The 72,089-nt window shown below is 36.7% G+C and overlaps 5 protein-coding genes across 7 annotated transcripts in view; 4 read left to right on the forward strand and 1 right to left on the reverse strand.

Annotated features, from left to right (window-relative positions):
• The window catches only part of LOC21402356 (protein SHI RELATED SEQUENCE 5), a 2,431-nt gene extending 280 nt beyond the window's left edge, over positions 1-2,151 (reverse strand). Inside the window, exons 1-2 of the mRNA XM_010106971.2 lie at positions 781-2,151; positions 1-341 (exon numbers count right to left, since the gene is read on the reverse strand). The exon at positions 1-341 is cut by the window's left edge and continues 280 nt beyond it. Coding sequence (XP_010105273.1) covers positions 1-341; positions 781-1,462 — 1,023 coding nt within the window. The 5' untranslated portion in view covers positions 1,463-2,151. The remainder of the gene's footprint in view (positions 342-780) is intronic.
• An 18,049-nt stretch (positions 2,152-20,200) lies between these two features.
• LOC21402357 (floral homeotic protein PMADS 1) lies at positions 20,201-23,625 on the forward strand. Its single transcript, XM_010106972.2, has 7 exons — positions 20,201-20,548; positions 20,646-20,712; positions 20,793-20,854; positions 20,963-21,062; positions 22,243-22,284; positions 23,005-23,046; positions 23,127-23,625. Exons 1-7 carry the CDS (start codon positions 20,361-20,363, stop codon positions 23,310-23,312), a joined length of 687 nt encoding a protein of 228 aa, XP_010105274.1. The 5' UTR covers positions 20,201-20,360; the 3' UTR covers positions 23,313-23,625.
• A 540-nt stretch (positions 23,626-24,165) lies between these two features.
• LOC21402358 (floral homeotic protein DEFICIENS) lies at positions 24,166-27,172 on the forward strand. Of its 3 annotated transcripts, XR_002902986.1 has the most exons (8): positions 24,166-24,667; positions 24,754-24,820; positions 24,912-24,973; positions 25,069-25,168; positions 25,771-25,812; positions 25,920-25,967; positions 26,089-26,374; positions 27,127-27,172. XR_002902986.1 is itself a non-coding variant. In XM_024171419.1 (7 exons), exons 1-7 carry the CDS (start codon positions 24,480-24,482, stop codon positions 26,308-26,310), a joined length of 729 nt encoding a protein of 242 aa, XP_024027187.1. In that variant the 5' UTR covers positions 24,166-24,479; the 3' UTR covers positions 26,311-26,495. The 3 variants fall into 3 exon arrangements, 2 of the variants coding, with proteins under 2 accessions (XP_024027187.1, XP_024027188.1); XM_024171419.1 differs by lacking the exon at positions 27,127-27,172 and having other exon boundaries at positions 26,089-26,495; XM_024171420.1 differs by lacking the exon at positions 27,127-27,172 and having other exon boundaries at positions 24,167-24,667; positions 25,780-25,812; positions 26,089-26,495.
• A 1,375-nt stretch (positions 27,173-28,547) lies between these two features.
• LOC21402359 lies at positions 28,548-35,715 on the forward strand. Its single transcript, XM_010106974.2, has 8 exons — positions 28,548-28,779; positions 28,863-28,992; positions 30,600-32,675; positions 33,160-33,214; positions 33,764-33,912; positions 34,304-34,390; positions 34,622-34,750; positions 35,447-35,715. Exons 2-8 carry the CDS (start codon positions 28,924-28,926, stop codon positions 35,546-35,548), a joined length of 2,667 nt encoding a protein of 888 aa, XP_010105276.1. The 5' UTR covers positions 28,548-28,779; positions 28,863-28,923; the 3' UTR covers positions 35,549-35,715.
• A 4,049-nt stretch (positions 35,716-39,764) lies between these two features.
• On the forward strand, positions 39,765-41,105 carry LOC21402360 (leucine-rich repeat receptor-like protein kinase PXL1). Its single transcript, XM_024171413.1, is given in 3 exon segments — positions 39,765-39,816; positions 39,902-40,294; positions 40,297-41,105. Coding segments are annotated over 3 exon segments (1,194 nt in total). The 3' UTR covers positions 41,046-41,105.
• Positions 41,106-72,089: the final 30,984 nt, after the last annotated feature.

Below are 72,089 nucleotides of genomic sequence, written 5' to 3' on the forward strand. Positions count from 1 at the left end.
AACTAGTGAACGGTCAAGCAACGACATAGATGAAGATGGATTATTAGTACCGGCGGTAGTCGTTGCGGCAGTGGTGGTGTTTGTGGCTGCACATATGAGATTAAGCTGTTGCGTTCCGTCGTCTTCGCAGCGTGCCGAAGAGCCCTCGCCTGTACCGGCGCTAGTGAAATGACCATCTAGCCCTTGGTCGTAAAGAATACCCCTGAAAACGTGCCCTCCTATGTTCACAGCCGTCTGATACGCGTAATGCTCATCCGCGTCGTCCATTGCGCTTACTCTCACGCAGCGAAAAACCGCTGACGAATTCACCTCAGCAGGGAATGCTCCTCCCAGCTCCAACCCTAATAAATCAGCTCCGAAGAAACCAAAGACGTCAAAAATTATCATTAATTATTATTTGATGAGCATGATAAGTAGTACTAAGTATGGTCAAGAAGAGATCACAAGGTCATGTATATAGGAGCTTTTCGTCAGTTTTACTGACAAACAGTGGGAGATTTGAAAAAAAGCGAAGAAAAGCAGGTCAGTGGGTAACTATGGAGGTGGACTTTCCCACATGCAAAAGATGTGGATTTGTTGTGTATTGGCTGAAAAGAAAGGAGAATTCAATTCCCTGCTTAACACATACTATTATTATTCCTTCTCTAACTTTTATCTATACAGTCACTTGAAAATTCCTTTAATACACACACACACAAATGACAAATCTATTGTGTTTCTGTGTTTTCTTTTCTCACAGGGCTAATGATCTTTGTTTGTATTGTAAACTACAACTTTTACCTGACGTATTGGTCGGCAAGCGGGTAGTGGTGCAAGCGAGAGAGGCAGATCCTCGGTGATTCTCTCTCTGCCTTTTGGAATTGTCCACACGAAACTGTTGGTTTGTTTGTTCTTGTTGTTGATTTTGGAGTGCTTGTAAAGACGCTAGTTGTTGTTGCCTCTCGCGGCGTTTGGCAGCAGGAACCCAAGTGCTCTTGACGTGGGTTTGGCACTGAAACCCTCGGCTTTTGCAGCAAGTTCGGCACCTCAAGTGCGGGCAATCTTTCTTCGCTTGGTTCCCACAATCCTGGCAGTTCATACCTCCCGACCCTAACCCTCCTTGCCTCATCATGTTCACCGTGAATCCCAACCGCGGCCGAAAATCATCAGACGACACGACGACGTCGTTTATGTTGAAGCTGTTTCTGCGGCTGTGAGAGGCACTAGGAGGAGTGCTGGTACTGCTACTGCCCGTTAATCCAAACGATATGTAGTTGCTCAAACCTTGTTGTTGCTGCTGCTGCTGCTGATGGTATTGTGGCCATATCTCGAAACCATTGTTGGGGATCTCTTCGTCGTTTGATCTGTAGAGAAAAAGGTTTTGTTGTTGATCTCTTTGATCTTCTTCCTCTTGTTTGCTTGGTGTTGTCGTTTGATGATGATGACGGTGATCTCTTCCGCCTAGGCAAAAGAAGCCAGCCATAATTTCTTGCACCCAGATTTTGGGTCAGACTCAAAATCCATATCAGATCATGAGCTGAGTAATACTATCAATTTTAACAACAAATAAAACAAAAAACAATTAGGAAAAAAAAAAGACAGAGCGATTCGAGATCTCCGGATTTTCGCGAGTTAATTAGGACTGTAGAGAGCGCAAGGAATAAGTGGGGGGATATAATTAAGAAGAGGAGAGATTATTACTATTTATTACTGTTACTATTACTGTTGTGGAGGTGAGGGGTGTTTTAGTGTTTGGTTTGGTTTGGTTTTGACCTGATTTTGGGATTCTGATTCTGGGCTCTTCTGACTCTATCGATCTTGTTGTTGGAGCTTTGCAGCTTTCGAGAACAAATTTCAAAATTATTTTTAGGTTTTTTTTAAAAAAAAACGAGAGAGAAAAACTGGTGAAAGAGAAATAAGTTTTTTTTTTTTCTTTTTTGGGTTTTCAATTCTCTTTCGTTGTTCGAAGCAATAATGGCACGGAATTAGAGTCCTGCAACGCCGCCATGGTAACTGCACTCTCTCTCTCTGCTACACGACCCTCATTTAAGATAACCACGCCTATTCTCTCTCTCTCTCTTTCTACTCTCTCTCTTGACGTTCTACTCTCTCTCTCTCTCTCGCTATCATATGTGCAACTGGGTTTTTGCTGTCTTCGTATGTGGAGGAGAGAGAGAGAGTTATCTTTCTGTGTGAATGAGGAGAACAAGGAAAATCTATCACATTCACTGCGCACTTGTCTACAGTTCTCTTTCAGTTTCAATGAATCTCGTCGAGAATGATTGATCAATCTTAGTCGTCCCATTACCATCAAACGGTCTTCCTTTGTCCACGTGTCATGTCATCAGCTTTTGCTTAATCGTCCTTGCACCGGCAAACCCGCTGGCACCTTTTTTAAAATTTTTGACCGGTCCCAATAATTAAGTTTGTTTTCACTAAATTCCAGTCTATGAAGCAATAATCCAATACATACCCAAAATCAAGGTTTGATAGAGTCACGTGCAACTGTTAATGATTCCATCAAAGCCGGTTCTGTGTACGACACGTGGAAGTGGTCTTGATGGTTGAAGTATGGCCTGTGATAATAAGCATCTGTGTTTGTTTTTTTTTTTTTTTTTTTTTGAAAATGCATCTGCCTTTATGTTAAAACAACAAGTTAATTCGTAAAGATTATTTTCGTGCTTAACGAAATTCTATATGAATATCTTGTCAATTATGCCTCGTATTCCACTCAGAACTCTTCCCGTAATCATTTTATGATTGACTAAAACGTTTTCAATTAACAATTTTTTTTTTTTTCTCATTACTATAATCTAGAAATCGCCATGCACAATTAGAGGTCAACACTTTTTTTTTTTTTTTCCCCTGCAAACAAGGTTTTAAGCTTTCAAGGTTGCCCTGTACTGCAGGTCAATCTGAATCTGTAGTATTGAAAGTTTTGAGCTCATGTCGTAGATTTGCAATATATTTTTCACTGCAGACAACGTGTTGGCTGAAAACATGTTCTGTGCCTGTGATTTGACTGGCTCCTACTCTTTAAAAATTATCACTTAATTGAAGGAACTTACGTCACATAGAAACTTAGATTATATACATCTTTTTCATTGCACTGATTTTTTTCAGTTTTAAATTTTTGTAATTAAAAATTTTTTAAAAATATTATATCTAATTTTTTTTATAGTTAATAAATTTTAAAAAAATGTCACATCTTAATTTAAATTAAAAACTTAAATTTACAGTATGAATAAAGCATAATGACCTAATTTAAATGATTAAATGGATGAATATTAATATATATATATATATATGATATAGCAATTAATGAAGGCAGCATGCATCATCAATTATAAGTAACATATATACGTACATAAATATATATGGATGGATATTTAATAGTTGTGGTTACTTATTAAATTTCTATATTTAATGATGTGAAGTGATAAATATTTAATTTTACTAATTGTCATAAATATTTTTGATTAACTATTCAATTTATTATAACTGTAGAATTAATATCACATAATTAAAATAATAATACTCATTAAAAAATAAACATTTTGAGTAATTATTAAAACCACACCAAAATATATATATATATATATATATTCACAATTTGATCCATAGTAAATAATTATTAAGAAGAAAACAAATTAGAAACTTGTCCATATAAATTTGGTGACCTCACCATTATATGCTTGAGTGCTACTTGAGAAACTTTGAAAGTCCTTTAGTTACTAGCATGGTGTCGTGCTAACAACACTTTTGTCATGCGTTATTTCTTAATGTTGAAAAGAGGCTTGAGAATTGTGTATACAATGAAGGAAAAAAAAACCATCTAAAAAGAATATATTTAAAAGAGATCTACAAGAAGTATTTAAATAAATAAAAATATAAAAATAAATAAAAACGATTCATTTTGTGTTTATCGTATGATTGCAAACTAAATTCATATTGTTCATTCTATATGCACCTTAAATACTTGAAAATATAACAACAATATTCTTTTTTTCTTAAAAAAAAAATGTCATAGTGTTCAAAATGAACAATTTTAAATCCAACTCCAAAATGAACAATTTTATAATTTATGTCATATGCTTCTAGTAATAGCACAACATTTAATCGTGGAAATAAAAATAGTAAAATTGTACTTAAAGATCAAGTCAGGAAATCCATGGACAACCAAATTTAACTAATCAAATTAATGACCAAAAAAATTCTAAAAATTAGCTAATAAGGAAAATTTGAACAATTTAAAAATTAGGGCGTAAAATATCAGATAAAGAATAAGTTGTTTGGAATATAACTCCGTATTTGATTTAAACCAAGTTGAAATAACATTAGTAGTTCTTCATCATTAAATTCAAATAATGTTAATGTAACAGTGATCTAGTTTTATTTTTTTCCTTTTTTTGTATTTTGTGCACTGTCTTTTTTTAGCATTTTTATACTATGTCTAGTACCTATATATATTATTTACAAATACTATCATTATATGTCCAGTATCGACATATATTATTTAAATTACTATAAGTATGTATGATTGAAACTAATTATTACATGTCATATTATTTTTCCTAAAAAAATAATTATATTTGTGAAGGATGAAAAAAATGAAGTTAAACACCTATTATATTTATTGGTCTCTTCATGTGCACTAGCAATATATTAAAAAGTTTTTACATAATCTTAAAATCATCAACAATACTAAAGCAATCCGTTTTTTTTTTTTTGGGAGGGGGTTTCGTTACCCCTGTTTCCTTAACCCCCTCCTCCCCCACCCCCCACTTTTTTTTGTTTTTTTGTTTTTAACTTTCACTTTCTTAAAGTTTTTTTTTTTTATCTTTTTAAAAAATTTTTTTTTTACTTTCTTTCTCTTTATTTTTAAACTATACTCCTTTTTTCTTCCATTCTTGTTTTTTTTGTCTATCTTTTTTACCCTATTATATATTTTTCTTCCCCCCCCCCCGTCTTTTTTTTTCTTTTCACTTTCTTAAAGTTTTTTTATCTTTTTTTTTTTTTACTTTCTTTTCTCTTTCTTATTTTTAAACTATACTCCCTTTTCCCTCCATTCTTACTTTTTTTGTCTATCTTTTTTACCCTATTATATATATATATATTTCCTTTTCTCAAAATTGGCCCCCATAAATATACTCTTTTTAATTCCCCATTTAAATAATTTATTCTCATCCATTTTCCTGTCTAAATTTTTTTTAATTGTGTTTCCCTAATGAATGTTTCATTAGTGAGGTTTTTTTGTTTTTGTTTTTTTTTTAAATTATTCTTTTTACTCTATCTTTTTCTTTTTTTTCTTAAATTTTCCTGAATGAGACGGTTTTTTTGTAAGAGAAGGTGATTCAGTACGGTAGGTCTCAGTGAAATCGCCACATGTCAGTCAGCGATTGGACGCCTTTTTCAGTGAGAAACATGTGGCACTCTATAGTTGGTTCGCTCAAATAAGTGGTCACGTGTTAGCTTCACATTTATTGAAAAATATCACACCAAATTAAAAAAAAAACAAATTAAATAAAACAAAACACAACAAAATATAAGTTAAATCTTTTTTTTCCTATCTTTCGCTTCAAATCTTTTCTCGCTTTTATCTTCATTTCTTTTATTTATGAATATTTTTCTTCTTTTTTTTTAAGAACAATTTGTATAGCTGTTAATTTTAAATGAATTATGCATGCGGAGCACGCTAAAGACTAGTAAAATAAATAAAAAAACATGTGGAAATAAGTTGAAGTAACAAAAGTTAGTTTCTATTCGAAAGTAAGAAAGCATGTGGAAATAGGTTGAAATAGCAATTAAAGTGTGAGGTGTTTGAGAATAAATAAGTAATTTGGAGAAATCTTACCCATTACATTCCAAGTATAATATATATATATATATATATATCGGATTAGTGTGAACTATTAGATTCTTGGTTGAAGTACAAAAATTGTTCAACTCTATTCTTTCTTTATATAGTTAAGGATAAATTCTAAAGGATATACAGAAATATAATTCCAAAAATAATAAATTAAAGATCTTTCTATGAAAAAAAATAATATTTTAAGATTATTTTTTTAGTGTGAACTATTAGATTCTTGGTTGAAGTACAAAAATTGTTCAACTCTATTTAATCTAAAAGCTTTCAACATGTTTTTTTAAGAATATTTTTTTAATCTACTGTTTGATTTTTTTTTCCTTTTGCCTTGCCTTTTATTTTTCACTCACTCAATGTTGATGGTAATAACTAATTAGTCCTGTTATTGTCTCCTATATAAAGTTTGTTATTCATATTTTTTTTGAAAAGGAAAATTGCATTTCATTACAACATTGATAAACAGTCGTTTTACTACAATGCTAACCCACAGAGGGATAGACGCACACCTAAGGGCCAAAATTGGAAAAGCACCTCGGCACACTAACGAGCAGACTGAAAGCTCAACGGGAAAAAACTCATATCTTCAACATAAACTGTCAAGTGCTGAAAGGACAAATCGTCAAAACCCACATAAGGGGCAGATCGTCAAAACCCCTCTCTTCAACATAAATTTGTTATGAATATATGTCGAGTTGCTAGATAGCTAGAAGTTAGTTTTTTGATTAGTTCCAAAAAAATAAAAAATAAAAAGAAAGTGCAAGACATATTAAATTGTAAGTGGTTTGCTTGTAATTAGTAGAAAAGTTGTATTAGTATTTAAAGCCTTATACAGTTTCTGTTTCACTAATGAAGCACTGATCATGACTTCCAGTTTACCCAATCTTTTTCTCCTTTCATTTCGTTCACTTTAGAAACTTAGCAGTACTCAATATTGAGTTCATAATCTTTATGGTTATCGACCTCGTTCAATTTCCTGTAGAAAAAAGACTTCTCGAGCCACTCTGCCAGGAGGGAAAAAATGAAACAAAATAAAAGTCTCAAAGCAAGAAGCGACCTTTTTTTTTTGTCTTAATGCTTTGGATTTGGTTCGAGTTTGGTTAACTTTAGTGTTCAAATGTATCTTACAGTAGTATAACAAAAAAAAAAATTTGCTAGATATGATTCTTAGTTTTTTAGTGATATTTTGTCATGTAAAATTTTGCAAGTCATATGTGAATATGTAATTGTGATTTATACACGTAACCTTCTTCTTTAATTAATACGTAATTATTTTTACATTAATTTTTATAAATGATTTAAAAAAAAATTAAGGAGTGGTGGAGAGCGCCAATAGGGCTTCACACCTTGGACTCATAATAGACAGGATGACCTTGGGGAAGCAATTGGACCCCATTGTATGGACTATGGACTATGGAGGGTCACCCATTGTCCATTAAATTTGGGTCGTGATGATTGACTAATGTTTTAGTCATTTTGGATGTGAAATTTTATTTTATTTTCTTTAAATGGCAACTTTTTTTTTCCTCCGAAGGTTCTCTAAATGGGAATTTTAGAGACTCGCTTAGATTGGACCTATGCATTCAGAAAAGGTAAATTATTATTCCGTACTTGATGAAAAGGATTATCTTTATCCTATAAATATCGGAAACTCTTCTGAAAGTAATTTTTATGCCATTGAACAAATTAATGGCGCGTATATATACCCCAACTTGTGATTATGCAAATATTTAAGTTTTTTTTTTGCACTCTATGATATCCATATAACAAATAATACCTTATTATTTATCAAGCTTTTATCGTTTTAATATTTAATGCTAACCGGAAAATTGAACCGGAGTGCTATATAATTTACCAGTTAAATTTTATACTAACCGCGGACATATATAACTTACATGATATCTTGATATTTATAAACTATTTAATTGATTAGTGTATTAAAATTGGTTTTCTCTCTTCTCAACTTCATGGAATACGTTTGTTAAGTCACAACTTCGATATTGTGTCACTATTGACAAAAACCAGAAAAAAAATCAAAACAGAGCATCATGTTTGATGACACAATTTTGAAAATTTAGCGTCATAGAATGTGGCTTGTGACATGATTAATCACGTGCTTCATGCATTCTATTCACATGATACGACATAATACATGTTTAACAGATAGTGTAAACACCTCTTGTCAATTGAATATAATAATAATAATAATAATAATAATAAAATAGTAATAAAGCAGTAGGAATAAATACAAGACTTTAATTATAGGAAAGAAAAAAGTGAAATTACGCGATTGGGCCCCCGTTGTTGGAGGACCACTAGGGTAGGCTACACTCATTAATTTGTGAATTCCACTATCATTGGTTTATATAATTTTTTAAAGGTAAACCTTTTTTTTTTTTTTTTTTTTTTTTTTTTTTTTGAAAACAAGTAGGATGGGAAAAAGGTAAACGCTCTCCTAGTAAATTGCGATGGGAGATTACACATACTAATCATTCCCCCCTCAATATGATTATTATTTATGACCAGAAAAACTTGCATTGGAACCCTTACTGGCCCTTTGGGAGGGCAAACCTAACTTGCTAAGGGACAAGTTCCCTTTTTAACAAACAGTCACGTATTAGCCCCCTCCCAAAAAACCAATAATCACGTGGAACCCCGCAAATTAATGCACACTAATTATTGAATTTCAATTATATATAAACATGTACGGACTCCGGCCGCTTTGTCCCGCCGTACAATGCCCTTGACTAACGCTGCTGAGTACAGAATATTATGTATATATAAAGATAGAAAATGAAAAGAAAAAATATATAAATAAGTTGATAAAGCTCCATGGCACATTTGAATGCTGCGACTATGATTATTATTTGACAAATTAGGGGCCCGAGGAAAGGGTGGTTTACTTTTTGTTTCTTGTTTATAGTCTGAGAGTGTCCCAAAGTAATGGAATCAATGGCTTTGCATACGTCCCTTCTTGTTCCTTAATTGGCACGTACTACATGCCAAAATTACCTTTTTCTGATCAAGTGAAATCCGTCATGAGTCGTCCTTCACGGATCAGGATCTAATTCATATGTTTTGTAATGTCAATTAATATGTCACTGGGAGCAGTTTTTGACACTCTATACGACCTCGGTGGACGTTTGCATTACAAAAATGCCAAATAACACTTACATATGCTGTCCAATTGGATGCCCATTCCGTACTAGATGAATGAAAATACTCTCTTCTGAGACTTGAATTCATTCCTCAATCTATTAAAAATAGCTCGTACATCCACTAAGCGAGCTAGCCTCGATCGGCCAAGAAAAAACAAAAAAAGGATGGCTTTTATCATTGATCCATATATAATAGTGGATCCGCCCTTTTCATAGTAGATAACTTATAAGTAAAATTGTGTTTCGCAGCGCAGAAGATTTAAAATAGGTCATGTGAGAAAATATTTGAGGTTGTCTTAGCTGCACTTTTTTGTAAAAAGAAAAGTGAAATCAAGTATTTCAATTTTTAAAGGCATTGCAATCCTCATAAGCCCCAATTTAGCATTTGAGAATTACTGTGTTTGTAGCCCAACTTGATCCTCTCTTGGGCTGCTCCTAGGTTCCTCCAGTCCAACTACGGTCAACTTTCTTCTTTTTCAAGTTAGTAATAAATTTTCCCTTTTCTTTTCAACTAATAAAGTTTCAACTTGCTACGGTATTTGGTACGAGGGACAAACTTTATAGACCCCTGGCTGGCTATGATATATTATTTTTTTAAAGGGAAATTGTATGCACAGCTTTACTTTTTTTTTTTTTTTTTTTTTTTTTCTTTTCCTTTTTTAAGCTTCTTTCCCATAAAGTGGGGTTCTGTAACTTTAAAAAAAAAAAAAAAATAATAATAATAATATAGCACCCTTAATCTAACAAATCATTGGATGCGTGTATGTAGACAGATCACCGACTAACCGTTCTTCTTCTTCCTTTTTGTAACGTTGTTTTTTCAATTTGAATATTTCCTAGCTGAAAAAAAGTAAAAGAAAATGATCAAAATAATTGAATATACCGTTTTTAAAAAAAAATAATCAATGTAACGCACTCGTCAAAATAATAATAATGATGATGATGATACAACATCCCTTAAGTTAATTTAACGTTTTTGATGTTTTTTTTTCAATGCATAGTGATGAACTGAATAAACAGTGGGATTAATGGTCGTGACTTGAAGTAAAGGCCATGTTTGTTAGTACGCTATATTTGTCCACAGCAAAACATTGTACTTGCTAAGGTCATATTATTATTCTCCTAAAAGAAAGTTCGTATATATAGCAATAATAATTACGACGCCGAGTTTAATATTTTAGTAAAAGACTTGTTGACTGTTAATATTGGTGTTATTTTTGTTCAGTAATCTCGTATGATCATGATTTAATCGTGCAAGAATCCACATGAGTTCAAATTATGCACAAACTGCGGAAAATGAATCATGAAATTTTCTCCTATATGTTATTCTCATTGTTATGTAAATTATATATATGCACACATAATGATTTCACTAAAGTCAACTAATAATTACTGATAAGTGCTCAAACTATTATACAGATCGTACGCGATGTGATTGTGCTAGAAACCCATTATAGAACTTCTCGTTATAATTACAAAGTTTTAAGTTTTTTTTGTCACATTACAAAGTTTTAAGTTTTTTTTTGTCACATTACAAAGTTTTAAATTGAGATCAAATACATATGTGATTCAAACAAAATAACCATTAATATTCCCGTAGTAAACAATAATCAATTTAATCAAGTCAAAATTCTCGATGCGACAATCAAGGAATTAGGGTGACTTCATACTTCATAATCTCAAATGAACAACACTTTTTTTTGGCTATGTTCTCGAGTGCTTAACTATATCTATCGAGCTTATTGATAGATTAAAAAAAAAAAACCCTATAGTTATATTTTGAATTGATCTCATTTTTATTTTTTAAGTTTTTTTAGAAAGAAAAAATAAAAATATTTTTAAAACGGCGTTTGGCCAATAAAAATAAAAACGAAAATAAAAATAATTTTTTGATTTAATGTAAAATGAGAGAAAAATAAAAAATAATTTTTAATCGTTTTTTATTTTTTATTTTTATTTTTTCCTCTCTTGAGCAGAGAGAGAGAAAGCGAGACATTAATGAGTTTTTTATATTGAAAATAATATTTTAATAAAATTATCAAACGTATTTTTGAAAATGATTTATGTCTGAAATTAAAAAATATTTTTATTTTTATTTTAATATAAAAAATAAATTATTTTAGAATGTGTTCTTTAAAAAGAAAAAGAAAATGGAGAAAGAAAGAAGGAGGTGATTTAATTGGATAAGTGAAGAATGTGAGTGCCAATAATTGTGTCCTTTGTCTATGACTCTCGAGCCCAGTGCTCTCTTATTCTTCCTATTGACTCCCCTTTTTTCTCTCTCTTTTTCTTTCTGCCTCTCCCCGCCGATTACTAAAAAGGCCCAAGTTTTACCCATACAGGTGCTCTTTGAAGTTTAACTCCAGCCGAAGATTACTGGGCGGGGGAAAAAAGATCAGCCGAAAATCATTATTATGTTGTCCGCTGATACTTTTTTATTTTTTATTTTTATTTTTTTGGGTAGAATGTTCATCTAGTCAAATGACCCTTTGTTGGTCATGCGGTAATATACTCCATTAGCAAAAATAAAATATGGCAAACCGTCTATTAAAAAAAAAAAAGGCAAATCCTTCTATTTTTTCCTTAAATATTCAAATTTTTCATTAAGTTGTCATCAGTTTTTTTTTTCTGGAATTAAATAAATTTGAATATATATATGTATATATATTTTGCAATGCCATGGATTAACATCGACGGGTTACTAGAGGGTAAAAAAGCAATAGAAAAGGAAAGCAAAAGAGTAGCAACTGAAAAAATGGGATTTTTTTTTTTTTTTTTTTTTTTTTATAAAAAAAAAAAAAGGGGTTTTTTTTTTTTTTTTTTTTTTTTTATACAAACAAGACGCTTGGGCTTGATACTGTTTATAGACTGTACTTTCTTTTTTTGATAATTTGTTTATAGACTGTACTTAGCACAAGGATATCGCTCTCATGTTATTCGCTCAACCATTGGAAATCAGCTTAGAGCAGCCCATGAAAGAATCAAACTTCCTTCGTAGTGACAGGACTATCAACCTATATATGTCACATCCCCTTGGTATCAATTATCAAAGTATAGTAGTTTTCAGCCAAAAAAAAAAAAAATATATATATATATATATATATACACACACACACTCTCTCTCTCTCTTACTTTCTCATTTTTCAAAAACATAAATAAAAGGAGGAGAAGAAGAAAATTGCAGGTAATTGGTCAAAATATTAATTCAAAACCTAACATATGGGTAGGGAAGGAACATAGAATAAATATAGAGAGGGCAGTTAAAACCTAAATTTCAAAATGTAGGGGACTCGTCTACCTTCATCTGTTAAAAGCTTAGCAAAGTACATGTAGCTTGCCCTTCCCACGTGTTTTCTTCAATTATTTATTTATTTTTTTGTAAATTTTTTTATGGGGTTTAGCTCCAATATTTTCCACATTTATGTTTGTGATTAAAAAATATATATTTGTTAAACTAAGTGATGATTTTTGATCTTATACCTCAATATTGAAAGTAGATATTGGGATTTGCCGTTAAGATATATATGCAATTATGAATGGTAATAAATTTTTTATTGTTGATGGAAGGGTGTGTCCGTATTAGTGCTGGAACTTCGGACCGGCGGGCCGCCCGAAGCCTGAATTTTTTCGGGCTTGGGCGGGCAGGCTCATATGCCGGCCCGTTCAAGGTGTATTTCCGGGCTCGGGCAGTCCGAGTTTTGAGACCACGCCGGAGCCCGCTGCCGTGTAGGTGCCGTCGACCGCTGGAGTTTTTTTTTAATTTTTCCGGCCAAGCCCGATTTGCCCGACCCGCCCGAACTCGAAAATTTGAAAAAACGGTCAAAAAATGACCGTTGGGCTGCCCGACCTGAATTTTGCCCGAATACCCGAGATGCCCGAAACCCGTCCAACGGCTAGTTTTTGCCCGAACCCGAACCCTAAACTAGCCATTTTTGCCCGAATTTTTTGAAAAAAAAATCAATTTTTTAACCCAAAAATTTCCCTATAAATACCCCCATCCCCTACACATTTTTCTCACTCAAACTCTCTCAATCCCTCTTAATTTCTCTCATTCTCTCTCAATTTTTCTCAATCTCTCTCAATCTTTCAAATCTCTATTATAATTTTTTCAAAACTATCACATTATCCTAAAGCTCTCTCTCTCTCTCTCTCAAATCGCTATTATTTTTTTTTTTATAATGGATCCTTTTGGTTATAGTGGTATTCCCGTTGATGCTCAACACAACGTGAAAGAAGGGCAACTCACTAATGAATTTGTTACGCAAGAATCTACTAATCCGAGCCCTGGTGGACGTACTGGAGGTCGTGGTCGCAATGGCGGCGGGCGTGGAGAAACGGTGAGTGCCAGTGCGACTGCGTCTGCAAGTGTTGCAACCTCTAGGAGGAAATCCAAGCGTACCTTTACAGTTTGGGATCACTTCGACATAATTGATGAGATCGACAATGAAGGTAACACTAAATATATAACTCAGTGTAAATATTGTTTATCTAAATTACAAGGTGACACTATTCACGGCCCCACACACTTGAGAAGACACTCCGAAAAGTGTCTTCAAAAGCTTAGCCAATCCGGCGGACCCGAACTTTGCCAAACACAATTATCTTGTGATCGCGCAACCGGTGGTCTAACCACTTGGAAATACGATCCGCAAGTAGATCGTATGGAAGTTGCTCGAATGATAGCTACTTTAGATCAACCACTTAGTTTTGTAGAGCATCCTAATTGGTAACGATATATTAAGGTTGTACATAATCCTAATGCACAATTTACTTCAAAAACTACTCTTAGAAAAGATTTATTAAAATTATTTAAAAAAGAAAAAGAAACATTAATAAACCTTTTACACTCGACTAGCGGGTACGTTGCGTTAACGGCAGATATTTGGTCTGCCGTTGCCAATAAAGATTATTTAGCTATAACTGGACATTAGTTTAAAAGATTTGATTTAGATAACAGAATATTAGGTTTTAAATATGTTCTAGGATCACATAGTGCGGATTTAATATATAATACCATTTTAAATGTAATTGATGAATTTAGATTAAAAATAAAGTAATGGCTATAACATTAGATAATGCTAGTGCCAATACAAAAGCAATTGAGTTCTTTGAAAATGATTTAAGTTTATTCGGTGACGGTATTATTTTCCACCAATGTTGTACATGTCACGTAATTAATTTAATTGTTAAATCCGGCTTAAAAGAAATGGGTAATCACATTAAAAGAATTAGAGATAGTCTTGCATGAATTCAAGGTAGTAACCAAAGACAAGAAGATTGGTTTAGGTTCTTACAAGCATTAAATATACCTCCTAGAGCATTAGCGTTAGATATGCCTATAAGATGGAACTCAACTTACATAATCCTTCAACAATGCATCCCCTATAAGGATGCTATAACAAACTATATGTGTGCAAAAGTAGGAGTAGGACATATAGACCCATATGATTGGAAAATTACCGAAGTTTTGTATCAATTTTTAGGTAGGTTTCATGAAGTGACTCTAAAACTTAGTGGAACATATTACCCAACATCACCTTTAGCTTTAGGAGAACTTTTACGAATTAATATTTTATTTAGCGAGTATAGGGAAGACCCAATCTTAGCAGTTCCTATCCATTCTATGAAAAAAAAAATTTATAAAATATTGGTCTAAGTTGCATTTGTTGTATGGTTTAGGTACTATTTTTGATACTAGATTAAAATTATAAGGTTTAGAAAGTGGTTTAGAAAACTTAGGTGATTTTTTAGACATCAATTGTAAGGACCAATATCCAATAATAAAGGATAAAATATATTTGATCTATAGTAAATATGAGATTAGGTTTAGAGTATCTCATAGAGTACATGAATCGCAACAACAAGACGAAAATCCGCATTCATTCTTGAATGTTTTCGGGTTGAAGAAGAAGAAGAAGACAACTCAAACAGAAACTGTGAGTGAATCTTCATCAACAAGTGGCAGTGGCAGCGGCGGTGGCAGTTTTAACGAGCTTATGGCGTACCTCAGTGAAGGCTTAGTAGTCGGCGGTACGACAGAATCGTTTGACTTAGTTCAATGGTGGAGGGCACGGGCATTAACTTGGCCAATCCTAACTCGATTGGCAATAGATATATTTTTGATCCCAGTCTCCACTATTTCATCCGAACAAGCCTTCAGTATGACATGAGGAATACTTGAGGAACGCCGGAATGCATTGCAAAGGGATATTGTTGAAGCCTTAGTTTGCATTAAGGATTGGGATCGGGTCGATCAATGTCTACAGGATACAATTTCGCCGGCAAGCCAAGAATGGATTGATGAATTTAATCGATTAACATTTAATTTTGAAGACGATCCTTCAGTTTCAAATTAAATTGTAAATTTGTAATTTGTAAATATGTATTTACTTTTGACATTGTATTTGTAATTGTATAATTTTGTAAGTTTGTAAAATTTGTAATTCATCACAAAATGATTGCACTCTTTTTTCCTTGCCAAGTTTTTATCCCAATTGGGTTTTTCTGGGAAAGGTTTTTAACGAGACAATCATGAATTACGAATTTAATACATCAATAATATACATGATTAATTTATTCAATTGTGTTAATAATGTCTATTGAATGTTGATTTTGATTTTTACATAATTTTAACACAAACTAACTTAATAATTATAAAAATAAAAAAATATTTAAAAAAATTCGGGCAAATCGGGCGGGGTCGGGCGGACTAACACAAGCCCGCAGCCCGTTCAAGGGGAAATTCGGGCTCGGGCGGGCGACCCGAATTTTTTGGGCGGGTCGGGCTCGGGTAAAAACTCGATTTTTTCGGGCGGTCGCGGGCGGCCCGTCCAAAGTTCCAGCACTAGTCCGTATTAGTATCAACTTAATGAGGCTTTTAGGTCCGACGTGTGAGGATGAGAATGAAAACATTGTCCACCTGCTGGTACAACGCCATTTTGCTAGAGCTTTTTGGTTTGGTTCGTCTTGGGAAGTGTGTTGGGACAGAGTGGATATATGTAGCCGAGAAGTGTCGCCTATAACTGTTTTTGTTCCTAAATCAGTTTTGACTGCTTTTCCAGTGGCTAAAGAAGATTTTCGAATCATGGCAGCTATTCGTTCCTGTATGAATGAGAAATGTTACGTTCTTTTTGTTATTTTATGTATTACTGTTTGATACTTAAATTTCATTATTTCATTTTTATTTAAATATAATATATTATATTAGTGAAGTTTATATATTAAACACTAAATATAGAAAGTAATAAAAAGAGTGACGTTAACATTTTTCTTTTATAATTATATATAAAGCTAGAAATTGATGAGTCGTCCTACACGAATTAGGATCTATAATTTGAATTGTTTTCTACAGTAAAAATAATGTAGATTCACTTTCTTCTCTATTAACTTTAAGTTGAAAACTGTCATAATTTTTTTATTTTAATTTCGATTGAGGTATTTTTTTTTCCATTATATTCATAATGAAGAAAGTAACAAATCTATTCATATTGCATATTTATAATGTCATTTACAATGAGGTTTTATAAGATTTGTTACAAAATTCTAATGACAGTTTTCAACACTTTATCCAAACACAGTTTGGATTTCATTCACAATTCAAATTATAATTTATTTGTGTATTCAAATATCGATTCGAATCACAATTCAAATCACCCAATTCAAACCAAATTTTACAATCAGAACGGTGAACTAAACAAGGTCTTAGTTCCAGAATATTTCTTTTGTTTGGATCCTTAGAAGTTGTAACAGGGCAGCTCATAGCTTTTTTGCTTAGGCTTTTCGCTATAAATACTCTGGTTTTGTTCATCTTGGAATGGTTACCCCTGTTGTGGTAACTACTTTGCTCTCTGAGAGCTCTTAATAAATTCCTTGATATTTAGCAAAAACTAAATGAGGCTTTTTAATCACCAGTGGTGGTTCATGGTGCTAAGGATGCATGCCCTAAGTTTCCTTCACTTATTGCTCATGGTTCGAATCTATGTTCTCATAAAAAAGAGTTTCGGCCTAAAAAGTGATTACTTACCTATGATTAGTATAAGGGGCTAATAATAGACTAGTTTACTTGTTAATTCATTTATCTGCAGAGACCTGCATTAAACGGGGTGAAAAAAATCCGCTTCAAATGGATTTAGATTGTAAACGTGTTAAAATTCACTGTGGATCGCGGGGCAGAAATGAGTTTAGAAGTCCCCGACCATATTCTTGATTTACCCGTCTTGTTTAATTATGTCATATTTTTAAATTAGATATATTATGTATAATATGCTATAATATAAAATTTTAAGTATAATCTATTATATAATATATATGAAATTTAAAATTATCTTTCTTTTATTTTTAACTTTTAATGTTTTATATGTTTATATTGTTTAATTAATTGTTATTTATTTTACCATAAAAATAACTAATATGGTAAATAGGGCACCGTGAATATTCTGAATCTGTGGCGACGGCGAGGTGAAAACTTTGTTTTTTTGGAATTTTTCTGAATATTTTTCTCCACAAATGAAGGATTTGAAGACAAAATAATATATTTACGCTTTTTTTAGAGTTTTTGGATGGTTTTTAGAGATTTTGGATGGAGAAGGAGAGAGAAAACTGAGAGGGTCACCGAAAAAAATAGAGAAAAGAGTTATGCGATCGCATTTATGCAGGTGGATTTTTACGACGACATTATGTCATCGCAAAAAATGTTAAATAGTCGTCGCAATTAGTATAAAAACGACGTCGTTCTTCTTCACCTCATTAATGTTTATGAGAATATTCTTGAGGAATATACCCGTGCTCATTTTTTGCGACGACTTTGTTAACATGTTGTCGCAAATAATTTAAGGAAACCGCCAAAGTTTCCGCCCTTTTTTTTTTGAAAAATTTGAATTCCCAGTTATTTGCGGCGACATTATTAAATAAGTCGTCGCAAAAAATAGTCGTTTGATAGAATTTTCTAGAACCCTTTTTTGTGACGACACGTGTCGTCGCAAAAACAGTCATCCTAAAAAGAATTTTCTGGAACTATTTTTTGTGACGACTTTTCAATATGTTGTCGCAAAAGATAAAGAAATATCTGGAACCTATTCGCGGAAAACCGCCAAATTTTTTGCCTCTTTTTGGCCACGTCACCGCCAGCTATAACTATCAATATTTGCGACGACATGTTGTCGCAAATAAGGGACAAACTGGCGCCCAAATTTTTGGCGCTAGATTGGTTTTGGCGCCAACGGATATTAGCGACGACATGTCGTCGTGAATAATTTGTCAAATTTTAGCGACGATATGTCGTCACAAATAGTGAAATTTTGTGCAACGACATGTCGTCGCTAATAATGTTGTCGCTAATTATAACCCTTTTTGTTGTAGTGCCTATAAGTTAGCTTTCATATCTTGTAGGTTATCTATCATATCCCGTAGATTTTTTTTCCCTTTTCTATATCATGTAGCTTATTTTTCATATTCTAGTAGGTTATTTTGCGTAGTATACAGAAATATTTTTCATATCCGGTAGGTTATTTTTTATATCCTATAGAATATATATTTCTCAAATATTTTTAACATCATCATCATTATTATTAATACTACTACTACGAATTCTCTCTCTCTCCTCTCCCTTTCTCTTATCTTCTCCGTGGACAACCAACAACCTCCGTCGAGCTTCCGGCGTCCATTTTTGACAACTCCTAGCTGATTTGAAAGCTCTCAACGCACTGAGTCTAGGATCATGCCTTGCGGTTGCTAGTTCTACCGGAGGAGGCCGGACTTGTTGGCCGAAGTTCCGAAACACTCAAAACTTTTGATTGTGATATTTCTGTCGTCCGACCTCCGACCTAGGTGATTTCAGTATTTACGGACTCAGAATGATGAGACGAAAAGAACCAAACTAGTTTTGCTGACCAAATCTCACTTGAGCACCGTCACCAGAACACATCTCATCCGAAGTGTTGCAAAGAAAAGGGGAAAAGAGAAGATCAAAATGGGGATGGTACGACATAAATAATATGATATTAAAAAACAGTGGATATTTATGTAATAACACCGATAAGAAAAGGGATTTTAAACGCATCACTATCTTTTATTGCCTTTTATTTTCAAGCACGCCATCAAAATTTAATTTTAAAGTGAAATTAAATTGAACTTTATACTCTTTAGTAAGTTTCATCTAAAATCACTATCCTTTTGGCACTTTTATCCCTTTTTACTTTCTCTTTATTCGAGGCAAAAGGGACAAAATAATCCTTAGCGGAAAGTTGTAATTTGTTCGAATAAAGAGAGAGTAAATTTCTCTTTAGATGTCAAAATTTGTTTTGATTATAATCAAAATAATCCTTAGGCAAAAGGGATCAAAATAATCCTTAGCGGTCGGTGCAGCCTGAAATTTTTAAGAGGAATCAAATATGTATAATTAATTTCACCAATCTAGATTTATAATCAAAATAAATTTTGACATCTAAAGAGTTTTAATCCATCTAATTAAATTAAGTATTAATCTTTTCTAATAAATTTTAACTATTTAAAATTCTACTTGAATTCAAAATTTATGGCATTTGACTATTTGTAGTTTTTCTTTTCACTAATTGGAGCTGGTTTAGGTTTTGAAAAATTTTGAAGATGAGGTTCAAATTTATATGAAATTTGTTTCTAAAATTGACCCTTAAAAATGTGCAATCATCAATATGTTTCCTTTTATTGAGTATTACGCCTTTTGTTTCAGTTGTTTTAGTTGATTTATTCTAATAAAAAGATAATTATGATAAAAGAGGTCAATAATAAAAATGTGACTATTATAAACGGATAGTTTTGCACTTTTCTCAATTTATAAAGATAAAAAAGTTATAATTATTATTTGAAAAAAATGGAGCGTGAAATGTAAGTCGCGGCAACGACCAGAGTTTGTTCTCCTTCAGCAAAAAAAAAAAAAAAAAGAAAAAAAAAAAAGAAAAAAGAAAAAGACCAGAGTTTGCTCTCCCCAGTCCACGTTATATCGTAACAAGGGTGACTAACCGAAACCAAACCCTTCTTTAACAGCCTTTGATCAACGTCACAACGGGAAACCGATGGGTTTCTTTTGACGGTGTAGAAGACGGAAAGAAAAGCAGTGGTGGTCCCCACATCAAAATGAGCGGTTCTGATTCAACCAACCAATTACCAATTGGCAACAATGACGAGACGAATACTACTCCTTTCCCAGTTTCGTCACTCGCTTCAGACTCCTTTCGCCAACCCAAACCCCTTCCTTTCCATTTTCGACAGTGCCCTTGGACTCCCTATTTCTCTTCATTTTCGTTTTCTGCAGACGGGAAAAGAAGAAAGAAAGAGAAAGAGAGAGAAAGCGTGTAGTTGTTTCTGAGATCGGAGGAGAGAGAGAGATGGCAAGAGGGAAGATTCTGATCCAGAAGATAGAGAATCCGACCAACAGGCAGGTCACGTACTCGAAGAGACGCAACGGTCTTCTCAAGAAGGCGCAGGAGCTTAGCGTTCTCTGCGACGCCAAGGTTTCAATTATCATACTTTCCGGCACCGGAAAACTCCATGAATACACCAGCGAATCCACCTCGTACGCAACACTTACCAAACCCTAGATCACTTCACGGTTGACAATTTTTTTTAATTTGTTATTTTTTTATTCTATATATATGTATGGTTGTTTCTAGAACGAAGGAATTAATCGATCTGTACGAAAGGACCTCAGGGACGGATCTTTGGAGCTCACAATATGAGGTCTTTCTTTCTCTTTCCACCTCACTTTCTCTCTCTTGTCCGGAAGCTTTTTGGTTATATTTGTGTAATTATTTGTGCAGAAAATGCAAGAGCACAAAAGAATATTGGAAGAGAAAAATAGAAATCTTCGGATGCAGATCAGGTGAGAGCGATATTGTAAAAAATTTCTTTTTTCTTTCCTTTTAATATGTGAATCTCATAATTTGTGGTTAATTATATTTTTTTTTCGTTTTGGCAAAACTATTGATAGTCAGAGGATGGGTCAATGTCTAGATGGTTTGAACTTTAAGGAACTACATGATCTTGAACAAGAAATGGAAAGTGCTGCGAAAGTTATTCGTGAACGCAAGGTCAGATCATATGTTCTACTACTATCTAGGGTTATAATTAATTACCGCCATTGAACATTTCTCTTCTTTTCTTATTTCTCGTTTTATCGTAATGTGAACTCGAAAATGCTTTATGGATTTACATTAATATTGACATATTTAATCCAAGATTAGTATGTGGATATCTCATATCTGAACTGCAACCATTTAATCATATAGTTTGTTGCGGGTACCAGGAAATAATCGGAGTTTGCTAAAATTTGTTCATGAGTTCTTTTTATATTTTTATTTTTTGTTGTATATGATGCATTTAAGTTAAAAACTAAATTTCTCTTGTAGATTGTATAAATGGTGTTCTCTCTTATATTAAGGTCTCAAGTCACAGCCTTAAAAATTGTGTTGTGGATGCATATACTAAGGGCAAAAATAATCTAGTGTAGCCGGAAAGGTATAGCCTAAAAAACAATAATCCAATGGTATTAATTGCTGGTGATTGATACAAGGTATTTTTTTTATGCATGGTAATTAGCCAATTCTTTTGGTCAACTTTGATCATTATGAATTTCCATCTTCCGCTCTGTATAAATTGGCTTGTTGCTGCAATCTTTGAATTGATTTCCAAAATATGTCATTAGCTGCATTTTATTTAACGTTTATGTTTCTATATATTTTAAATAAAGCGATAATAATTTGTGATGTGCATCCAAGGAACGTAGGGGACCAAGAGAAAGACGACATTTGGTAGGATCCAAATTAATGCAATATTGTTCTCCTCGTTAAGTCTATATATAACTCATGAAGAAACATCCGCATTTGAGAGGAAAAAGCATCTCACTTTATTCTAAGAAATTTTGTTTCATCGTAAATTTTCCATGTTGTTCGCATAGAAATTATTGCAGTTGCGTTAAAGTATTTTCCGAAACATTGTCCATGCTTTTGTCCACCATTTTTTGCCTTCCCCTTAAAGTTATTGAATTAGTGTTACTCTTTTTTTTCCCCCTAGTACTTCGCAGTAGCAATATGGGTGAAAAAAATAGGCCTTTGCATATTCATTTAGACTTTTCTTGCATGATATTAATACACATGCCACGGTCCAAATAGATTTGACGTTGCTGTATAGATGCTTAGTAATCAGTGTAAATCAACTTTTTTTTTTTGGGCTGAAATTAAGCTGACGTACTTACTTCTTGTCTCTTTACAGTACAAGGTGATGTCAAATCAGATTGATACTACCAACAAAAAGGTGATTGTAATTCATACTTGGATTATTTTCCCTCTTTAAGATTTATTTTAATCTTAATTTAGTCTATGATTTTTAAAATGTTTTATAGTTTGTCTCTTAAATTTTATTCTGTTTTAATTCAATTTTTTTATTAGTTAGTTGTTAAATATTTAAGAAAATATGTGAAAATTAGAGATTGAAACTGAAAACATTTAAAATTTAGAGACTAAAACAAAACAAAAAAATAATTTTCATAGATAGTACCTAAATTTTAGTTGTTTCTAATTTTAGTTTCTAATTTATATAGACTCTGTCAAATATTTAACACCTAGCGAATAGAATGACTAAAACTGAAATAAAGTAAAATCTTAGGATTAAGCATTTTAAAAGTCAAGGACCAAAGTGCAATTGAGGGTAAATCTCAGGGACTTTGTGGATTAACCCTTCGTTCTTAATTGGTATTCCTCTTTATGATCCATATTTTATCATTTTCATTTCCATCAATTTGTTAAAGTTTTGTTACGAACATCAATTTTCTAAAGAAATAAGGATAGTTCGATGGTGTGAATTGATGTGACTAAGGGAATAAAGGAGTTCAAGAAGAGAACCAAGTAGATAGAATCATAGAACAAACTCGTTTTCTTTTTTCAATTTAATTGGAGAAATCCTTTTAGGAGCTTATGTTGATGGAAATGTCTTTTTTAACTCTCATTACTGTTCTTTTTTCTTATGTGGTTGCAGTTAAAGCGAGCAAAACAAATAAACAACGCTTTTCTAACCGATGTAAGCATCTCACAGCAAAGCTTATAATAATATACACTCTTCTACTTCAAATAATTGTGTTTTTTTTTTTTTTTTGTTAGGATATTAAGGATGATCCAGACTACGCGTTACTTGAGGGCGCTGGAGGGCATTATAATGATTCCATTGCTGGATATCCAAATGCATTTCCTAGCTTACTTGCTCTTGGCCTGCAACTTAATCAGCCTAATTTTCAGCCTAAAGCCGAATCATCAGTTATCACCACTTGGGGTGTCCCCAAATTCTAAGACATCCAAATTTGAAGCATCCCTAAAGGAATATAGTCCATAGTAATATATGTTTCAAGCACAAAAAGAAAGTGTGCGTAGTATTATCATAAGAAGGATCTGTATTCAGCTTTATATATTGACTATATATATAAACTGCTTGTTCTGTGTTAACTACTAAAACTGGCTTCTATGCTTCCATCGAGATGAACGGTTGTCGCAGTTGACACTTTTTTTTTTGTTCATTTATGTTCTGTGACCAAACATCATTCCTTAAAAGTTCTGTATCGTTATTAATGTGACGTTACTGTTGGCATCCAACTTTTAATATCAATAATCTTTACAAAGGTAAAAATTTTGTAGACAGTTAATAAAAAAAATGACAGAGTTCTTAATCAGTTGGATGCGTGTGGTGGGGCACTTCTATAACTTCCTACATGTATATGTTTATTTTTCCTCCAAATTATGGGGATTTTCTTATGACGTGAGATTCAAGAAAATGTAAAAATAAAAACTAACGCTAGCTATATATATATATATATATATATTGTAATACCTTTTTATATTGCTTCGTAAAAAGCATAATATGTCAAGCAAATATATGATCCCATTTTTTATCAGTACTTTGTAAGTAAGAGAGTTCTTAACTAAAAAAAGAATCCAAGAAGTGGAAGCCAGGTAAGCGCGCCTATCCACAGTCGGGTCTTAAAAAAAAAAAAAAAGTTCCAACTCGAATGGAACACTTCCTTGGGGAAGAAGAAAACCAGAGAGTTCACGCTCCTTTACTCTCTCTCCCTTCCTCTTTAAGTCGAAACAAAACCCTCAACATTCCTACTCTCATACGTCTCGACCCCGAAAACGGCAATTGACGGTGAGGGACGGAAAACAGTGACCTGTGGCCCCCACTTCAATAATGTACAGCTCCGAATCTGCCCCAAAGTAACGATGACGGATGGACCAATATTACTTCCCTTATTTCTATATCCCCGTTTCGTCAACTTCCTGTGAAGCCTTTCGCCAACTCGCCAAACCCTCTTTCCATTTTCGACAATGGCCTCAGTTTCACTCTCGCCCTTTTCTCTCCTCTTAAATCTCTACTCGTTTTTACCCACTCCCTTTGCGTTTTGTAGGAGAGAGGAATAGGAAATTTCCAGCTGGGGTTTGAGATCGGAGGAGAGAGAAAGTGAGATGGCGAGAAGGAAGATCCAGATCAAGAGGATAGAAAACATCACCAACCGGATAATCACTTATGCTAAGAGACGCAACGGCCTCTTCAAGATGGCCCAGGAGCTCACCGTTCTTTATAATGCTAAGGTTTCTATTATCATAATTTCCGGCAACGGTAGACTTCATGAATATATTAGCGCCTCCACCACGTACAGCCTCTGAAACCCTAGATCTCTGCATGGATTAGCCTGGTTTCTGATTTTAATTTTGTTTTCATCAAATTTTTATAATTCAGAAGGAAGCAAATACTTGATTTGTATCAAAAGACTAAAGGAATCGATCTTTGGAGCTCTCACTATGAGGTCTCTCTCTTTCTGTCTCTCCTTTTCCTTTTCTTTTTCTCATCACTGAAATAGCATATTTTGGTTATATGCGTGTTGATCTTGTGTGCAGAGAATGGAAGAGAGGCTGAAAGAGCTGAAAGTGACAAATCGGAGTCTTCAGAAGCAGATCAGGTAAAGATGGAATGTAAATTTTGTTCTTTTTCCTTTTTTTTTTTTTTTTTTTTTGGGTGTATGGTAAAGTAATCGAGATTCCAAATGATTGACAGTCACAGGAAGGGAGAAAGTCTGAGCAATCTGAGCTTCGATGAACTGCTTGCTCTTGACCGTGAGATGGAAGATGCTTTGGAGGCTCTTCGCACACGCAAGGTAAGATGTACAACTAAAAAAAAAATTCTTTTGTTATTACAAAAGTTTTTCATGTACCAATTTAATCCTATATTCCGTGGTTCGTATATTGGTAATGCGAAATCTTAACTTATGCATGTCAAGTTTTTTGGTCAAACCTATCTCCTGCCCTGTTGGAAATTTATACTATATAGTCCAAGTAGTCTTGTGAATTATAGCCCTCGATGCAGTTTTTGAATTGATCGTCAAAATATTACATGAGTTGCTTTTTCTACCTTCACTATTGTATAATGTATTGGAAAATGGCTAATTAATACGATCTGTATCCTTGGAACGGGACATTGAAAAAGTTGGAATCTCGAGGAGTCAAACACATATTTGACTTTATTTATGTACTTGATGGAAAATAAAAAAGTATTTTCACTCGAATCTCGATAAGTACAAAGACTTCTTTTTATTCGTAAACAAGACAAACATCATTGGTCTCGACTTAAATATGTATGTATATTTTCTATGTTTAATTGGTTGCATACGTGATAATCATTGTATGTAATTGCCATATATGAAATATCTGCCTATGGTTGCCCTAATTCAAGCTAACATGCTTACTCAATTACTGATAGTTTTTCCAGATGAAATGTCAGGTTGATACTTGCAGGAAGAAGGTAATTCGTAACTTTGGCTTCCGCATTTTCTTATTATCTATTCTGACTTCTTTGGGAGTTGTTTTGGTAAAAGTTTGTTTCCACTTTTCCTTTTTATGTGGCTGCAGCTAAGGTTCCTGGAACAAACGAGCGAAGATCTTCGATCTGGTTTCAATGTAAGCACCGAACTTTTAAGCTCGAAAGACGTTCTTTAAATATTGCTTTTACGTCTCCGGCCTTAATGCTATAGCAGATGTAGATAATGAAACTGCATTTTTTTCCCCTTTTTCGCATCAGGGTGCTCTGGATGATCCACACTATGGGGTAGTAGACAATGGAGGTGTATACGATTATGGAATTCCTCGCGCATTTGCTTCTGGCCTGCACCGTAATCAGCTGGCTCTTGACACCGAAACCAAATCACTTCTTACCACTTGCTCCGATTATATTAGCGAGTTCAGTGTTAACCAATCCAATCTTGACGATCAAACTGAATCGGCAGCTCATACATCTTCTTAAAATAGTAATCGGCCTGTCCCAAAGTTTGAAGACATTCAGACTTATGTTTCCTTGAAGGAATATGGTTCGTAATAGTATTGCTTAAATGACAGATTCAGCTTTATTTATGAACTATATTTATGGTGGAATTTCTGCTTCTTTTAGATTAACAATGTCGCAGTATTTGACCTTTAATCGAACATATGTTCCGCTTCTTTTTACGTTGTTTACATGTGCTTTTGCGTCTTGTGCAGTTGTGCTTGCTTATCTACAGTTTTACCTCGCAAGATGAAAGCTTGATCTAATTCAAGGGATTGCTTAAATGTCTGAATTCTTTAGAGAATAAAAGCTAACTAATTATTGTGAATTCAAAAAAATAAAAATAAAAATAAAAATAAAATACAATATAGGTAAATAATGTGTAAATACAATATTTACCGGTAGTTGTCTCTGACGGCCGGATTTTTAAGTAAATGCGGTGTTTACCAGTTACTAATATCGGTGGCAAATTTTTTTTTTTTTTATAAATACAGTATTTACTAGTTGCTGTGAAATTTTAAGATAAATATGTTAATTACCGATAAATACGATATTAACTGATAAATACAATATTTGACTGTAATTGAAGTCAGTGGTTAAATTTTTAACTAAATGTAGTATTTACGAGTAAATACGAAATTCACTTACACTACAAAACATAAGGAGTTTTACCCGCACATTTTTTAGCCACACATAAAAATATGTGGGTAAAACTTATTTTTACCTAGATATATTTTTGACATGTGTGGGTAATAAAAATGTGGGGATTTAGAATTTTTTCAACGCATATATGTGTAGGTGAGTAGATGGGAGACTGGCAAATTGACAAGTGCACGGTGGAGAACCCAAACGAGCACTCGGTGGGCGAACGGAGAGAGAGACCGGCGAAAGGAGCCCGGGAAGATCGCTTTGGATGGAGAGAAGAGACAGAACGGAGCCAGAGAAGATAGATAATGGAGAGAGCAGAGAGGAGACAGAACGGAGAAAGGGGAGATGAGAACAGAAGCAGATCTGAAAATGTGATTATCAGGTGGTAAATTTGAGATTTCATTGGGGGTAAAATTGAGAATAAAAAAATTTCATTAAACTCTCAAACCGATTCCCACATAAGCTGAAATCAGAATTAGCCTTTAGGTTGATTATGCTTTTAGCTTCAGGTTGAGGGAAAATTATTCAAAAATCTACTATTTTGATTTTTACCAAACAACTTTTTAGATTTTTGCTGTCTCAATAAGTACTTTTTCTCTCTTAAAATTAATACCAAACCCACCCTTAGAGCACCCAAAATAATTTAGGTGCCAAAGACAACATCTTTTGCCGCCCAAATTTTGTTTTAGATTTTTAACTCCAACAGTGGTCGTCGCCAAAAGTCATTTTGGGCGCCAAAACAAATTCCATCCCGCGTATATTTCGTGCAAGGATTTTTAGTGATGACAACCATTGTTGCTAAAATCTGGATGTGGCCGTGCAAAGTACAAGTCATTGTATGAGGTTTTAGCGATGACATCTCGTTGTTAAAAATGGGGCCTTTTGTCAATTTTAGACCAATCCAAAGGACATAGTAACGACCGCTTTTAGCAATGACTTACAACCCGACTTTTAATGACGCTAAAAGTGTCGGCACTAAGTTTTCTTGTAGTGTTAATGATTTACTAATAATGAAATTCTCAACTTAAAGGAACCTTAGACAATTATCCTAACGATCTTACCGTTTGTATGAAACATGTTCAATTCTTAGATAAAAAATTCATCTAGGATACTATTAAGTGATCATTCCAACGCTAACAGTTGATAAATTCGCTTGTATCATATAATGGTTTTTTAGATGTTAAACACTGGTTACAAAATAAAAGGTTTGAACTATTAGTGGACGTTTGGTTCATAGATTCAAAATTATTTTCGTTTTACGTGTGTTTTTTGTGAGAGAAAAATTCTGTAGAGAATGATGAATCATGATTCAAAATGAATGATGAATACATAAAACAAACATCTTTAGGTCACACCTGAAAATTACGGGCTCAAATTTAGCTTGAATTTCATTTTTTTCTATGATCTAATGTCTATTGTCTAATAAGTTATTTTTAATTAAAAACAACATTTTTGGTGGCACCAAAAAAAAAAAAAAAAAAAAAAAACTTGCCACCAGACTCTTCGGTCAGCGGTTAACCTAAGTACGAGGCACGGAGGCAGAACTCAGGAGCTCGCCCAAAAGAGAAAAAAAGGAAAAATAAAAAATAAAAAAAGGATCCAGTTATTGTCACCAGAAAAAGAGAGCGAGAAGAGAAGATTTTAGGGGAAAAGTAGCACGTGCCCTAACTTGACATGGATTTCATGGAAATTCCATGAAATTACTGGCCATTCGAGACCGCCAAATCGACTGTCCACGTTTCAAAACCTCTCCTTCCTGCTCCTTTTGCTACTCTGCGTCCGCCCAACCCCAATTTATATTAGGTAATTCTTTTACATAAATTTTCTTAATTTTTCGTTTTCTTTTCCTCTGTATGTCACTCTCAAAGAAAAACTTTCATTCGCAGAAAAATCAAAATCGAAATAGAGAGAGAGAGAGAGAGAGAGAATAGTTGTTGAAGCTCAGCTATGGGCGCTCTTGCTCCAGTCTCTTCTTGGATTCCCGAAGACGACCTTTTGCTGAAGAACGCCGTCGAGGTAATTTTATAACCGCCATTCATTGTTTTCTTTTTCTTTTTTCTTGGATTGTTGAGAAATCGCTGTAGTCACTTATTTCGTTTTTATTTGTTACTTTGGAGTAGCTTCAAGTTGTTGCTGTTTTTTTTTTTTGTTTTTTGTTTTTTTTTGTTTTTAATGTCATTAGAGTGCTTTAGATTCTGACCAGCTATCTATCGTTATTGCCAAAATTTAAGTTTTAGAGATAAGGAATCAAATGAAGAAATTTCGCCAATGCTAAATAGGGGATTGGAAAAAGTGTAGAACTAATCATATTGCGAACCCGTAACTGGTTTCTGCTGATAAATAGTGGGATTAGAATGGAGTGGATTTTTAATTTTGAAGAAATTTCAGGTTTCGAAATGAAAATAATCTTAAAATAATTATAATAATAAAAAAGAAATGTAAACAATTTGGTAATGTCTGTTTCTGTCATTGTATGAAGATGATGTTTTAGAAACTTAAAACATAACTTCAAAGTTCTTGCCCGGACAATGTAATCTAATGTCCTGTACTTCATTGCTATTAAATGTGGAAACAGGTATTCCAATTAGGAGGCTTTGGGGCTCGATTTTGTATGAACCGTCCACCAGCGTATTCTTTTTATTACATCATTTTTGGTTACCAAGTGCTCAGATGTTTATGTCATTGGTGTTAGATGGATGTTTTTTTTTTTTTTTTTGGTTTCCTGGAAAAGTTTTCTTAGATCAATGGTTTTCTTGAATTTTGGCACAGTAAGCGGGCATTGACGTCTAACCTTTAATAATGAAATTGTAAGCATTGCTGAGGCACATGGCTGACGCCAAGACTTGGGGAACTTGATGAGTGGATGATTTTCGGGGTCGGAAATTTTGACTTCATGCATTGAATAGTGTAGTGGGGAACATTTTAAAATATAATGAATTATTGTACTTTTACTAGGATTCTACATCCCCATTGCTAAACACTTTTTCTGGAGATAATGGCCATTTTCACCATTATCTATGTAATTTGTCGAATTTGACATTACCAACATTGCTGTGGACAACTGGGAAAACAAATAATTTCCCCTAGCCACATTGTCCCCACCTGAAAATATGAACATTTGTGATTACGTCACGTAATCGTGGGCATTTTGATTCATATTGTGTACCAGAAAGGAATTTTAAAATCATCTTATTTGCTGACACTATAATATTACCCTTTTTGAGCTCCTCAAAAGAGGAATAAAAGCATAAGTGCATAGAGCAACTGGATCGCTGATAGGGAACTATTTGGCCCGTTTAATGTTTGAATTTTATTGCGGATTGGGAAAAACTTAATGAGTTTATAATCTCTGGTGTTATCTCACTTTATTTTGAATTCCATGCATTTACTCGTTTAAATGTCCATAATCAGATAGCTTGGGTGATTTTCTGTCCAATATTTCCGTTCTATGTGCTGTATACGTACTAATTTCGATAATTTTGTTCCACTTAATTACTTGGAACTTATAATTTTGTATTGTCTTTTCCTGGGGACATAGTCTGTTCCCTTTAGCTATATTTATCACCTGAATCAGTTACACGAATTTCCACGTGGAGTTATTAATGTCTTTATTCTGTTCACAGGCTGGTGCTTCCTTGGAGTCACTTGCTAAAGGTGCTGTGCAATTTTCTCGGAGATTTACTGTTCGAGAACTGGAAGATCGCTGGTTTTCTATTCTTTATGATCCAGTTGTTTCTGTTGAAGCATCCACAAAAATGCTTGAGTTTGAGCGTTCTGCTTCAACACTAATATCAAAACTCAATAAATTTGGACATTCAAAAGATAACAAATCTGTTACAGGGAAGAGAAAAGCGGAGAGCATTCGTAAATGTTACTATGCTCTGCGTAAAAGGGTCTGCAGTGAACCCTTTGATTCAATGGATCTCAGTTTCCTTGTTGCCCCCACTAACAGTACTTATGTTGGAAATGGAGATGGGCCCTTATCTGGAAATTGCATCCCCGGCAATCCAATCTCTAATCCTTTTGGGCTTGGGGTTTCAGGAATGGATACAATGACTCATGCTTTTCCAAACAATCTGATGGATGGCAGTGCTGTTGCTACTAGTGGTGGTGCAACTATCAATACCTTCCCCACCGGACATCAGAACCCAGTTGAAGAAAACTTTCTGTTCGAGCAAAATAATATACATAAAGAAATTCCTCATATTATTGAAGAAAATATGCGTCCAAAAGATTTGCCAGAACACAACCTCCACAAAGCTGTTGAGCTAGGAATGAAATCCCCTCCTGCATTTGATCAAGTTAATGGTGATCAGTCAAACATGTGCCTTGAATTTGAAGAGAATAAGGTCTTTAATTCTCCTGTTTCAGGATGTGTCGCACCATTTAACAACATGGAGTATTCATCTCCACTGCCTATCTGGAAAACAGTCTCTGCACCCGCTTTGCCAGTAGACATTGGTCTGGAAGACAAGGATCTCTGCGCTGGTGATACTTTTCACCTTCCTGATGATTATGATGCTGGAAGCACAAGAACATCTGGGTACAATGTTCACTCATGCGCCAAGGTGAAAATGGAAATGGCCTATGATGATTTTCAAATCCATAATAGCCCTGAAGGTTATTTGGAAGAGTTATCTAATTCTCTTCTAAACTTTACCAATGAGGAAGAGCTTCTGTTTATGAACGCCGATGGAAAAGATATGATTGATAAGTCATACTATGACGGCCTGAGCTCACTTTTGTTGAATTCTCCAAATGATGCTTGCCAAGAACAAACAAACAATATAACTGAACTGGAGACATCGGTAGCCGCAGCTGTGCGTACTACGGATTCATCTGATCAGTGTCGTGCAGAGCCACTTGACAATAAAGCGGCAAGCAATTGTGATGAACAAATGTCTTACGATGCACCAACCCAGATGCAAGCATCTGTATCAGCTGCAAATAATCAGTTTCCTGAATATAAAGATGGGGTTATTTGCTGCACGCTGAATACTGAGGACCCTGAAATTCCATGCAATGATGATGTTTTTCTACCGAATCACCGAGCATCAAAGGCTTCTACATCACAACCGAAGTTTCAAGGAGCTAATAAACCACGTTCTTTATCTATAAAGGGCGTCTCTAATAATCAAAGAACTAATAACAGGGGACCTAGCCTGATGCATAAAGAACGAAAAACTGCTGGAGAGTCTCATGTATCATCTCAGATGATAGGATCACATGCTATCCAAGAAATGGGTCTGAATCCTCCGGGTAGTAATTTTGGGGTTAAATCTGCAGTTTCTATGTCGGACTCGGCTAATGTGGCATTTAGGGTCGCTGGTATTTCGAGTATAGGTAATCAGATTATTGCAGCAAATACAAGCACGAAGACACTTCTCCCTGAGATGCGGAAGGAAGAGACTAAAGAAATGTTGTCAGCAAAACATCTCAGCTTGACCAATTATTCTATAAAGAGGCCGCCTTTAGGCTCCACTAGTGTTAAAAGCTATGCTCATACAAATTCCATTATCATCAAAGAGGAGGATGATGTGTCAGCTCCAATCAGAGATCAAGAGTCCATAAATGCTGAATTGACGTCCATGAATGTTGCTGTTTCTGAACCAGTTGTAAATGCTCCAACAGCAGATCAAGATTGTACCCCTTTTGAGAGTGATGATGATATTCCTTGCTATTCAGATATTGAGGCATTGGTAACCTCGACTACTATAATACCTTGTTAATAGGTGTAGTTTGATTATTTGATGCGAAACGTGATATCAGATAATAGATATTATTATAAGAGATTTTTTTTGTTGGGTTTATTCATCGTTATAATTAGTCTCGATATTTATCTCGTCTTAAGTCTTATTATTTGTTTTTGTTTTCTTTTGTTTTTTTTTTTTTTCTCTTTCCAAATTAGGATTCTATAGTTCCCTAGCTGAGTAAAGAATCAGAATTGCTTGGCTAATCTTTGTCAGTTGAATTTAGATTGTTGCCTATTATAGATTATTTGGTTGTGCTATGTTTCAGTCGGTACTGTAGGATGAACTGAACATATATGGAAAATTCTCTCTCTCTCTCTCTCTCTCACACACACACACACACACACACACACACACACTCGTCCATTTTCAGGCGTTATTTATTATTTATATGTCCTTTAGATTTTAATTTGTCTTTGCACCTGACCTGCAGATACTTGACATGGACTTGGATCCGGATGATAGGAATTTCACTTCTAGTGAGGAAGGTAATAATCAAGTCAGATTTGGCATTTAGGGAGACATTTTGTATTGGGGGGTTTTGGTTTTCCTAAATTACATGCTCTCAGACGTTACTTTTACATGTTGCTTGTTCAGATAAATATTTATCATTTGCGGTAAACAATGGATATCATGCCATCTTTCAGTTAATTGCAGATTATTGGAAAAACCTGGTGGTGCTACAAGCATGTGCTTTTCCTTCCATGATAAATCTTTAGTCACCTTTTTTCTTTGGGAAAAGTTAAAAACTACCCCTTTATAATAGTGATATTTCTATTATTGACTTCCTTAATCATAATTGCCCCTTTTCTAAATGCCAATAATTCCCTATCATTCTTAAATACCAATTTGGTTGATATGACACTCTTCGTTGAACATCAGTGTTTTTCAAGTTCATCAATTTTACCAAACGTGTTTTTAAAGCTTCTCAGTTTTCTGCTTAAGTCCAAAAACTCTTAAAACAAGTTACCAAACGTGCCCTATGTAATTCCGTCTCATGGTTCAGAGTTTTTTTGTTCTTCTGTATATATATGCAGTCGCAAAATATCAGCGTGAGGGCACTATGAGGGTAATCATAAGGCTGGAACAGAGTGCTCATTCTTATATGCAACGAGCTATTGCATCTCATGGAGCACTTGCCATTTTGTACGGACGCCATTCAAAGCACTATATTAAGAAACCTGAGGTACTATAATTCTATGACTCTAGCTGCGCACTTAGGGTTGTCTTTTAGGGTCCTTGTCAGTGGTGGTGGTGCTTCCACAACCCTTACAAACTTAGAAGGTTTTAGACTTTAATCCTCTGTCTATAGAAGTTTAAATTTGTTATGAACTAGAGTAACACAATACAAAGATATATGCTGCTGCTGCTACAACTGCTATAATTTTTATTTTAATAATCTGAAAGCTTCCACAACCCTTACAAAATCCTAAATCAGAAAATACTACTAATTGGACTTAATGGAATTTCAAGTATGTTATGGACTAGAGTAATGCAATACGGATATACGATGCTCGTTACTGTTATATCAGCCAACTTTTGGTGCTGCTATTAAATGAGTAATATTTTTTATGCAGGTTTTACTTGGTAGAGCAACAGAAGACATGACTGTTGACATTGACTTAGGAAGAGAAAGCCGTGCCAATAAGATATCACGGAAGCAGGTAAGAGGTTCTTTGATCACCTATAGTGATTAAATATTCACCATTCGCATTCACACATCTTGTATGAGTTAAAGATATGATGATGTAGAGATCAAAGCTTCCAAATTTTTACACAAAATGTCAACACTGCATATGTATGGTCGTAACCCTTACAAACAATCTCAAGGGCAGAAGTTACTTTATCTTCAAGTGAGGTTGACATTTTCGTTTCTTTGTTTCCGCTTTTGCTAGGCTATTATAAAGTTGGACAAGGGTGGATCTTTCTATCTCAAAAACCTTGGAAAGTCCTCAATATCTGTGAATAGCAGAGAAGTGGGTCCTAAACAGAGTATAAGCCTTAATTCCAGTTGCTTGATTGAGGTATGTTCCTCTTGTTCCTTATATCAAATTGAAAAGAAAAATTCTGGTCACCATTCTCTATGCTTGTCTCATTAATATGTTTGTTTGACATGTAATTTTATTCCTATACGCTGGCTGTACGCAAACAGCTCACGAACTTGAGCTATGCAAGCTAAGATTTCTTCCATTGTTGGAGAACACGTCTGTTTAGGTCAACATTTTTAGTTGAATAATTTAGCAGCTTTAGGAACCTAGAAGACATCACTATCGTGGTTTATCGGGTCATCGTCAAGCAACTGTTGTCCATAGCATCATTTGAATTTGCATAGAAAATTCAAATCATATGTGAAGAGGGAGAAAAGAGTTTCTAAAGTTTCTGCGAGGTCTTTCGTTACTTGTTTTTTCCTTATAATTTTTAGATTGTTGAAGTTGTGAGCTCTCTAGTCTATGAATTCAGCACGTGTTGGGGCTTTTATCAAGTAGTTACATGTTAAGCCTGAATATTGTTATTTTCTCCCATACTACACGTGAGCGGGGATGATGTTAAATTCATGGTTATTTCCCCACTTCCTTTGATTCTCAAATAAAACCAGTGATGTAGGTTAATTTTGAAACCTCAAACTAGGATCTAATACACAGCCAAAAAACAAAATGATAAGATGCTTCTTATTTGACACATAAATATATACTAATAATGCCATACATGTGGATTTTCAGATTAAACGAATGCCGTTCATATTCGAGATGAACCAAACTCGGGTTAAGATGTATCTGGATAGCATTGCGAAGAATACTGGAACACAACAGCGACATTTATGAAAGATTGCAGAAGTACAAATCAACGCGGAAGGGTAAATTCTCATCAGAAGGTGCTTTTTACTTTTAATTAAATGCGCTTTCTGGGTTATATGCGCTTCTGTTTAATCTAGTGAATAATGCAAGTGCACTTCTTTTCAGAACGAACTTTTTTCCACTTTTCCTAACCTTAGGCAATTTCTTCACATGTTTTTTCAAATGTGCATTGCTTGATATCTTCTTTAAGTACTAGTTCTTCCTCAATGAGAGAGGGGAAAAAAAAACACACACACACACACAAATAAACAAATAAGTTACCGTAATTGGTTAAGGACGTAGGCTGAACAAGTTTTTCACTCAACACGTGAAATTGAGGGACCCTTAGGCCATGGGTATTTTCCAGAATTTCGAGTGTGGAAGTGTATAATTGGCTTTCAGGCTCAAAATGTTCTCGTCTCATCAGCCGAACAGTCCAAAAGGACCCGAAGTTATGCAAGTTATATAAGTCATAATTACACTACATGACAAAATTTCATACATTGCGTTGAAATTTAACATAATTTTCAAAATATTACAAATATAGCAAAACTCATATTGTAATTATTATAATGATATCATATTTTGTACAATGTAATATGATATAATCATTATTTTAATGACATAAAAAATGATATACAGCTTTGCTATTCTTGTAATATTTTAAATTTTTTGTTAAATTTAAATTTTGATATTCAAATTTTGCTGTGTGTGTAGATCACCTTAGTTATAATGGGCGGTGAAAGTGGGCCAAAATTAAATGAGGCCCACGGTCGGCCTTTACTCTCGCCTATCTTTAGCATTTTTTCTAATATTGGGAAATTTTATCGGCACTCCAAATTTTTATTTAGACACCCTCTCATATTTAAAATTAAAATAATTTTCTTTTTTAAACTAAATATCATATAGTTCTATAAGTACCGTTATATACGCCCACCCCTATATATATATATTTATTATTATTATTTTTTAATCCTATTCTAAGATATGGTTGTTGGAAAGATTTTAGGGTTGTTTGGTACATATACTCAAAACTCAAACCATATTCTTCTACAATGTTTTCCTCTTATGAAGAATTTGAATAAAAAAAATTTCTTGTCAATTGATCTCTCACAAAGAATTTGAATCAAAACTTAATTTATGGTTTAAATACAATTTCTAAACGGGCCTTACTTTCCCTTTATTTATGAGTGAGATTAGTGAGATTTGATTCTTTCTATTTAAACGTTTTTTTTTTTTTTTTTTTTTTTTTTTTTTTATTTTTGTCCAGGATTTGAGCAAAAATTCTCAATGCTTTCATCTTTTTCATCCTGCAAATATATAATTACGAACCAAAATCAACATCAACTCTAAGAACAACTTCATCAACAAAACAAAACACAAAGAAGAAAGAAAAAACCTGTATATTGAATACATTAGAATAATAAAATAGTAAAATCAAACCCTTTTACAGCTAAAAAAAAAGAACAGAAAACAAAGGGAGGAAAAAGAATTATAATTTTTTTCCCTTTTAAGTTTATTTTAGAAGCTCAAGTCACGAAGAACAATTCATATCACACTCCAGCTTGTTGACAGTATTGCCATATGTAAAATTAAACTTTCCTGCAGCAAAGAAAAAAAAAAGGAAGAGAAAACAACCGAAGAGTAAAAACAGAGAATATATATATATATATATTAAAACTTGATGAATCTTGCTTTACTACTTGGTGAACATAAAACTTTTATTAGAGTTTGGGTAAAAAGTTAGGGTAGATGATTGTATAATATCTTTTAAAAATTTGAAGAAAAAAAACTCCCAACACCCTTTTTCTTCAAGTTCATACTTTACGTCAAGGAGAAATTGCTCATTAACCATATGGTTCAAGTCATCTCATTCAAACTAGCAACAAAAAATTCAAATGGAAAGGTTTCTTCTTTTTTTTTTTTTTTGGTATAGTTCAAAATTTCAAATGGAAAGATTTAGCCAAAAAAATAGGAAAGTAAATATCTTAAATAAACCGATTTTTACGTGTAAAAATATGAGGTGTACACGAGTATTTATGGGAACTATGAGATTTTAAATTTTTTTAAAAATAATTTTAATTTTCAAATATATTGGAGTATCTTAATAAAAACTTGGGTGTCAATAAAATTTCTTTTTAATATATTTATAAATTTATGATAAAGAAGGAAAAAGAGGTTCATCCTCGATTGGGTTTTTTATTCTGTTCTGTAAGCTTCAAAACCCAGAAAGTAGCTGACAGAACCTAAGGTCTTTAATGCAAACTGATTATGTAATTCACTGATAACCTTCTGAATAACAGTAGGATCATCCCCGGTAATTAGAATGTCATCCACAGATTAAAATGATAATCAGTTTACCATATTGTTGCCTTCTAACAAACGACAAAGTATCTGACAAAGAATTCACAAACCCCCACTGCAGCAAAGCATATTTTGGCTTGTCAAACCAGGCACGAGGGGCCTGTTCAAGCCATATAAAGCCTTATGTAGACGGCACACATGATTACGAAAAGCTGTACTTACAAAACCTTCAGGCTGATGTATAAAACAGTCTCTTTCAGTTCACCTGAAAGCTTGAAAACTGAGCAACAAGTATAGATTTCTAGAGAGAGAAAGAGTAAGATAGAGAGAGAGAATTTGTGAAAATGATTCTCAGTTAAGCATTTCACTAATTAATTAGCTTATATACATGACTAAGGTACTTGACTAAGTCGGTTACAATACAACTTGCTTAACAACTCAAGAGAAGGGGAAACAAAATATGTATGCGTCTTTGCACAACTCAAGTCATGATTAAACTCATATTGTTATAGTGTTTATTTACATAAATTTAAATTTAACTTTTTATATAGTATTTTTTTTCACATATATAATTTAAATTATAATTTAAATTGTATAAATGAACACTATGTTTGTCTTTAACGTCCGACTTCAATCTTGCCCATTATCACCTTTTTGTAGGGTCTATGATCAAATCTTCAGCTTACTTCCTTCTTAGAAAGAAAAAGTGAAACATGGATTACATTTATTTTACCGATTTGAGTTTAAAATTCAAATTTTATTATAATAAAAAGTTCTTAAAAATAATTACATCTAATTCTTTTACTAAAATAAAAAAATTCTTATATAAAATCACATCTTAATTTAAATTAAAATTAAAATCTAATGAATTAAACGGGACAATAATTTTCATTTTCCTCCTCAATTCCTCTCAAAATCTCCCTCCTCTCTTTCAATCAGTTCTGAGTATTCTGACGTCTTCTTTTTTATTACTGTTTATTGTTCAAACGTTAGCGGAGATCACAGTCAGTAGTCTCTGAAGTTAGATATCTTCCTTTCTAGTTCCAAACGCAGATTAGATCCAAAGCTTCCTCAAACACGAAAAATGTCAATTTTTTCGCTGCTACTATTATCACTCCTCACAAAACTACTATACGTAACACATTCAATAACCTTCTCTGGAGACATTAAAGTCCTCGAAGATCTGAAAAAGGGGCTGTTGACAGTAAAAACTCGTCAATAGAAATAGGTCGGGTCACCACTAGGTATCCCGTTGGATTACCGGCTTAATATTGACTGTATACTCAATATATGCAGTGAAATGTTTGTGGTATTTTTTGTGTAGTGAGCAATATGAGAAAAGAAAAATACTTGAAGTAGAAAAATACAAAATTTATAGTGGTTCACTCTTATAAATGAAGAGCTACATCCACTGTAGTTTTATATTCTTTTTTGAGATTGTTACAATTTACACTAACAATTGCTCTCTCGTTCTTTTCTCTCAGGAAAAACCAACCTCCTTCCTGTATGAGGCTTCTTCCTTTTTATAGCCGAGCTTCCTTCGTCGGGTGGGTTTTCTTTGTAGGCAAAAAAGCACTCAAGTGGTCTGCCTTTTTAGGCCCAGACCGTAGCCCACTAATCATTTTTGCAAACTGTTCACTCAGTCAATTAGTCTCCCATTACGGCTCTGTGCGTACTTGTAACCCTTTTCTATCCCATGTAGGGCGGTTTAAGGGTTTGCATTTAATGTCTGTACTGCAGACATCTCCCATTTTCGCACGCAACTTGCGATGTCAGGCTTTCCCCTCTTCGGGCATTTCTTTCGCTGTCTCTATTTGCTCAGTCTAGTTGTCTTTCTTGGCAATTGATTTCATCCCGAAGGATTCCCGCCGTAAGGTCGACGGTACGACCTGTCGTCGTCATGAGGAGTCAGCGTCTTAAGTTGGGCTTCCTCTGCAGCAGAGGGGAAAGGAGTTCCCAACGTCGAGGGTTGTTACATATTGAGGAAAAACAAAACCACGTGTCACATTTGTCCACGCGTCATTCACATTTTCCCAGGGCTCGACCTAAAGTCCATAACTCCGGGTTCTTGCGTGAGCTCTTGGGACTTCTATGTGGATCCATGCGACCACCTCTTAACAAACCGCTTCACTTGCGGCTTCAGATGCGACCGGCTCGTCTCCGGTTTCTCCCGGGTCACCGAGATAACCCTCGACCCGACCGGATACTCGGGCTTTCTCGGCTCGACCGTCTGGAACCTTCCTTACCTCCAAAAACTCGACCTCTCCGACAACTCCTTCCACGGTCCCATTCCCGATTCCCTTTCCAACTTGACCGGTCTGAACCGGCTTTGCCTCTCCATGAACTTGTTCACCGGTCCGGTCCCTGGCTTGCTCGGCTCCCTCTCTCTTCTCGAAGAGCTCTACCTCGATAACAACTTCCTCGTGGGACCATTCCTTCGAGCTTCAACGGTCACGTAAGCTTGAAGCGGCTCGAGCTCCAACGAAACAACCTCTCCGGTGAGATTCCCAATCTAGGCTCGCTCAAGAATCTGTATTACCTCGATTTGAGTGAAAACAGATTCTCCGGCGAAGTTCCGGCTACTTTGCGGACCTCACTGGTGGAGCTCTCTCTCCGAAACAACAGCCGGTACGGAATCCTCCCGAATAGCCTGGGCAGTTTGGTAACTTTACAGGTTTTGGGTCTGAGTTACAACGAGTTAAGCGGGCGAGTGAGATCGTTCCTCTTCGATCATCCTTCGCTGCAACAATTGACGCTCTCTCACAACAGATTCTCCTCCTTGGAAGTAGTAGATAATGGGGGTGTCAATAGTAGATTGATAGCTCTTGATCTGAGCCACAACGAACTCCAAGGTCTTTCGCCGGCGTTTATGGGGTCGATGACGGAACTCTCGGCTTTGTCGGTGGAGCACAACAAGTTTACGGGGATGATTCGGCCGCAATACGCCGTCAAAGCGGCGGTTCGCGGGCCCGGAACGTCGCCGTTTCAGAGGCTCTTGCTGGGCGGGAACTACTTGTTTGGGCCTATCCCTGGGCCCTTATTGGGCCTGAAGGAGGGCTACGTTAACGTCAGCTTGGTGGATAATTGCTTGTACTGGTGCCCTGACATGTTCTTCTTTTGTAAAGCTGCGGATCAGAAGTCTTTGGTGGATTGTAAGAGTTTTGGGTTCTATAGTCCTTGATACATACATTGCTGAGTTTTCTGTAAACTTTAAAAATAAAGAAAGAAAACAATTTTTTTTTGCGTTTTTTGTTTATCTTGTGAAAGCAGATAGAAAATGGACCATACTTGTGCCCATAGCACTTGTCCCGAGTACGAAGACTATAAAGTTGAAGGGTGAAAAAACAAACAAGACTAGTTTTGGAATATGAGTTGTGGTTTCCTATGTCTTGTGCTATATATGCATAGCAATTTTTGAGCATGGGCAAGGAAAACGATAGTCCTACTTGGACTACTATGGACCAAATTAAGGTGATAGAACCGTTTACTTGGATAGGTTACATATGACCTCTGACGAGTGTGATGTTTTTGTTTAGCTCGCAAAGGTACATTAGGAAAGCATAGCTCTGTTTGTTTTTTAATAACTCAAACGGTTGTTTAGAATTCAAACTTTAGTTCAGGATTCAAACTGGTGTTTGGGAGACAAAAATTTAATGACAATTCAAATCATTAATAATGGTTTAAGAACAACTTAAACTGTTGATTTTAAAATTCACCACTCCCTTTAAATTTTAACAATCTGAAACATTGTCAACAATTCAACAGTTTTAGATTCTATTTTTTCTCTCTTCAATTTCAATATTAAAAATATCATAATTTTTTTTAATTTTGATTGAGATGATTTTTTAATGTGTTCATAAAGAAGAGATGAACAAATCCCCACACATATTGTATATTTTTTAATGTCATTTATAATGAGATTTTATAATATTTATTACAAAACTCTAATAATAGTTTTTAATATTTTATTCAAATACAATTTAGATTTTATTTACAATTCAAATTACAATTTATTTACATATCCAAACAGCTGTTCAGATTATAGTTTAAATCACTGCAATTTAAATTATACACTTCTAACTAAAAAATTCAAAATCTCTATAATTTAAGTTGTGTACGAGGTTAGTGGTTTGCCCATTTTAGTTGGTTCAATGTTCCCAAAGTCGCAACAAAAGCACATGTGTACGTCCTACCCCTAGAGCAGGCCCTGCACTAGATCCTTTCGAAATCGAATCTGAACTGAACCTAGCGCATTTTCAGCTGAGAAAATTGGGCCGAAACGATTGTAATATTGTTCTTCTTCTTGTTGGCTTATCTCAAAAATCAGCATTTATTAGACGTAAATTATGTTGATTATTTTTTTAAGGGAAAAATTATGGTGATTATGACACTTTGGTACTTGAACTTTAAATTTTAATAAATTACTTTTTTTTTCTTAGTTTTGATCTCTTATTAGCTTGTCTGCACTGAACTTTTAATTTTAATAAATTACTTTTTTATTTTTTTTCCTTAGTATTGATCTCTTATTAGCTTGTCTCAAAAATTTGCACGTAATGTAAATGTTTTCATAAAATTCCAAGCTAACTCTGTAAAATTTCAAAAATCTTTTGTCAGTTTTATTGTGAATAATCAAAACTGAAAAAAAAAACAAATAATAAAATTCAGGAAGTAATCTATCAAACTCAAAAGTTAAGGGATTGAAATGTCATAATGTTCATAAAGTTGAATAAAATAATTTGCAGAGAAAGAAGAAGTTGAAAGGAAGGATAAAAAATGTTCTATATCATTTTATTATGTCTCGAATCTGTATACAATGGTAAAGTAGCTCAGGCTTTATACAAAGAGGTAAGAAAGAAATATAACCAACTATATATGTGTCATAAAAGGAGCCTATGGACCACTTATACAAAGCAAATTACTAATACAGGACAAAAAAAGAATGGAAATATTAATCACAAGGCCTAAGACTAATTTGGCTTTACATCCCCCCTCAAACGAACTAGTCAGGGCAGAACAATGAGTTTGGAGCGACATCAAATGAAATCAGTGGTAGGAAGAGGCTTCGTTAAAGTGTTTGCAAGCTGATCCGAGGATGGAACAAATTTAACATCGAGTTGTCGACGCATGACTTGTTCATGAACAAAGCGATAATCAACTTCAATGTGCTTAGTGCGGGCGTGAAAAACACGGTTGGCAGCCAAAAAAGTAGAACTGATGTTGTCACATAGCAAAAGTGGGATGGAACCAAGAGTAATACCAACCTCTGTCAAAAGTGATTCAACCCAAATAATATAAGCAGTAGCATTAGCAAGACCCCTGTACTCGGATTCAGCACTGGACTGAGAGACAACTTTGTGCTTAGAGGAGGACCAAGAGATGAGATTAGTGTTGGGAATGGTGTCCTAAAAACATGATATGTTATATGATATTTATTATTTATTTAATAAAAGGGTTTATTCATCATTTTATGTGTATACATTTGTGAATATTTTATGAATATCAATGAAAATTTCATGATTATTTATGTGACCTTAAACATTATATATAAGTGTTATATGCGAGAGGATAATGTTTAAGGATAATAATAAAAAAATGATGTTCATAATGAATTTAATTAAAGTTCAGAATATTTAATTAAAACATTATTAATACATGTCATTTCTATTTAGAATGGAACGATGTTATCTGCACTATTAATATGGTGAGAAATTGAATTGAGTGTATTTCACATAAGATTATGTGGAACAGGGATACAAATACAATATAAATTTATAATAATTTCTGTTAAGTATATAAATTCTAATTGAGTCTACCGATGATCATATATAGAATGATCTTAATTCTGAGTTCTTAACAAACTCCTATTTATGAATTTGTGTCTTTTGATTTACTCGGTACGGATTTCGAGACCTTGAATCCTATTCCTTGTATTTTGGAGACATGATGAAGTAGGTAACCGAGAATGTTATTATACGAGATGGAATCCATTCCTTATTGAGAAAAAAACAGATAAATAATTCTCTTGAGTGTTGATTCTGTACTTGAATTAGTAAAAGCACTTTGGTTTATGAATGTGTTTTATGAATCACTATCCATTAGAGAATTAATGGTACTCAAGGATAAATATATAATTAGAGAGGTTAACGGATTCTACCTAACTCTAATTATGAATTATTTATGAATAATTGATTTATATGCAGTAACTATATCAAATGGACACTTCACAGTTTAGAAGTAATTTATGTCTATGATTTTGAGAGTGTAATTCTAAGTTTATAGTGAAGTAACTATTGGAATTAATAGAAGTAATTAATTAATTAAAGTATTTAATTAATTATTAATTTTATTAGAACTCAGGATTATAGGTCCATTAGTCCCCGCGTCGTTCTAGTAATTCTACAAGACACAAAGAGCAAAATAGAAATTTTAGAATTACCGAATTCTAAAATTAAACACTCGAGAATAATTAATTATGAATTAAATATGAATTAAATAATGTGACTATTTAAATTTGAATTTGAATTTTGAATCACTTATGTGAAGGTGTTCACATAGTATGAACACATAGTGTGAAAACACAATGTGAACACATCTAATTTTATCCATTTAAACTTATTTGATAAGTTGTTCAATTTAGAATTCAAATTAATTTTAAGTTTGACTTAAATTGGAATTTAAATTTGAGTCAAAATTAGACTGTAGGATAAATGATGATTTTCTCTTCTTTCCCTGTCTGTATTTGGCGCCACACAAGGATAAAATCCTCTATAGGTGGCCGGCCATAATGGATAAAATAGAAGAGGAGATTTTGGAAATTGACGTGGAAGACATTGGTTTTCTAAACACAAAGCTTTAAAGCAAGGATTGTTCGTGGTCAAAGAACTCAAGTTATCATCCTAATTGGTCGTCAGGTATAATTCCTAAATGAGTTCTTATTAAATAAATTAATGTGATTAATTTATTCGTGCATAAATTAATATAATCTATAGAGTATCTCAAAGGTTTTATGAAAATTTTTGTTATATACGATCCGCTACCCTCACGCTTCCGCATCCGAATTCGATTTGAAAACCAACAATTAGAACCCAAAAATAAATAATGTCTACCGGTACTTCTTCTATCATCAGTAGAAGTGGCCCAGTCAGCATCTGTGTAGGAGGTTAGAGTAAGATCAGTGTGAGTGGAGAAGGAGAGACCAAAATTGATGGATCCTCTTAAATATCGAAGGACCCGTTTGGCAGGTTGCTAATGCTGATATGTTGGCTGATGCATAAACTGGCATAATTTGTTCACAGAGAAGGCAATGTCGGGGCGAGTAAGGGTGCAGTATTGTAAGGCGCCAACAACACTTCTATATGAATAGGGGTCAGACAAGGGAGAACCATTATAGAGAGACAGAGAGGCAGTAGGGGACAATGGAGTTGGAGATGGTTTACAATCCAATATGTTGACTCGGGCAAGTAAATCAGAGAAATATTTTGTCTAGCTCAAATGCAAGCTATCAGTTGTTCGACAAACCTTAATGCCAAGAAAGTAGTGTATTGCACCCAAATTCTTTAAAGAAAAGGCAGAATTTAGAGCACCAATAAGTTTCTGAACAAGAGTAATGTTGTTACCCGTCACAATTATGTCATCAACGTAGACAAGGACGAGGAGAATATCATGTTGAGTATGAAGAACAAACATGGATGTATCAGATTTTGAACCAGTAAATCCCAATCAATTAGCCAAGAGCTCAACTTAGTAAACCAAGCCTGCGGGGACTATTTAGGACCATATAAGGCTTTGTTGCGACAACAAACATAATTAGTAAATTGAGGGTGAACAAAGCCTGGAGGTTGAGTCGTAAACCTCTTCTTGAAGATCACCACGAAGAAATACATTGTGCACATAAAGTTGTTGTATAGGCCAAGCAAATTGAGTTGATAGGCTAAAGACAAGACAGATGGTTGTTGGTTTAACAACCGGGCTAAAAGTCTCAAAGTAGTCAATTCCTTCAGTTTGGTGATGACCTTTGGCTACCAAACGGGCTTTGTAACGCTCAAGAGAACCATCTAGTTTAAGTTTGACTTTTTAAACCTATTTGCAGCCGACTGGTTAATGTGACAAAGGAGGTGGGACAAGGATCCAAGTGCCATTTTTGTGCAAGGCATCAATTTCCAGTTGCATGGCTTGAATCCAATGGTCATATGAAGCAATTTGTTTGTATGTCGAAGGTTCAAAGAGAGGGTCAACATGAGTGGTGGAGAAATAAATTTTGGGCTTGACAATGCCATCTTTGAGACGTGTTTGCATGGGGTGTGTGTTGGTAGTAGGTTTTGGTTGTTTAGATGGTTTTTGTGGGGGAAGAGGTGACGGAGATGAGGGAGAAAGTGGTGTATTTGTGTCATGCATAGTACTTGCAACATCATTAATCACAGAAATAGTGGTAGAGTCTTGTGGAGACACATGACTAGGTTGAGATTCTAAGGCAGAACTAGTGGAGGAAGGGGATGGAAAAGAATTAGAGGGTGTTGGGTTGGAGTTGGAGAGGATAGATTTAGAAGGTGAGGTAGGAGGTAATGACGTGAGATGAATTATAGAGACTGGTGTTGACATAGAATTGGAGAAAGAAGGAGCAGATTGAGAAAAAGGGAATGCAAACTCATTAAAGACAACACGCCGTGAAATGTAGATTCGGCTAGTGGCTTTGCTTAGGCAAATGTAGCTTTTGTGCTGAGAGCTATAGCCAAGGAAGATACATTCTTGAGACCTGTATTCAAGTTTATGCTTGTTATAAGGGCGAAGGCAAGGGAAATAAGAACAACCAAAGACTTTTAAGAGAGAGTATGAGGGAAGTTTGTTGTACAACAGTTCAAATGGAAATTTGTAGGAATGAATTACTGTTGGAAGTCTATTTATGAGGTACACAGCAATATGAAAGGCACAAGTCCAGTATTTGAAGGGCAACGATGCTAGAGACATCATGGACAAACCAAGCTCAACAACATGCCTGTGTTTTCTCTCCACACAGCCATTTTGTTCAGATGTGATAGGACAAGATAATCGATGAAAAATGCCCAAGTTGGTAAGAAATGGAGTAAAGGGAGCATATTCACCACCACCATCAGTTTGAATTGCTTTTATTTTGGCATTAAACTGAGTTTCCACAAGAGCTTTGAATTTAAGAAAGGTAGGAAAAGCATCACTTTTGACTTTGAGGAATAGATCTAAGAAAACCGTGAGTAATCATCCAAAAAAGGATAAAATATTTTATTTTGGTAACTGATACTATAGGAGACGCACCCCATAAATCTGTATGAATAAGTTGAAAGGACCTTTGAGCTCTAGAAGTGGACTGAGTAAACGGTAACCTATGACTTTTGCCAAATTTACAAGAATTACAAAATTCAAAACTAGACAATGGAAAACTCTTCTGATTACAATGTTGTAACACTTTGTTGACAATAAGAGAAGCTAGATGTCCTAAGCAGTTGTGCCATAAGTTGGTGAGCTTGGAAGTATTGGTGGAATGAGAGAGAAAACTGACTGGAAGGGCAGCCACTGCATCGGTGAAGGTGGAATTTGCAATGGCTTAATAGAGACCTTTTTCAAGATTGCCCTGGAGCAGAATTTGCTTGGAATGGAGGTCCTTAACAACAAAACATGTAGGAAATAATTCAACAGAGGTATTATTATCCACAGAGAGACGTCTAACACTAATTAGATTATGTGATATTGTAGGTGTATGCAAAACATTATGTAAATGCAAAGAGGATGTGGGTGTGTGAAGTGATGTGGAGCCAGTGTGAGAGATAGAGATTTGGTTACCATTGCCAACAGTGATATTGTCAGGTCCAGAGTAAGGAGCATGGTTCGATAGATTTTGAATATGTGGAGTAAAGTTATAGGTTGCACCAGAATCCATAAACCAAGAGCTCACTAGTGGAGAAATTGCAGGTGAAGTGGAAGATTGGGTAGGGTGTTGATTTGGATAAATTGGGGTTGGATAGAAGGTAGTATTATGGGCTTGAGGTCTTGGCTGTGGTTTATAGTTCAGATCAGTCCTGTGGTAACACATGTCTGTAGTATGGCCAAATTTGCGACAGATCTGACATTTTGGTTTGTTTCCAGCTTGATAAGTGTTTATGGGTCTCCATTGCTGGGTATTGTTTTGGTTTGGTGGTTTGCCAAGGATGCTATGATGAGATGGATTGAAGGGAGTCTGAGAGCTGTTGGTTGAGTATTGGTGGTTCTATTTTGTGAAATTAGTATGTGGGTAGGGAGGTTTTGAGAAGTTGGGTTGGTTTGAAGCTGCAACATTAGCTAAAATTGGATCAAGTTGAGCATCTGAAATAAGTAGTAAGTTATGGACCTCTTCAATACTTGGAAAATTAGGTCTAGCACTGCTAGAAGACACAAATCCATTGTAATTCTGATCCAGTCCTTGAAATAAGTAAATTAAGTAATCTTTCTCAGAGATAAATTTTCCGATTGAGGCAAGGCGATTAGAAAGACCCTTAAGTTTTTGAATATATTGCATTGCAGTTATACCTCCTTTCTTTATAGTTTGAATCTGAGTTCTATATGTGGATAGTTGGGAAATGCAAGAGGAAGCATAGATCTGATTCAATGCTTCCCAATCTCATAGGCTGTGTTATAGCCCACAATCTGAGCAAGAGAATTTTTAGTGAGAGAAGTATAGAACCAGCTTATGAGGAGACGATTATACCTTTACCAAACTGTGTAATTTGGGTTCACTTCACCAGGTTGGTTCCAAGAAATCTTGGAAGACAAGGTCGAGATCCGTCAATGAAATCACTGAAGCCATGAGCGATGATAATGTTGAGCATTTGGTTCTTCCACAACAGAAAATTGTCATCATCTAGCTTGATAGATAGTTGAGGGTTTGGGTAGCTTGAGAAGATGAAATCTCATATGAGAATTTTTCAGAGGCCATAGGATCGAGAAAGAGAAATGCTCTGACACCAAGTTGAATAAAATAATTTGCAAAGAAAGAAGAAGATGAAAGGAAGGACAAAGAATGTTCTATATCATTTCATTATGTCTTGAATATGTACAAAATGGTAAAGTAGCTCAGGCTTTATATAAAGAGGTAAGAAAGAAATATAACCAATTATATACGTGTCGTAAAAGGAGTCTGTGGACCACTTATACAAAGCAAATTACTAATACAATAGGATAAAAAAAGAATGGAAATATTAATCACAAGGCCTGAGACTAATTTGGCTTAGCACATAATTCATAGATTAACAATGCTAATATTCATTTCAAAATGCCATTGTATCAACTCCTCTTCGGTTTCAAAGATTAACTCTAATGGTTGTATTTTTTTCTATGCAATAACAGAATAGAGACTTTAAAAAATAAATTATAAATTGAAAAACATGGGATGGCCTGGGTTAGAGCTGCAAGTTTAGGCCGGGTTAAATAAACCAGCCTAAGGCCCATTATTGTTGGACTGGACCGACCCGACTCTAAATTTTTTAAGTTTAGGACCAGACTGGACCGACCCTCTCTCCTTACGGGTTTGGCCAGCCCAACCCAAACATCATATTTTTAAATATTTTTTTGAATACTTTATAAAATTTTGGGCCGGTCATAAATTTTTTAGACTTAGGCCTCTCTCTTTTAAGCCTGGCCCGTCTTGGCCTGAAATTTCCCTTCGGGCCAGACCAGACGACCCAAACTTACACCTTTAGCCTAAGTGTACTATTATCCTATTCAAGTTCCCAAGTAGTTACAAGGATTTCTAGCGGGATGTCACTGCCACGTCATATTATCATATGAGATTCCCAGCACTTCAACGAATGATATTGTTAAATATACGCAGAAAAATATCAACGAAAGTCAAAATTTCCACTACACTAAAAGGGACTTTTAATAACGTTTAATTATAGCATTTTTAAAAAACCGCTATTAAAACTTATTTTGATTACATTTCATAGCGTTTTTAAAAAGTTATTTTCAATATATATATATATATTAGAAAATCTATTTTGGCGGGCTGTGAAAATTGAAATTTCTCTCTCTTTCTCATATTTATTTTTCTGCCTCTCCTTATTCTACATGTACTCTCTCTCTCCTTCTCGTTCTTCTCTTCCTTTGCCGAACTTTCTCTCTCTTCTTCCAAGAAAAATTTCTTGATCGGAATTGAGTGATTCTTGTTTTTATGAGTTCACAACGAAGAGGAGAACGAGATGGCACCCGTATTGCCTATGGAATCCATCACGGTCGGAAGCTCACCGGAGCGCCGCCACGCCGTGAGCCGCCATCTCCGGCGGTGGAGGTCAACACTACTTGATTCAAAATGTTGAGGGTGACGTCGGGATGCTAAGCCCTCAAGAAATTTTGAGGAAGGAGCTTCTATTTTTGAGGTAGAGTTTTCCACTTTTTCCTCCTATTTTTCAAATCGTGAATTCTCGATCTTTTTGACGAAAAAAATTTAATCTTTGTGATAGGTTTTGTGTAAATATATAGGCCTCGTTCACTTCATGGATTCGAGTTGAGATGCGACATTTTCTGAGAGCTTTTCGCTGTAGCAGAAAAAGTTAGATGTGACATTTTCTGAGAACTTTTTACTGTAAAAACTTAAAACTGAAAACTCGAATCGGTGAAATGAACGATGCCATAATCTTTTTGGAGCATTGGTTCTGCAAAGAACAACCCCTTTATTGAATAAAATTGGATATAGCTGAATTTTCGAATAAATTATTATTGGGGTTTTTTTTTTCTTTTATATTTTTTTCAAGCTCTATGCTTTGTTGAAAAATGTGAAAAATGTCTCCCTACATCCTCCCATGAAGCATTTGAGTGGCTTTGTTGAAAATGACGTTAGTGCAGTTCCCACAACCTTGAGTAACAGTACAAGTCCAGAGTCCAAAGCTCTGGTTACTGTTCTGAAATTTTGTATGGAAGCATTGGCTGTGGTTCCTTTACTGTTTCAGTTTTTTCACACTCTTAGTCAATTATCTCCCAAATCCGCATATTATATTATTCAATTTTGTTTCTTTCTTCAATTGTGTAGCCCTAAAATTTGCTCTGCGTACTGGACATCAAAATCGGTACTTTTATTGGGTTTCTTTCTTAGTTTTTTGAGGGCATCATTCTCTTTGGATCGGCAAGTGCGAAATCGAGTCGATTAACCCAAAGAAAATGGATTTTCTTGAAATCTTGAACTGATTTTCTTTTAGGTTATTAGGTATTGTGTACATTCTTTTGAGCTGAATATATGGAGGTCATATTAAGAGGCTATAATTGAATTGAGTGGTTAATCTCCATACTTTGAAAACCGTACTATTTTTTATATGTTGGTTTAAGGTGAATTCTTGTATTTCTCAATATCATTTACCGCTATCTCTTTTCCTGACTGCTGAACATGTCGAGTACTGGTTGGGTCTGAGAAAAGGATGTAAGTTTTAATAGCTCTTTTCATGTGAGACGTTGAGTTTTTCGTTGCTTTAAACAAAGTTTTTTCCTTATTATTCCGCAGGTTTTGGATATTGTACAGGGCCAAGCAGGATGGTCCTGTTGTATTGGTAAGTTTCTTACTTGGATTCACTGTCCATTAGGTATCTCTTTTTCCATTCTTCTTTTAGTCTAATATGCTCCAGAGTGTTATGATTCACACCTGAAAGTGTGAAATTGGTCCTATTATTTAACAGGGTCACGCATGCGTCAGATATCTTAGATGACTGGGCTGTTGCATATTTATGTTTAAGGTTTTTAAAATTTTTATCCATGAGAAGGCATTTGGTAATACCGAATAACCATAATCATATCACTATGGCGGCCAGAGATGTCTCGTACTGATTGTCATGTATTTGTGTTTAAGGAAAAGCGTCGAGTTTCTGAAATACCTTTTTAATGGAAAATATATGCATCTTTGATGGGCCATGTTTCCTCTAACTCACTGCAAAACATTGTGGATGTGGCTACGTAGTTGTGAATGATGTAACTAGTCCTTGCTTTATTTATAGGTTAAATGGTGGAAGTTTTAGTTGAGTTTGATTATTGTTTTGATAGTGGATCACTTTCTTACAGGTTAAACGGTGGAGATGACTTTTTTGTTAAAGCATTTTGTCAAGATGGAAGGATTTACTTCACCATTTCACTTAGTTAGACGTTTTGGATACTTTGTTATTTCCAGCTATTCCTTTGTTTTCTTTACTTGTTTTGAATGTTAAGGTTTTGGACATTGTATGAATTATGTTGTAGATGTAATTTTATTGCCAGCTTGGTAGATACTGATAACAATTGATATGTTGAATGTTTTTATGTTTTAATTTGAATGCTCCTATTTAGATATATCACATATCTTGAAATTACCATTTATTTGCATGAATTGAAAAGGATATCAATAATAATTTTAAAAAGTTACAAGCGTATGAACATAACAAGAAAAAAAAGTTATTAATCTGTATCGTAGCTATGCTAAAGAGCTGTAATAGGATGAAAATAGCTTGTTTTAAACGCTATAATATTTCAATTCTATAGCGCTTTCTATAACTCTCCTAAAACGCTATGTTTTCTTAGGACCTATAATAGCGCCTGCTGTCCTAGCGCTCTAAAAAGCGCTATTGTTAGTGATTAATAGCGTTTTTGAACTGCTACTGATTTTGATATTTGTTGTAGTGTTCTTTTCCATCGCTGAGGTCAAGAACTTACCAAAATTAGTAACATGCTCTATTAAAAAAAAAGAAATCAGAATGACAGTCCCGTCATTGTAAAACATAAATATTACTCAATATCAAATTCTCATAGAGCCCTTGAATAAAGCTTAAAACAATCAAATCCATTAAAATTTTTTAAGGATAAAATCATTTTAACACCAGGTATTGTAAGGAAACATGTATTTAGTATTTTATATTTTTAATAATATTAAAATAGTATCTCAATATTTTTGAAAACATCTTAGTTACATTTTTCTACATTAGTGACATTTGCCGAAAATGTCACAGATACCAATATAGCCAAAAGTCTGTGACATTTTAAATTGTCACTATATATTGATTTTATGACATTTCAAAATGTCACCAAACTTATATATAGTCACATTTTAAAATGTCACAAAACAATGTTATAGTGACATTTAGAAATGACATCACGATATACTTTTTTTGTAACATTTTAAAATGATAATATATTATAGAATAATATAATGTGGTATTTTAAAATGTCACTAGATTATAGTAAATAAAAAATTATGTATTTCAGATTTTTAATGCAATATATTTTCAAATTTTTCTATATTAGTATTATCGTTTTTTAAATAATAGATGCGACAAAGTTTAGTTCTGATATTTTTTAAGTTTTCATTTTTAACATAAAAAACAACAAATACTCGTAAGAAATAGCGACAGACGTAGTGGTAAATTACACATAATATAAATTAATTAACTCAAAGAATAAATACATGTACTGTACAAGTACAAAGTATCAAACCCAACGAATAAACCACTAAACAATTGCAAAAAATAATCATAAAAAGTAATAATAATAGTAATAGTTGATAAACAAAAATGAAACCACATCAGGTTCACAAAGCATGAAACCAAAACATCATAATACATAACAAAAAAGATTTTCATGATTATCTTTTCTCCTCAGGCAGTCATCCTCAAGCATCAAGTTGCGTTTTCTTTAAGAAAACTAACTCCCAAACTCTTGCTCAATTTTAATGTTCATCAATGGCTAGGCTTGTAGTACTGCAACTACCAGAGAAAATCTAATTGAGAGTGGTACCGGTACTGCTCCAATCCTTTTGGATTTGATGAGACTAATCCACTAAATCGATTTCTTGTTAACAATTCAACTTCGTATTGTTGCTCCCTTGCTAAATAGAAAGAATACTGTAGAAGTTAGAATTAATCATAACAATTGACCCAAAAAAAAAAAGAACTGATCATAACAAAAACCTTGGCATTTAGTACGATTTAATCCAGTAATTACATACTTACATAGAATTATATCTCGGTGATTTTCGAGACTTTCAGTTTCATATGCGTCAGATAAACACAAACTGAAATAAGATGCTGAAAATTTGTCATAGGTGTCTCTACATCTGCAAATTGTTCAAACCAGAAAATGAATGTTTTGGAAATAAGATCTTATCCAATTACACGAGTGAGTTTAAAACTGTATGCATACCTCTCCAAGAATAGCTATCTTCACCTGTCATATATATAGGTAACGTCTGAATGGGAATAAATAACTATAATAAATCACCATGCAATTAACACAACATCTTGTTTTATGGATAATGAAAAAGTGGAGATCATGTAGGTGGTTGTTAATATGGATAAAACGTGGGTCTAAGAAAACCAAGTTTTCGGCGACTCTTTCTAAAATGCCACAGTAAAGACATATTTTACGATATTTTTAAAGTGTAACTAAAACTAACTTTTAATCACATTCTAAAATGATACTAAAGCTAAATTTTAGTAACGTTTTTAAAATCTCAATAAAGCTCACTTTTAGAGTCATTTTAAAAAGTAACCTAACCTTAATTTCAGTGACATTTTAAACTGCCCCTAGTTACTACTATTTACTGGCATTTGTGCTAATTTTGAGTGATATTTTCAGATAATGTCACAAAACTTATTGCGACATTTTTCCTGCAAACATCACTAAATAAAATGTCACAAAAATGACCTTTTTTTTTTTTTTTTTTTTTTGGTAGGGTTAACAACACGTTTCACTATAATACATGATACCAAAATGGTTTTATCTTAAATTTTTATTATTATACACCCCAAAATAATATTTCTACGGGAAAGCGATTGTTAGTTCCGACCTGTTGACGTTAAAGGCATTCACGCCCAGTAGGAAATGGTTACCATTAATGTCGTTTAGTGAATATTAATCCTTTTTTAGTAGTGAAATCGATGTTAGTGGTCCTCCATTAATGATGGTTTGAGCTTTAAAAACTAGATCTACACATTATCTAATATCTACCACTTTAACAACAGAGGTTAGAAGAGCGGCTAAGAGATAATGATTGTAATCAGAAGAGATAATTACATTAGGACTAGATTCAAATTTAAACGTGCCGACCTAAGTGTTGACGGTCAAATTTCGCTAACAAAAAACCGACCGGATTACCTCTTGGTTTCCCTTCGGATTACCGGCCGCGTGTGTATAGTTTAACGTATGTGGATTTGTTGAACATGTGTGTGTGTTTGTAAGTTAACTAAATCATACACAGGCAAATGACACAAGAAGTTTTTATAGTGGTTCACTCTATAAAATGAGAGCTACATCCACTGTAATTTTGTATATCTTTGTTGGAAGATCACAACTTACAATCATAATTCTTATTAAATTTGTTCTTCCCTTGTTATTCTCTCGAACCCCTTCGTTACTGGGGTCTTCCTCTTTTTATATTGGGCTTCCTTCGCTTAGGGGGTTTCCTTCATAGGTAGAGGCACTCAAGTGCTCTCCTCTGGTAGGCCCAGACGTAGCCCACTAATCAGCACTGTTCACTTAGCCAATTAGTCTCCCATTACGGCTCTGTGCTTCCCCGTAATACTTTTCTGTCCCCTGTGGGGGCGGTCTGACAGCTTACAATTAATGGCTGCAGACCTCCTCCACTTCTGCACGTAACTCGTTACGTCCTCTAAAGGACGTTCCCCTCGTCGTCAGCACTGCTTAGCTCAACCGCCTTCTTCGGTGGCCCCTTTCTGCGGTCGAGAGATCTTCATCCCTTAGTGTCGATGGCGCAATAAGTCGACGCCATAAGGGATCGTCGCTCGGACTTGGACTTCATCCTTGGGCCTTCGCAGCGAAATAGGAGGGGTCCGTAAGCGTCGAGGGTTCCTTGCTTGGTGGGGATTTAGTCAAGACCACGTGTCGCGGTCTATTTCGTCCACGTGTCCGTCACATTTTCCCACACAACAGCTACCCCCAAGTCGAGCGCTTCTTTTGGGTGGCCTCGTACTTAGGTTCGGTTGCCCTCTCATGCTTTGGGTGTGGAAAATCAGTCCTGAGCCTCCGTTTGTAATGATGGCCTGGGTGCTTCGGATATCCTTCGGGGAGCGCAACCGTTGCGTCGATTGATTTCTCATGATAACGTACGACTTTATTTTGAAAGAATGGATACGGGCCTTTGGATCGCGACCTCTTTGCTTCCCGCCCTATCTTATCACCGTCAGATCCGGGCAGGATTCCCTGGCCATTGGATTTCTAAGATTTTCATCTGGCGGTCAGGGTCGAGGATGCCCGTCCCTTTAAATACCCTCTGCGAACTCGGGAGCCATTTTTTCAAAACTTCAGATTCTTTTCGCATCTGTTGGACCACCGCCTTCTCCGACGAACTCCTTCCTCTCCAACCTCCGGTTCGTGCTTTCTGCTTTTTCGAGGCGCACCGCGCAGCCGTTCTTCTCTCCAGACTTTCCCGGGAATCCTTCTTCTCCGGTAAGCCTTTTTGCCCTCTGTCTGCTGCTCTTATACATGGGCTCCTTCTATTTTTTGTTTGAACTAGGTGTATATGTCTAAAGAATGCGCGAAATGTAGAAGTTAGGGAGACTTACTCCATTTTGTTTTTTTCGTGTTGGATATTGTCCTCTTGTTGTCTGTGTGCTTCCGGTTTTTGGGTTCTGGAGAACCTGGAATCCTACGAGCACTCACCGTCACCATTCTCATATGAATGGTCGGCGTTGAGTTGAGGCATTTGAGTTATCATTGCTTAGGATAGCCATCCTTCCATCTTCTCGACATTAGGACTTTAACTTAGCTTCTTGCCTGTTTAATTGATCAGAACAATGGCCTAAAGTTCCCCCAGTCGAGAGGATTCTCCCGTCGTCCGCCCAGACCCCCCTTCTGTGGTGGAGATCTCCTGGTCTTCTTCGTCTTCCAGCGTCGATTCCGTGCTGAGAGACATAGAAGACATCGGGGCTGGACATGAAACTAGATACGCACTAGGCGATAGCTTTGGTAGTGAATTTGAAAGCTTCGAGCGGATTTTGGATGAGGCAGCAGAACAGATCCCTTTCACGGGGGGCGACGTAGGCGGGGTGGCTGCCTCGATGGTAAATGCCCCTTTGGCTGCCATGAGCGGTGAGCCGGATAGGCCTTTCTTCACAGCCGACGTTGTGGCGTCGAGGGTCCGGAACAAGGATATCATCCGGGCTGTGAAGGAAGGGTGCATTGACGGGAGGTGGTTCGAATACCTTCTCCCGGACGTGCATTTTAGAACCAGCATGCCGCCGACCGAATATCTTCCGGTTTATACCAGAGCTGTTACTGCGGGGATGACCCTCCCAGTTCACCCCTCCGTAAAGACTACTGCCACTTTTACGGCATTTCCCCCGCTCAGCTGGCGCTAAACTTCTGGTACTGCTTCGCTGGGGCCTAGATTTTATGGCACTAGTAATTCGACATGGAACTCCCTATAGATGAGTTCCGATTCATGTATAGGCTATGCCACGTTGCTAAGTGTGAGTGGTGGTATTTTTTGAGTGGTCACGGGAGGTCCCAGCCAAGATTTGGGAAGCTTATACTGGGCACTCCCTCATCGTCACATGAGTGGAAGCCCATGTTCTTCATGATTTGGGGGCCTTTCAACTTTCATCCCAACGACCGCCTGCCCCGTCGAAGGCAGGTGCAGGCGGCGTTTGGGAACATGGGTAAGTCTTTTGGCTTTCTTTTATCTGACTTTGATTTTTTCTGTCCTTCTATTGACATTCCATTCGTGTTACAGTCAGTCAGGTCCGGCCGAAGTTCTCGGGGAACAACTTGGTGAGGATTGAGAAGGCTTTTTCTTTCTCGTCAAAGGTTCGTTATATCGAAACGCTTCTGACCAAGAAAAACCTTCGCGACGCCGGTTTAATCCTTGATCTCCCAGACTCCGCTAATTTAGACACCGTCCGTCAATACTTTCACCTAAACGACGAAGGTATTCTTTGCTTTCGACGCCTTTCTTGATTGTGACTTGGGTTCTTCCAATGTTGACTGTATCTTAACCTCGTTGTTCCCTGCAGAGATGGCGTCTTTGAAGATCCAACTTCCTGGCAGCCAGCAGTCTGGGCCAAGCCAGTAGCCGCCGTCAGACCAACAGCCCCCGCCGAGCCATCCGCCCCCGTCGAAGGGAAAAGAGAAAGCTTCTTCTTCCCGCGTCCCAAAGAGCAGGAAGACCAAGGGTCCTTCGGGGTCGGAGGCAGAGGCGGAACTTGTGCGAAAAAAGAGTCACAGGGAAAAAACGCCGGTGACAGAAACGTGGACGCCGATGGTCCCCATTCCCAATGTCAACATTTCGCTGGTGCTGAGAGAGCGCGTGCTTATTCCAGAAGCTAAAATTATGGACCCCAAGTTCCAAGTCTCGGATATATCTGATGCCGAGATTGGGGTGATACTGAAACTTCCCCGTCGCTTCTCCCTCATCTTTCAAGCTCTTTATGAGTCCTTCCTTGAGCCACATTGGGTTGCTGTCGCCCACTCTTCTTTGGTCGACCGTCAGCGAAAATAGATTTCCTTCCAGATCCATGTAAGATTCCCTCTTTCTTTTTTTAGCTCGTCATTCTGTATTTCTACTTTTCTGACCTTCAACATTTCAGAGCTTGGTTCTTTCCATTCTCAACCTCCTTGACCTCGTCAAGGTCGAGGAGCATAAAAATGAGATGGACGAACTGGAGGCCAGGCTTCAGTCCCTTGTTTTCGACGCCAAAAAGAAACTAGATGATGCTGTTGAGAAGAGGGACTTGGCCTTGGCCAAGCTGGCGAGTCTGGAAGATGAACTACAAAAGTTGAAAAACAAGGTCGCGGGTCTCAAGGAGTGGGCGAACTTGTATGACAAAAAGTTGTTTGAAGTAGCTGGGGAAGCGGAGAAGCGTTTTGTTGAAGGGAAAACTGACTGGAAGAGGGAAGCTAAGGCAGAAGCTGCATTTGCTTTCGACGCCAGGTGCGCCGAGATTGTTAAGGAGTTTAAGGCTTCTCAGGAGCTCACTGACATCCGTACCAGGGATTTTCAATCTGCGGGTCAACAAATTGTCAACCTGATCAAGAAGGAGCGTCCTGAGTGGGATTTGAGCTTCCTTTACAACTCTCCTCCTCCTGTTGACAACGACAACATTTCCCCGCCTGGTGACGGTGAAGAATCGGCAGCTGGCGGCGAGGCCTGAATGATTTTTACCTGTCTCTCTCTTGTTTGTAACTCTTTGTTGATTCAGACATCTTTTTATTTTATCTGCTCCTTATATATGTATAAAAGACAATAGTTTTAATTTATACCTTGATTTGCAATTGCTGCTTTCTTAGAACTCCTTAGAATTTTACTAAGTCTTCACCTTTCCTTTTTGGAAGATCTGACGTCGAGTGTACCCTTTGGGGTCGTCGTCTTTTCTCTTTGGAAGATTTGACGTCGAGTGTATCCCTTGGGGTCGTCGTCTTAGAAAATTTCTTGGAATTTCGCTAAGCTTTTGTCTTTCCTCCTTGGAGGATCTGACATCGATTGTACCCCTTGGGGTCGTCGTCTCAGAAAATTCCTTGAAATTTCGCTAAGTCTTTGTCTTTCCTTCTTGGAGGATCTGACGTCGATTGTACCCCTTGGGGTCGTTGTCTTAGAAAATTTCTTGGAATTTCGCTAAGCTTTTGTCTTTCCTCCTTAGAGGATCTGACGTCGATTGTACCCCTTGGGGTCGTCGTCTCAGAAAATTCCTTGGAATTTTGCTAAGTCTTTGTCTTTCCTCCTTGGAGGATCTGACGTCGATTGTATCCCTTGGGGTCGTCGTCTTTTCTTTATTAACCCGTGGACCCCTGTCCCCCCATGTCTGTCTAATATAACCTTGGTTGTTTTTTAAGTAGACATGTTATTAAGGGGTGAATTCTTTTCTTTCTGTAAACATGTCAATTTATTTAATCTGTAAAGAATGTACAATTGAGATATGTGAGATTTTCATACATTATTGGTAGTACAGCCTTAGTTGTTCTGCATTCCACGGGTGTTGAATCTTTTTGCCGTCAAGGCTCTCCAAAATGTAAGTGCCGGGACGTAGCATTTCCTTTATGCGGTAGGGCCCTTCCCAGGTTGGGCCTAGTGGACCGCTATTCTTGGGTTTCGTGCTTTGCGTTACCCTTTTCAACACTAGGTCCCCTGGGATGAACCTTCTCTGTCAAACTTTCTTGTTGTAGTATCGCGCCGTTCTTTGCTGATAGGCGGCGAGACGCAGTTGGGAGTCGAGCCTTTTTTCTTCCAACAAGTCGAGTTCTCCGTTCATGCCTTCTGCGTTGTCATCGTCGTTATGGACGACGGTTCTTAGAGTCGGCGTTTCGATTTCTATGGGGAGCACTACTTCGACGCCATATGCCATGGAGAAAGGTGTCTCCCCTGTAGTAGTTCGGCTCGTCGTTCGGTATGCCCATAGGACCTTGGGAAGTTCCTCGGCCCATCTCCCTTTCAGATCATCGAGTCTCTTTTTGAAGGTATACTTTAGTATCTTATTGACCGCTTCAACTTGTCCATTTGATTGTGGATGAATCGGCGCCGAGAAGTCTTTCCGGATGCCTAAGCTATCGCAGAATCGGCGTGTTAAGGCGTTGTCGAACTGCTTTCCATTGTCGGATACTATTGAGTGGGGAACCCCAAACCTGCATACGATGTGGTCCCACATGAATTTGGTGCAGGCCGCTTCCGTGGTTGTAGTTAGGGCCTTTGCCTCTGCCCACTTTGTGTAGTAGTCCACCGTAACGATTGTAAACTTAAATCCTCCGGGTGCAAGATGTAACAGCCCGATCAGGTCAACCCCTCATTTGGCGAAGGGCCAAGGGATGAGAATGGAAGTTAAATTTTCTGGGGGCGCTCTAGGAATTGTGGCATACCTTTGGCATTTATCACAGCACCGGGCGTATTGGAAAGTGTCCTTTTTGAGCGTGGGCCAGTAGTATCCTTGCCTTAAAACCTTTAGAGCCAGAGACTGCCCCCCAGTGTGGTTACTGCAGACTCCCTCATGGATTTCATGAAGGACCTTCTGGGCTTCGGCATCATGCAAGCACCGTTGTAGAGAGGTTGAGTAGCCTCGCCGATAGAGCAAGCCGTCGTACAACAAGTACCTAGCAGCTCTATACCGAATCCGTCTGGCTTCATCTTTATCGTTCGGCAGTTGTGCATCCATTAGGTAATGGATGAGTGGAGTCATCCAATTTTCACTTACTTGGACGATTAACGCCTTAACCTTTTCCTCGATAGTTGGTCGCTCTAATTCTTCGATAGGAACAACCCCTAACGTGTCAGCTTCTCTGGAAGATGCTAGCTTTGCAAGCGCGTCGGTGTTTGCATTTTTGGCTCGTGGTATTTGGAGTATCTCATAGTTTTTGAACTTAACGAGTTCTTCTTTTACCTTCCTCAAGTACGCTCCCATCTTCTCGCCGCGCGCTTGGTATTCTTCTTTTACTTGCGCAACGACCAGTTGAGAATCACTGAAGACGCTGAGCCTTTCGATCTTCAGGTGGCTGGCTAACCGTTGTCCGGCAATTAATGCTTCATATTCCACCTCATTGTTCGACGCCTTGAATTTAAATCGAACCGCCGAGGTAACCTTGTGGCCTTCGGGGCTGATTAATAAGACACCGGCTCCTGATCCGTTTTCGCTCGACGCCCCATCCACGTAGAGCTTCCATTTTGTAACCTCGACCTCTTCAGATGTGGCGGGAGCTGGCCTATGAGAGAACTCAGCCAGAAAATCGACGAGTGCTTGGCCCTTGATCGCAGCTCTTGGCACATATTTTATGTCGAACTGGCTTAATTCTACCGACCACGTGAGGAGTCAACTGGAAGTTTTGGGCTTTTGTAGAGCCTGCCTTAGCGGGTGGTTGGTAGAACACGTATTGTGTGAGACTGGAAATAGTGCCGAAGCTTCCTTGAAGCTACCATTAGGGCGAGGGCTAGGCACTCCATTTCGCTGTATCTTGACTCGGCGTCGAGGAGCCTTTTGCTCACGTAGTAGAACGGCAACTGCACCCTTTCTTCTTCTCTTACTAATACGGAGCTTACGGCGTGTTGGGACATGGAGAGGTATAGACTAAGCTCTTCATCGACGTTTGGTTTTAACAAAATTGGGGGCTTGCCCAAATGCTCCTTCGATTTCTGGAAGGCCTCTTCACATTGGGGTGTCCACTTGAAGCGCTTGCTCCCATTCAAAGCATCGAAGAAGGGGACGCATTTGTCGGTCGCCTTTGATACGAACCTATTTAGGGCGGCGACACATCTTGTTAATCTTTGTACTTCCTTTAGCCTTGTCAGGGACCGCATGTCCTGTAGGGCCTTAATTTTCTCGGGGTTAGCTTCGATCCCACGGTTGCTAACCATAAAGCTGAGGAATTTCCCCGACCCAACTCCAAAGGCACATTTCTGGGGATTGAGCTTCATGTGGTATTTTCTCAGTACACCAAACACTTCCCCCAGATGATTGACGTGATGGCTAGCCCTGAAACTTTTTACAAGCATGTCATCGACATAGACCTCCATTGTTTTGCCGAGCTGCTGAGCGAACATTTTATTCACAAACCTCTGATAGGTCGCCCCTGCATTTTTTAGGCCGAAGGGCATCACCTTGTAGCAGTAGAGGCCCCTGTCAGTTATGAAGGATGTGTGCTCCTCGTCGGCTGGATGCATGTGGATCTAGTTGTTTCCGGAGTAGGCATCCATAAAGCTTAGCATTTCGTGTCCCGCCATGGCGTCGACCATTTGGTCTATCCGAGGGAGTCGAAAGCCATCCTTTGGGCAGACTTTGTTGAGGTCACTGAAGTCGACGCATGTCCTCCAATTCCCATTGGGTTTGATCACTAGAACGGGGTTTGATACCCAACGCGGGTAATGGGCCTCCCGGATGAACCCATTATTGATCAACTTGTCGACCTCTTCTTTCAGCGCTTCATACCTCTCGGGGTTCCTCGGTCGACGTTTCTAGCGCTTGGGCGGATATGAGGGGTCGACGTTTAGGGAATGACATATCACCTCGGCGTCGATCCCTTCCATGTCGGAATGATTCCAGGCGAAGACATCTAGGTTCTTCTTGAGGAAGTTTTCGATCTCACTCTTAAGTGATGGGGCTAAGCTCGAGCCCACTTTTAGCACTTTGGTGCACTCGGCTTCATCAACTTGGATTTCCACCAACTGCTCGATGGGTTGAGACCATGTGACTTCCTCTTGGATCCTAGGGTCAATGTCCTCGATGAGGCCCTAGTGAACCATCCTTGCCTCCTGTCTCCTTGGCTGGTCGTATCCACGCAGGGCGTCAGAGTACGCAACCCTAGCTTCATACTGGTTGCTCTTCATTTCCCCTACGCCATTTGGGGTGGGGAACTTGACTTTTTGGTGGTAGACGGAGGTTATTGCCCTTAATGCCTGGAGGGTTGGTCTCCCGATCACCGCGTTATACTGGGAGCCTCCCTTTATGACCACGAAGTTGGCCATTGTAGTTGCCTGCCGAGGTTTTTCTCCGGCGGTAATGGGTAGCCGGATAGTCCCTTGTGGGGTGACGGAGTCCCCAGTGAAACCATATAGCGGTCAGGAGGTTTTTTCCAATTGTTCCTTTTGGATCCCCATTTTCTCCAAACAGTCGGAGTATAGGAGGTCCACCGAGCTCCCATTGTCCACCAAGATCCTGCACACGGTGTGGTTTCCTATCATGGCTTCCACCACCAAGGCATTGTTATGGGGGAAGTGAACCCCACTGGCGTCATCCTCGTTAAAGGCCACGTTGGTGTGACTGTACCTTGGGGTTTTTACAGCGGAGACGCTCCAGAACCGCTCCTGATAAACCCCCTGGCCTCGTGGGTGTAATCCTTCTGAGATCTCCTTGAGTTTCCTCCTATATAAGGACCGCCGAGGATAGTCCGTATGACGCCGACGAGTTCTTGGTCTTCTGGGCGCCGGTTATCCTCTCGGCGTCGACTGTCATTTTGCCCTCCGCGGTCGTCATTTCGGGGTCTCGGCTCGGCCCTGAACTCTTGTAATCTCCCCTCGCGGATCACTCTTTCGATCTCATCTTTGAGGTTGGCACAATCGTTGGTGTGGTGTCCGACATTGCCGTGGAACCTACATAATTTCTTCTAGTTCCTTCGGCTGGGGTCTGACTTCATTGGTTCCGGTCGGCATAGCAAGTTCCCACGGCCGACCTGATTGAAGACTTCCTCGACTCCTACCGTTAGCTCATGGTAGGAATCATATTTTTGGAACAGTCGAGGCTTACGGGTATCTTCTTGCCTCGGCTTCTTGGCTTCTGGAGCGCTCGTCGTCGCGGCGGGCTACTTGTCTTTGTTTCCTCTGCCTCGACGCTTCTTCCCATCTTGTTTCGCAGGCGTCGACCCTTGCTCGGCTCCTTTATTCTTGTTGGTCCGGTGCTCGAGGTCGTTTGCGTCCGCCTCTTCAGCGTTGATGTACCCCTGTGCTCGCGTTAAAAACTCCTTGTAGCTGGACAGAGGTTTCCGGTTCAGCTCTCTTTTGAATGGGGTAATTTTCTTCATGCTAGATAAGGCCCCCATTAAGGCTTCTCTATCTGTTATGTCCATCGTGGCGGCGACAGCTTTCCCATACCTTGCAAGCCATTCCCTTAGTGACTCGTTTGGCTTCTGGTATATCGTCGTCAGATTTTGCTTTGGGGGGACGTATTTTTTGACCCCTATGAATTGGAGGGAAAATGCTTTCTTCAGCTTGTCCCAGCTTGAGATGGAGTTTGGCCTCAACGTCCGAAACCATCTTCGGGCAGAATCCGTCAAATGGTTTCGAAAGGCTCGGCACATGATCTCCTCAGTGTAACCGTGTAAGAGCATGTGCCCCGTGTACATCTCCAAATGGTCGTCGGGATCCCCTCGCCCGTCATACGGTGGGATTAACGGCGACCTGTATTTATCGGGGAGAGGGGGCGCCATTATTTCTTCAGTAAATGGATGGTCATGTGTGCGGCTGGGTGTGATATCGACGTTTACAATCTCAGCCACACGACCTATATTCTTTTTTAGGCCCGCCACATCCCCTGTCAGTTTCTGCTCCAGGCTGGCCATACGTTCCATTATGGCGCGTGCTTCCTCTGTCGAAATGGCCGAGCCGGCTACTCTCGACGCCTCTGCCCTCTGAGCGTTGGGTACGCCTCGAGCCTGGCCGCCTGCCTGGACCGATCCTGAGTCTCCTGGCGGGTTTCCACCTGGATTATGGGATAGCACCTCGGGGTTTCCTGGACCTCTCGGTAACCGGTCTTCAGGAGCTCGGAGTCCGGCAGCCCCCAAACGGCTGCCGGGGGATTGGGAAGGCCGAGGCCTAGGAGGGCCCCGGTGATTGTCACTATCTCTGGTTCCTTCTTGGATATGTGGGTGGTCACCGTAGTTTGGATCTCCAGTCACAGCAGGTCCCTACGGCCTCGGGGCGTCTTCTAATGGCGGCATGGAATTCCTTCCATCTAAGCGCTCCACCACGGTCATTAGCCCACGCACCAGCTCGGTTAGAGTAGTTAGTTGGGCCTGCATCTACATCGGGTCCGGCCGCAGTTCTTCTGGAGGTGGGATTTCGTTTCCGATCGGGCGTAGATCTTCTTCCATCCCGATATTCCCTGGATGGACGGCGGTTTATAACTATGTTGTTGGGGGTCGAACGCTTTCGGTTCCCAGCGGAGTCGCCAATTGTTGACGGTCAAATTTTGCCCCCTAGAGAACCGACCGGATTACCTCTTGGTTTCCCTTCGGATTACCGGCCGCGTGTGTATAGTTTAACGGATGTGGATTTGTTGAACATGTGTGTGTGTTTGTAAGTTAACTAAATAATACACATGCAAATGACACAAGGAGTTTTTATAGTGGTTCACTCTATAAAATGAGAGCTACATCCACTGTAATTTTGTATATCTTTGTTGGAAGATCACAACTTACAATCATAATTCTTATTAAATTTGTTCTTCCCTTGTTATTCTCTCGAACCCCTTCCTTACTGGGGTCTTCCTCTTTTTATATTGGGCTTCCTTCACATAGGGGGTTTCCTTCATAGGTAGAGGCTCTCAAGTGCTCTCCTCTGGTAGGCCCAGACGTAGCCCACTAATCAGCACTGTTCACTCAGCCAATTAGTCTCCCATTACGGCTCTGTGCTTCCCTGTAATACTTTTCTATCCCCTGTGGAGGCGGTCTGACAGCTTACAATTAATGGCTGCAGACCTCCTCCACTTATGCACGTAACCCGTTACGTCCTCTAAAGGACGTTCCCCTCGTCGTTAGCATTGCTTAGCTCAACCGCCTTCTTCGGTGGCCCCTTTCTACGGTCGAGAGATCTTCATCCCTTAGTGTCGACGGCGCAATCAGTCGACGCCATAAGGGATAGTCGCCCGGACTTGGACTTCATCCTTGGGCCTTTGCAGCGAAATAGGAGGGGTCCATAAGCGTCGAAGGTTCCTTACTTGGTGGGGATTTAGTCAAGACCACGTGTCGCGGTCTATTTCGTCCACGTGTCCGTCACATTTTCCCACATAACACTAAGCATGTATAAAAAAACCCTTAAGTCCTATCTTTGGCAAAAAAAACTCTCGTGTATTCTATGTTGTCTCAAAGTGATAATAAAATTCTCATCTATTTTGAGGAATTTTACAACGTAGTCTTACTCTGAGGTGAACCATTATAAATTTTGGTGTTCATTCTCTTTTTTTCTCTAAATTCAATTATCTGTAGCTCACACACATAGCACATCGGTTCTACAATCGTCTTATACATACCTTATTGGGTGAGTATTCACCATCAATACTCTACAATTGAAAGCTCTTTATATATATATGAACATGGTAAAAGGTAAAGTGAACACGGTAATATTTGTAGTCAAACGTATTGTGAATGATTATATATGGACTTGCATAATCTCTAAACTCATATTATGGTCAAATAATATATTGGAGTGTTAAGGATAAATGTATGTATTTATCATATTGCTAGGATCCATACAGGTAATTAAATTATTCTATCGATAATTAATTGTTTGGTAGGATGCTTAGACTGGTGAAGGAAGTTTATTGGATGTCATGAACCGCATAATCTTTACTACCCTATCAGTAGTTGATTGATGCATTTGGTTGTGATGTTTGATGAATTGTCCTTATCTGCGAAAGAGTTCTATTCTTACTCAACGGACTCTAGTACACAATGATCATATTGGCTTGGATCATTGGGAAGGCTAAGTAAATGGCAAATTGCATGATCTTGTTTTACATGCCTATTGTTCGTTGTCCCTGTTGTTTTCTTCAACCTTGAGCAATCCTTGTATCTCCACTATTTTGACGCAAAATGGGACAAGTTATCATTAATGGTGTGGATCTCTCTTTATGAATTCGTGGTGTTAGAATTGACATATCTTTGAGAGTAAATGTGTTTCCTAACTCCACTAATGTGTTGATAAACTCTATGATGAGTATGAGCGTATGGATAACACCTAGGCAGTAGCGTCTCAATTTTAGGATGAGACAGTCACTAAAATTAGCTTTATGGAGAACGTTGTTAATAAATGCTTATGTGTAAGGTCAGTGGGAGCAGTTGCATGTTTCTGTTTTTTATATCGATGACAACTTGCTCGCACCTAATGATTTTTACCTGTTGGTTGAGACAAATAGCATGTAGCCTAGTCACTTTGGTTTGAGAATCTTGAAAAACCCTCTTATGTTCTAGGCATGTAGATTCTCCGTGACAAGGATAAGTGCATTTTCTGGTTGTCTCAGAGAACCTATATTGTTATTGTTTCGAACATGTTCAGCATGCATTCTTGTTCTCCTAGTAAGCATTGTTTGTTAAAGTGACAAACTCTCAAAGGTGTAATGTACTTATGGTGAAGTAAGAGAGATCAGATAAAATTGTCCCTTATGCTTGCATGTTTAGCAGCCTGATGTATGCTCAAGTATGCACACGTCTTATTATTGTGTTTATTGTTGACGTGCAGATTCGGTACTTGAGTGATTACTGTTATTATTATCGAATTAACTGAGAATTAAGTACCAGATAGTTGTGTATCGGAGATCGAACACTTTTGTTGTAGTTAGATCTCGTGATGTCGATTAATCAGGCTGCATAAATGATAAAAGGAGGAGCTATCTTGTTAAAAAGTTCAAATAGACACTCGTAGCGTCCTTGACTGTGATGCGGAGTATGTGGCATATCGTGAGGCTATTTGTGTGATATAATTGTGGAACCTTGTTTCAGCATTAAGAGTAGTTCACTCCATTTCTAGACCGGCTGAAGTTGTGTTGTGAAAGTTCCATAATAGTACATTTCTCTTAGAACACCAGGACATTGTTCACTCAAAAATCTGAAAATACCAAAAAAATTCTTATTTTGAGCGAACAATGCTCCTGGTGTTCTAAGAGAAAAGTACTATCATGGAACTTTCACAACACAGCTTCAGCTGGTCCAGAAATGGAGTGAACTACTCCTAATGCTGAAACAAGATTCTACAATTATATCACACAAATGGCCTCACGATACACCACATGCTCCACATCATAGTCAAGGATGCTATGAGTGTCTATTTGACACTTTTCAAAAAGATAGCTCCTCATTTTATCATTTAAGCAGCCTAATTAATCGACATCACGAGATCCAACTACAACAAAAGTGTTGGATCGCCGATACACAACTATCTGGTACTTAATTCCCAGTTAATTTGATAATAATAATAGCAATCACTCAAGTACCGAATCTGTACGTCAACAATAAACACAATAATAAGACGTGTGCATACTTGAGCATACATCAGGCTGCTAACCACGCAAGCATAAGGGACAATTTTATCTGATCTCTCTTACTTCATCATAAGGACATTACACCTTGAGTTTGTCATTTTAACAAACAATGCTTACTAGGAGAAAGAATGCATACTGAACCTGTTCGAAACAAGAACAATATAGGTTCTCTGAGATCACCAGAAAATGCACTTACCTTGTCACGGAGAATCTACATGCCTAGAACATAAGAGGTTTTTTCAAGATTCTCAAACCAAAGTGACTAGACTACATGCTATTCGTCTCAACCAATAGGTAAAAATCATTAGGTGTGACCAAGTTGTCATCGACATAAAAAACATAAACATGCAACTGCTCCCACTGACATTACACATATGCATTTATCAACAACGCTCTCCATAAAGTTAATTTTAGTGACTGTCTCATCCTAAAATTGAGACGCTACTGCCTAGGTGTTATCCATACACTCCCACTCATCATACTGTTTCTCAACACATTAGTGGAGCTAGGAAACACATCTACTCTCAAGGCTATGTTAGTTCTAACACCACGAATTCATAAAGAGAGATCCACACCATTAATGATAACTTGTCCCATTTTGCGTCAAAATAACGGAGATACAAGGATTGCTCAAGGCTAAAGAAAACAACAGAGGCAACAAACAATAGGTATGTAAAACAAGATCATGCAATTTGCCCTTTACTTAGCATTCCCAATGATCCAAGCCAATATGATCATTGTGTGCTAGAGTCTGTTGAGCAAGAATAGAACTCTTTCACAGGTAAGGACAATTCATCAAACATCACAACTAAATGCATCAATCCACCACCAATAGGATAGTAAAGATTATGTGGTTCATGATATCCAACAAACTTCCTTCACCAGTCTAAGCATCCTACCAAACAATTAATTATCGATAGGATATTTTAATTGCCTGTATGGATCCTAGCAATATGATAAATACATACCTTTATCATTAACACTCCAATATATTATTTGACCATAATATGAGTTTAGAGATTATGCAAGTCCATATATAATCATTCACAATATTCTCCCACTTGGACTGCATAATCAAAAACATGATACTCATATAATACAAAATGTCAAATAATAATATGTAAACAAAATACATGGATAAAGACAACAAGCTTAAGCTCCAACAAGACTCAAGTGTCCTACGAAGTAATAAAACTATCGATAGGATAATTCCATTACCCATATGGACTTACGAAACATAATCAACAAATTAAGTTTATCCATATAATCCCACAATTTATTATTTGATAATAGTATGCGAGTTAGTGATTATGCTAATCCATAAAAAAATATTTTTAATTTTCTCCCACTTGGATAGCATAATAAAAAAATATGATACTCACATAAGACAAGATATCAAATAATAATAATAACAATAATAAATAAATTATGGATAAACTTATAACTTAAGCTTTATAATAGCACATGAGCTTCTAGTTAAAAATTTTCATTCTCACTTTAACACAAAAGAGACCATGTTTGCCTATATAAATAATTAGGCATTAAAATGTTGAATACAAAATGGGCATTTCAAAATTTGAACAAACATCTAAATTATATGTCTAAATTTTATTTACCAAAATATTAAATTAAGTGGGAGAACAAATAAAATATGACCATATAATATGGAGTAACAAACATGCCCTGAAATTTTAGGTCTCAAAATAGTGAGAATTAAAACTATCCAGAAAATATATGAAAAATTATTACAATAAATAAATATTTAAATAAAAATATTTTCTAGTAGCTCATGTGCATCCATGTAAGGAATGTGTATCCCAATCCTTTTTCAAAAGGAAACATTAAATTTTATGGGAGAGCTCTGTAACATAATAACCGAGACAATTTGACATGTTTAGACTCACGAGAGGTGAGTACATAAACATTCACTATTGTTGAATTCTCACAATTACATATATGCCATATAATAACAACATAATAATTTTATGGCATCAATTATCAAACAAATTATATACGAAATGCTTAGGAAAAATTTGTTTGAAAATTGTGAGAATTAACCACCCATAAAAATATAAAAGCAATAATATGAAAATATTAAAAACATGATTTTATGGTGGCCCAAACCCAAAATAAATCATTTTAATTGGGTAAGAAATGAAAAACGGAGCGCAACGGCGTAAATGGTGGTTAAAACGGAGTTAAAATCACAAATAAGGCAGAATTTAGCCCAAAAAAGGGCCCCACGCGCGCCACGTGGGCGCTGACACGTGCGGCTGACGCGCGCGCTGACACATTTTTTTTCTTTTCTGGTCATCTTCAACCTTGAGACGGGTCACGAGACCCGTTTCACAACCCAGTTTCAACCCGAAATTTTAAACAGGCATAACTTCCTATCTATAACTCCGATTTTGATGATTCTAAAGGGATTTTTCTCTAAATTTCATGCTCTTTCATATTCTGGGATTAATTTTTCTCAACAAGGCCTAAAATCAGACCCCTAAAAACCCATAACCGGCCATTTTTGAAGCTTCAAAGCGCAATGAATCCGGCCAAATCGATCCACGAAACTCAAGGAAATTATCACCTATGAGTCATATTCGAAGTGGGTAACCTCAAAACAACGTTTTCTTGAGCCAAATGCGGATTCAAATTTTGGATTTTTCTTCCACCGAAAATGGAAAAATCCAAAAATACATAGTTCTAAACCCAAATAAGTTGGTTCTGATACCAATTGTTAGATTTTTATGATCTAGATACAATCTAAATAAGATAAAAAACAATGATCTAGCCAAAAATCTGAAAATACCATAAAAATTCTTATTTAGGATTTAGGCATATAGTGTTACCTCTTCCTCCGGTGGGCAGTGGAGACAAGGTCGCCGGAGAACGTCGATGGCCGGCCGGAGTGGAGGACCTGCAAACGGAAGAAGAACGGCAAGAGGAGCATTGATCTCCTCCCTATCTATCCCTCTCTTTGTTCGGTTGGCCACACCCCCAAGGCCCCCCACGCACACCTCACAAAAACAAAAGGGTGGCACCAAAAAATGGAGTAAATGAGATGGGGTGAGGATATTGGCTTTAACTAATATTCAATTAGAGAGAGTATTTGACTCAATAGGTTGATCACATATTATGAGATAGAAGGAGTTTATATGCCTCAAGTGAGTTAATAAAACAAGTATCCATTCCATAATTGATCGATATTCAACACACATATATGTATTAATTCACATTAACACAATTGTCCATAAAATATTTTAATTAATTACAGAGTGAATTATTATGATTATGGAAGTTCACATAAATATATTCCAACAAAACGGTCTCTGATGGAGACAAACTAATTAAAGTGCGCAAAGTTTGGAAGTTGGCAAGTGGGAGAACCTTATTGTCGGTAGGAAACCCATCAAAATTCTGGTCCTTAATGAGGAGAAACCTTATCTCCAATCCCATATCCTATCCGATGTTCCTACATTCATCAAAATTCTGGTCCTTAATGAGGAGAAACCTTATCTCCAATCCTATATCCTATTCGA

The sequence above is a fragment of the Morus notabilis genome, unplaced genomic scaffold (genome assembly GCF_000414095.1).
Source record: "Morus notabilis unplaced genomic scaffold, ASM41409v2 Scaffold262, whole genome shotgun sequence".
Taxonomy (NCBI): Eukaryota; Viridiplantae; Streptophyta; class Magnoliopsida; order Rosales; family Moraceae; genus Morus; species Morus notabilis.

Bases quoted from the DNA above. Each gene is read 5' to 3' on its own strand.
- LOC21402357 (XM_010106972.2), top strand. From the start codon at position 20,361: ATGGCAAGAGGGAAGATTCTGATCCAGAAGATAGAGAATCCGACCAAC. The intron at 20,549-20,645 runs GTACGCAACACT...GGTTGTTTCTAG, and splicing joins TACACCAGCGAATCCACCTC to AACGAAGGAATTAATCGATC. The intron at 21,063-22,242 runs GTCAGATCATAT...GTCTCTTTACAG, and splicing joins AAGTTATTCGTGAACGCAAG to TACAAGGTGATGTCAAATCA.
- LOC21402358 (XM_024171419.1), top strand. From the start codon at position 24,480: ATGGCGAGAAGGAAGATCCAGATCAAGAGGATAGAAAACATCACCAAC. The intron at 24,821-24,911 runs GTCTCTCTCTTT...TCTTGTGTGCAG, and splicing joins TTTGGAGCTCTCACTATGAG to AGAATGGAAGAGAGGCTGAA. The intron at 25,169-25,770 runs GTAAGATGTACA...AATTACTGATAG, and splicing joins AGGCTCTTCGCACACGCAAG to TTTTTCCAGATGAAATGTCA.
- LOC21402359 (XM_010106974.2), top strand. From the start codon at position 28,924: ATGGGCGCTCTTGCTCCAGTCTCTTCTTGGATTCCCGAAGACGACCTT. The intron at 28,993-30,599 runs GTAATTTTATAA...TTCTGTTCACAG, and splicing joins TGCTGAAGAACGCCGTCGAG to GCTGGTGCTTCCTTGGAGTC. The intron at 34,391-34,621 runs GTAAGAGGTTCT...CGCTTTTGCTAG, and splicing joins ATAAGATATCACGGAAGCAG to GCTATTATAAAGTTGGACAA.